The following is a 72,089-nucleotide window of genomic DNA, read 5'->3' on the forward strand; positions in this document are numbered from 1 at the left end:
ATGTCCCTACAAAGGACATGAACTCATCATTTTTTATGGCTGCATAGTATTCCATGGTGTATATGTGCCATATTTTCTTAATCCGTTCTATCATTGGGTTGGTTCCAAGTCTTTGCTATTGTGAAAAGTGCCGCAATAAACATATGTGTACATGTGTCTTTATAGTAGCATGCTTTATAATCCTTTGGATATATACCCAGTAATGGGATGGCTGGGTCAAATGGTATGTCTGGTTCTGGATCCTTGAGGAATCGCCACACTGACTTCCACAATGGTTGAACTAGTTTACAGTCCCACCAACAGTGTAAAAGTGTTCCTATTTCGCCACATCCTCTCCAGCACCTGTTGTTTCCTGATTTTTAATGATCGCCATTCTAACTGGTGTGAGATGGTATCTCATTGTGGTTTTGATTTGCATTTCTCTGCTGGCCAGTGATGATGAGCATTTTTTCATGTGACTTTTGGCTGCATAGATGTCTTCTTTTGAGAAGTGTCTGTTCATATCCTTCGCCCATTTGTCGATGGGGTTGTTTTTTTCTTGTAAATTTGTTGGAGTTCATTGTAGATTCTGGATATTAGCCCTTTGTCAGATGGGTAGATTGCAAAAATTTTCTCCCATTCTGTAGGTTGCCTGTTCACTCTGATGGTAGTTTCTTTTGCTGTGCAGAAGCTCTTTAGTTTAATTAGATCCCATTTGTTAATTTTGGCTTTTGTTGCCATTGCTTTTGCTGTTTTAGACATGACATCCTTGCCCATGCCTATGTCCTGAATGGTATTGCCTAGGTTTTCTTCTAGGGTTTTTATGGTTTTAGGTCTAAGATTTAAGTCTTTAATCCACCTTGAATTAATTTTTGTATAAGGTGTAAGGAAGGGATCCAGTTTCAGCTTTCTACATATGGCTAGCCAGTTTTCCCAGCACCATTTATTAAATAGGGAATCCTTTCCCCATTGCTTGTTTTTGTCAGGTTTGTCAAAGATCAAATGGTTGTACATATGCAGCATTATTTCTGAGGGCTCTATTCTGTTCCATTTGTTGATATCTCTGTTTTGGTACAAGTGCCATGCTGCTTTGGTTACTGTAGCCTTGTAGTACAGTTTGAAGTCAGGTAGCGTGATTCCTCCAGCTTTGTTCTTTTGGCTTAGGATTGACTTGGCGATGCGGGCTCTGTTTTGGTTCCATATGAACTTTAAAGTAATTTTTCCCAATTCTGTGAAGAAAGTCATTGGTAGCTTGATGGGGATGGCATTGAATCTATAAATTACCTGGGGCAGTATGGCCATTTTCACGATATTGATTCTTCCTACCCATGAGCATTGAATGTTCTTCCATTTATTTGTATCCTCTTTTATTTCATTGAGCAGTGGTTTGTAGTTCTCCTTGAAGAGGTCCTTCACGTCCCTTGTAAGTTGTATTCCTAGGTATTTTATTCTCTTTGAAGCAATTGTGAATGGGAGTTCACTCATGATTTGGCTCTCTGTTTGTCTGTTATTGGTGTATAAGAATGCTTATGATTTTTGCATATTGATTTTGTATCCTGAGACTTTGCTGACGTTGCCTATCAGCTTAAGGAGATTTTGGGCTGAGATGATGGGGTTTTCTAGATATACAATCATGTCATCTGCAGACAGGGACAATTTGACTTCCTCTTTTCCTAATTGAATACCCTTTATTTCCTTCTCCTGCCTGACTGCCCTGGCCAGAACTTCCAACACTATGTTGAATAGGAGTGGTGAGAGAGGGCATCCCTGTTTTGTGCAAGTTTTCAAAGGGAATGCTTCCAGTTTTTGCCCATTCAGTATGATACTGGTTGTGGGTTTGTCATAGATAGCTCTTATTATTTTGAGATACATCCCATCAATACCTAATTTATTGAGAGTTTTTAGCATGAAGGGCTGTTGAATTTTGTCAAAGGCCTTTTCTGCATCTATTGAGATAATCATATGATTTTTTCATTGGTTCTGTTTATATGCTGGATTATGTGAACAAAGGCACAACATACCAGAATCTCTGAGACACATTCATAGCAGTGTGTAGAGGGAAATTTATAGCACTAAATGCCCACAAGAGAAAGCAGGAAAGATCTAAAATTGACACCCTAACATCGCAATTAAAAGAACTAGGGAAGCAAGAGGAAACACATTCAAAAGCTAGCAGAAGGCAAGAAATAACTAAGATCAGAGCAGAACTGAAGGAAATAGAGACACAAAAAACCCTTCAAAAAATCAATGAATCCAGGACCTGGTTTTTTGAAAAGATTAACACAATTAATAGACCACTAGCAAGACTAATAAAGAAGAAAAGAGAAAAGAATCAAATAGATGCAATAAAAATGATAAAGGGGATATCACCACCGATCCCACAGAAATATAAAATACCATCAGAGAATGCTATAAACACCTGTATGCAAATAAACTAGAAAATCTAGAAGAAATGGATAAATTCCTCAACACATACACCCTCCCAAGACTATACCAGGAAGAAGTTGAATCTCTGAATAGACCAATAACAGGGTCTGAAATTGAGGCAATAATTAATAGTTTACCAACCAAAAAAAGTCCACAACCAGATGGATTCACAACCAAATTCTACCGGAAGTACAAGGAGGACCTGGTACCATTCCTTCTGAAACTATTCCAATCAATAGAAAAAGAGGGAATCCTCCCTAACTCATTTTATGAGGCCAGCATCATCCTGATACCAAAGCCTGACAGAGACACAACAAAAAAAGAGGATTTTAGACCAATATCCCTGATGAACATTGATGCAAAAATCCTCAATAAAATACTGGCAAACTGAATCCAGCAGCACATCAAAAAGCTTATCCACCATGATCAAGCGGGCTTCATCCCTGGGATGCAAGGCTGGTTCAACATACGCAAAACCATCATTTTATTTTGAGCCTATGTGTGCCTCTGCACATGACATGGGTCTCCTGAACACAGCACAGTGATGGGTCTTGACTCTTTATCCAATTTGCCAGTCTGTGTCTTTAATTGGGGCATTTAGCCCATTTACATTTAAGGTTAATATTGTTATGTGTGAATTTGATCCTCTCATGGTGTTAACTAGTTATTTTGTCTGTTAGTTGATGCAGTTTCTTCCTAGTATCAGTGGTCTTTACAGTTTGGCATGTTTTTGTAGTGGCTGGTACCAGTTGTTCCTTTCCATGTTTAGTGCTTCCTTCAAGAGCTCTTGTATGGCAGGCCTGGTGGTGACAAAATCTCTCAGCATTTGCTTGTCTGCAAAGGATTTTATTTCTCCTTCACTTGTGAAGCATAGTTTGGCTGCATATGAAATTCTGGGTTGAAAATTCTTTTCTTTAAGAATGTTAAACATTGGCCCCCACTCTCTTCTGCCTTGTAGAGTTTCTGCCGAGAGATACGCTGTTAGTCTGATGGGCTTCCCTTTGTGGGTAACCAGCCTTTTTCTCTGGCTGCCCTTAACATTTTTTCCTTCATTTCAACTTTGGTGAATCTGACAATTATGTGTCTTGGGGTTACTCTTCTCGAGGAGTATCCTTGTGGTGTTCTCTGTATTTCCTGAATTTGAATGTTGGCATGCCTTGCTAGGTTAAGGAAGTTCTCCTGGATAATATCCTGCAGAGTGTTTTCCAACTTGATTCCATTCTCCCTGTCACTTTCGGGTACACCAATCAAACATAGATTTGGTCTTTTCACATAGTCCTATATTTTCTGGAGGCTTTGTTTGTTTCTTTTTACTCTTTTTTCTCTAAACTTCTCCTCTCACTTTATTTCATTAATTTGATCTTCGATCACTAATACCCTTTCTTCCCCTTGATTGAACTGGCCACTGAAGCTTGTGCATGCGTCACTTAGTTCTCATGCCATGGTTTTCAGCTGCATCAGGTCATTTAAGGTCTTCTCTACACTGTTTATTCTAGTTAGCCATTCGTCTAATCTTTTTTCAAGGTTTTTAGCTTCCTTGCGATGGGTTCGAACAGCCTCCTTTACCTCAGAGAAGTTTGTTATTACCAACCTTCTGAAGCTTACTTCTGTCATCTCATCAAAGTCATTCTCCATACAGCTTTGTTCTATTGCTTGCAAGGAGCTGCGATCCTTTGGAGGAGAAGAGGTTCTCTGGTTTTTAAAATTTTCAGCTTTTCTGCTCTGGTTTCTCCCAATCTTTGTGGTTTTATCTAACTTTGGTCTTTGATGTTGGTGACCTACAGATGGGGTTTTGGTGTGGATGTCCTTTTTGTTGATGTTGATGCTATTCCTTTCTGTTTGTTAGTCTTCCTTCTAGGAGTCAGGTCCCTCAGCTGCAGGTCTGTTAGAGTTTTCTGGAGGTCGACTCTGGACGCTGTTTGCTTGGGTATCACCAGCAGAGGCTGCAGAATAGCAAATATTGCAGAACAGCAAATATTGCTACCTGATAAGCTGCGTCCCAGAGGGGCACCACCTGTATGAGGTGTCAGTTGGCCCCTAGTGGGAGGTGTCTCCCAGTTAGGCTACACGGGGGTCAGGGACCCACTTGAGGAGGCCATGTGTCTGTTCTCAGAGCTCAAACACAGTGCTGGCAGAACCACTGCTCTCTTCAGAGGTGTCAGACAAGGATGTTTAAGTCTGCAGAAGTTTCTGCTGCCTTTTGTTCAGCTATGCCCTGCCACTAGAGGTGGGGTCTACAGAGACAGCAGGCCTTGCAGATCTGCAGTGGGCTCCATCCAGTTCAAGCTTCCCCCAATCACTTTGTTTACCTACTCAAGCCTCAGCAATGGCAGACACCCCTCCCCCTGCCAGGTTGCTACCTCTCAGGTCGATCTCAGACTGCTGCACTAGCAGTGAGCAAGGCTCCATGGGCATGGGACCCACCGAGCCAGGCAGGCACAGGATATAATCTCCTGGTGTGCCGTTTGCTAAGACCATTGGAAAAGCACAGTATTTGGGCGGAAGTGTCCCAATTTTCCAGGTACAGTCTGTTACGGCTTCCCTTGGCTAGGAAAGGAAATCTCCCAACCCCTTGCACTTCCCAGGTAAGGCAATGTCCCACCCTGCTTCGGCTCACTCTCCATGGGCTGCACCCACTTTCTAACCAGTACAAGTGAGATGAACCAGGTACCTCAGTTGGAAATGCAGAAATCACCATCTTCTGTGTTGATCACACTGGGAGCTGCAGACTGGAGCTCTTCCTATTCGGCCATCTTGGAACAAAATCCTCTCTTTACTTTTTTTCAGAGATGAGGTTTTGCTCTGTTGCCAGGTTTGAGTGCAGTGGTGATGTGAGCATAGCTCACTGCTGCCTTGACCTCCCAGGCTCAAGCCATACTTCCACCTCAGCCTCCTGAGTAGCTAAGACTGTAAGTGCATACCACCATGTGCAGCTAAACTTTAAAAAATATTTTGTAGAAACGGGTTCTTGCTATGTTGCCCAGGCTGGTCTCAAACTCCTGGCCTCAAGTCATCCTCCAGCCTCAGCCTCGTGAGTAGCTAGACATATAAGTGTGAACCACCATGCCCAGCTAAATTTTTTGTTTGTTTTTTGTTTTTGTTTTTGTTTTTGTTTTTGTAGAGATGAGGTCTCACTATGTTGCCCAGACTGGTCTCAAACTCCTGCCCTCAAGTGATCCTCTTGCCTTGGCCTCCCAAAGTGCTGGGTTTACAGGCATGAGCCACCACGCCTGGCCTCAATATCTCTCTATATATATCTCTTTATATATATCTCTTCTTCTTTCCCTCTGAATCTCTCTTTTTCTACTTCTTTCTCTCTCTCTCCTTCTCTCTGTCTCTCGCTCTCTCTCACACACACACACACACACACACTTCTACCAATGTCTATATTTCAGTCTCATTTTCTCCTATTCCAGCTTGACAACAGATCTGACTGCTGCACCCTTCAAAGTCTCCTATCTCCATCCCAAGATTCGAAATGCTCACTGGCTCTCAGTTCAAAAATCCTGAGGAAAGACATTTTTGGATTCAGCTTGTCTCTGTTGCTTGTCCTGGAAAAATCAAGAGTGGCCAAGAGGTAGATCTGCAAGAAGATGGCACCACCCATTCAACCTCAGGGAGTTAAATAGAGGGAGGAGGTGATACATGTACACATTACAATGGATGTCACAAAGACTACTGTAGGGAATTTGGAGTACCCTGGTGATCAACATTAAGTAAAAATGGCAGGATATTAAATATATCTATAGTATGATAACCAAGTTTTTTTTAAAAAAATAGACTCGAATATATTATATTAGGGCAGAAAATTCTCTACCTTACTCACTTCTTTATCCAAGCATAGTCCCTAGCACATAACCAATTCTCAAGAAATACTTGTTAAATGAATAAATGCAATAAAAGTGAAAGGGAAAAAAATGACAGAACTTATATATACCAAACACTAAAAGTTGCGATCTCTCCACATGAGATTACAAAAAAAATTAATTTTTCCTTGATATACTTCACTGAATGTTTAAATATCTTATAGTGGACCTGCATTACTCTTAAAATCAGAAAATTAGAATGTTGTCAAGTTCCCTTCACAGCAATAAGGGGCCTTGTGCCCCGAGAGGCTCTGGAAATGTCAGGTGCAGGATCTGCTTCCTCCAGCCCAAATCAGGCCACCTGTGGAGTGCCGGTTGTCCTGGTAAGAAAGAGCCTGTTCGAAGCTGTTTCCTCCTTGACAGTAAGATAGCAGAGTCAGGACTCTGGCTCCCAAGTCCACTGTGATGGGATACCTCTCTAACCCTCACTAACCCCTAAGTGTCCCGGGGTTATTTTCAGCCCCTGCAGTGGCAGCTGCCCAGGAAGTAAAGAACAGAAAAATACCAAGGCAGAGCAGTTTGCCTCACCTGTGTGAAAATAAGTCAGCTTGCTCTTCCCCAGAGAATTTCAGAGCTTGCCAAATGAAATCACCTCATCTTACAGAGCCAAAAAAGGAAGGGTAGAGTGAAGTGACTTTTGGAAAGTGACTTAAGCTCTTGAGCCTGTTTCCTCATCAGCCTGGAACCTGAATATGACTGGTTTTCCTGTACCCAGCTTAAGGCTCATCTTAGCATTTTAAAGAGACACAAATCCAAATTCAAAAATAAGGCAGATCTTGTTTGATGGACAGGCAAAAGGAAAGAGATATTCCACAGGCAAAGCCCACAGAAAACCTTCCTAACAGAGGCTTTTGCATCTGTACCCTAAAGCCCAGGCCTGACTGCATTTGTTGCAGTGCATCTTATTATTTTTGTTTCCTTAATTTGCTTGGTTTTCTTTCTCTCTCTTCCCTTGTTATCCACATTAACTGCCTAGGAAATTTATCTTTATATGTTTCTCCTCATGCTGATATAATTATTCTTAAGCATCTATATACACGCAAACATATGTGATGGAAATTGCATTTTTGTCGTATAAAAATGAGATCATATAGTCTTTTCTGTATCATGGTTTTCTCATAACAACTCATGGAAACCCCTTCCAATCATCTGATATAGGTCAAATTCTTTTTTGTTTAATCAAGGCATAATATTATAAAGGACGAACATTCCATAATTTAGTCAGCATTCCCTATTGATAAATGTCCTTGAACATTCTTATACCTGGTGCTTTTCTTTCAAAGAGTTTCTCAGAAGTGAGATTTTCTGGGTTGAGGGGTATGTGTATTTTTTATTTTAATAGCTTTTCTTAGTTTATTTTCCAAAAGTTTATAACGATTTCGACTTCCATAAGCAGAGTATGATAATATTATTTCCCCTGCATGCCTACCAGCAATAAATAGCAATCTTAAAGTTCTGGTATTTTGTCAGGTATAATGTTATCTCATTGTTACTTTAATTTGTATTTCCCTGCTCTGTAGTGAATTTGAACATCTTCATTTTTTCACTAGTTGCCTCTGAATGCCCTTTACCCATTTTTCCATTGAGTGTTTATAGTCTTATCAATCTATAAGAACTCTTTTTACTTAACCCTCTGCTCATCCCTACATTATAAATATTTTTCCCAATCTAACTTTTATTGATTGATTTTGTTTATAGTATCTTTTTCCATGCAAAAACTTTTTCCCCAACTTTATAGAGCTTATGTTTTATAGCTTCTGAATGTTGTCCTGTTTCCCTGCAGGTGTTTTTTTTTAATTGCTTTATTGTCTACACTTAATTCTTTAATATATCTGGTATTCGTTTTAATACCCAAAACTTAGAAATACAGCAAAGGAATGACTGCCTATGCTTTCACTGTCATACTAGCGTGCTAACAGGTCCATTAGAGGATTATTTAAATCTCTTGGCCCTAGAGACCAGAAGATGTAGCACTTTTGACTTGCTATTTACTATTGATTAGGACCCAGACTCTGTGCCTTTTCATGTAAACTTGTAGGTTTTTCTCCAATAGAGTGCAAATTATTTCTGTCAAATGGAGAAATAATTCAACTTACAGTTTTATTTCCCTGAGGAGCATTAACCAGTTTTGTCTCTTAGTGCACTTGTTCCAGCCTGCCTGTCCTAAACTAACTATAGAAATCTCTGTTCTCCAAATACTTTTTGAACCAGCTTTACCATCTGCTGGTTCCCTCATTAATGAACTAAATAAATCTTTGACCTGTTTCAAATCTATATTTATATAAGAGTTATGTTTTTAACTTCTTAAAACTATACTTTGACACTGGAATGTATTTGTATATAGAACATGAGAGAGGTTTAATTTTATTTTTCTCCACATAATGGTCAGTTATGCCAGATCCATTTATTAAATAATCTATCCTTTTCCCATCTACATAGCAATGCTTAAATTTTCCATGCCTAGAATAAAAACCTTGTATATAGAAAGCTTGCAATAAATATATTTTGGGTGAATTCTGCGTATTCTCCTGTGTACTCGGTTCTACTCTGATTCTTTCTTCAATTTTTCTGAGCTATTGTCTATTATTTTAGCAATAACGTCTATTTTCTTACTGTGGCTTTATAGTATGTTCTGATATTTGAGAAGCAGTCACTTTTGGTTAGTTTTTTTTTTTCCAAAAAATTTTCTGTCCATGACTATTTGTCTTTCCATATAAACTTTGTTTTTAGAAATAGGGTCTAGCTCTGTCCCCAAGCCTGGAGTTCAGGGGCACAATCATGGCTCACTGCAGCCTTAAACTCCTGGGCTCATGCAATCCTCCAGCCTCAGCCCCCTGAGCAGCTAGGACTAAAGGTACACCCCACCATGTCCAGCTATTTTTTTATTTTTTGCAGAGATGGGAGAACTTACTATGTTTCTGAGGCTGGTCTCAAGGTCCTGGCCTCAAACGATCCTTCTGCCTGAGTCTCCTAAAGTGTTGGGATTACAGGCATGAGCCACTGCACCCAGCCCATATAAAATGTAAGATTATTTTTTCAATTATATAAAGAAAAAACGCATTTAGAATTTTACTGAGAATTATACATTTAACTATTAGTTTTGATGAAATTGATGTTTTGTGATTTTAAACCTTCCTATCCCAGAACATGGTGTGTCTTTCCATTTGTTCAGCTCTTGCTTTATGTCTTTCAATAACAGTTTTATGATTTTCTTCGTATAATTCCTATATCTTATTATCTTTATTGCTAAGTATTTTATGGATATTGTTGCTATATCAAACATGGAACTTTTCTTCCATTTCCACTTTTAGATGCTTTTTGCCAGAACAGAGAAAAACTATTGATTTTCATATCTTTATCTTGTATACAAATGCCTTACTAAATTCTATTATTTTTAATAGTTCATGTGATTTCACATTGATCTGGTTGTTCTCTGACCCTGAAGTGCTTTAATAGTAAACAAAAAAAAAAAATCCACAGGATTTTTCTATCTATAAGTATTTACTTCACCTAGCAACGTATCCTTTACCACAATCTTTTTTTTTCTTAATGCCTTAAAACTTGCTGCAAATGTGCTTGTTTTTGTTTAAGTTCTGCTCAAGAGAGAAGGAAGGACGCTCCAGGAATGCCATCCACAGGAGGCTGTCTCAATGTGAAAGTCTCTGGATGTCCACCAGATCTGGAAATCATCTAATACAGTGTGGCATGAGGCAGTGGAAGTATCAAATACAAATGGCATCACAGGGGAAAGTGCTATACATCAAAACTAAGGGATGATATAGAACAGAAAAAGATTAGTAACAAACTTAGAAGACAGAAGGTCTAGGAGGAGGTTACGATGGGAACAAGAAATAAGTCAAGAGAAGTTTTTTCAGTCCCATGATCCTTGCAAGGGTGCCCAAGGCCTTTTATCCATCTCTGGTTATGGTGTTGGAAATCTGTGCAAAACCAAAGATACAAGCGCTCTCTGAAGCACAGTGCACATTTTTGAAAAGGAAAGTGGCTTTGTGTAGACACTTTCAGAAGAGCATACCCAAATTAGTAAATGCCTTTCTTTTTTTAGCACTCTTTGCTTAATCTAGACACCTTCTTTATAATGTTCCTGGATGCTAAGTCTATATTTTTTGGTAGTTCTTTTCCCCTCTGGCTTTTAAAGCAAAGTGAAAAGAAAAATGTCGTTATCATCTTTTGTGTGTAATAATATACCAGCACTTGGTTTTATGAAATTTAATCATAGCATTTTATAGTCTATAAAATAGATCACCTTCTGAATTTAAAATAAATTGTATTTTACATGGAAGAAAGATTCACCAAGAGCACATATATTTTTCAAATCCATTTGTTCTTCATGTTAGCAATGTTAAAAGAGGCATTTCCAACTAGCCCATACCTGTTCTAATGTCATGAGTGACAGGCTTTTACCTTAGAGAAAATATCTTTATTTGTCATCGTCTAAGTCAATATTGTTTCAAGGGACATTTAATCAGACTAAGGAAACACTGGACTGCTTCAGCTTTGAAAAATGGAAGACAAGTGAAATACTCTGATATCATTTTTCATGGGGCCAAGAAAAGAAATTCTGCAGACAGGACAGCTGTATTCTCTTTATGCTCTGAAAAAGGACACACCAAAGGAACAACAGTCATTGCTTTCACTAGATATTTAGGCTTAAGCCCATGGTGGTCTGAATTTACTTCCCATCCCCCACCATCCCAGGACTTTTCTGTAAAGACAGCCATGCATGTCTCTTTTTGTTGTCGTACGTGTACACATAGACATTGCCGCCAAAGGCCAGGGTCTCTGTGGAATTGCTCTACGCTTCCCTTATTGTTCTCCCACCCCTCACTTATCAACCCAGCTATTGGGAGAGAGTGTTTTCTGTTCACCCCACCCTTGGACTACTCCACAGGTGAGTGACTTTCAAACTTTTATGAGAGGGGCCCAGCCTACACCTATGTGCACCCTGACATCCGCACACTGTTGGGCATGGTTCTCTGCACACAGGAGCTGCTCAGTTAATTTTTGCTTTTCTCCCCATTACCTACCACCAACTCAAAGTTTGATTTGTTTATAACCTGTGCTGAGCCACTTAAAATGCCCCAGGAAGAGAATGCTGTTCACAGCCACTGACCTACCCAAATTTTTATTCCAGCGAGTCACATTACCCCTAGGATATGAAACCCAGGGCGGGCTGCTTTTCAGGGTCCCTCAGCTTCAGTGCAACTGGGGCACACACAGTCAAGATTCCATCTGTCTTGGGCAGCTTTCCTGAGCCTTGGGCGGACCAGCTCATTATGAATCTTAGGCATCTGTTGTCCCTTGCCGCCTATCTATAAGGAATAAACCTACTTTGTGTAACTTGTGTATGAGTGCTCTGTCTCACCAGACTACTGCAAGTGATAGAAATTGGGACAGCCCAAGGTGTAGTGTGGTGAGATATTTAGAGTCCTCCCCTAGGATTGATACCAGTGCACAGTGAACCTGCTTCAGAGGGGTTCAAGCATTGGGTGTGAGTTTAGACAGCATGTGAAAGTGTTCCTTCAACCCTTAGATTCTGTAATTCTTGGGTAGAAAACAATATTTCTACTAAAACAAAATTTTTGACATCTCTATTTTTCCCTGCATTTCTTCCTATCTGAGCAACATCTTTTGTACCCGCTGAAAAATGACCCAGCTTCTCAAATGTCTGTGTCCTTGTTGAGTACATTAAACTCTCCCTTAATGCCCACCATTTGGAAAAACATGCATTATATTTAAACCCTGAGTACATTATTTGGCAGAAATACATACTGCAGTATTTTAAATATGAGGCCTGTTTATGGCATTGCTTCTCTGAGGACAAGTTATGAGATCAGTGACACTACTCCTCATCTCGCCTCAGGGTCTCTGACAAAGGAGCACAGAGCAGGAAGCAATTACAAGAAGCAGGCAGAATGTCAGCAAAGAGGCATACTGAGGCACCTTACAGAATCACCAAGGCGAAGGATTCAGGAAAATCATCCAAAGTAATTATCCCAAAGATCAGTGGGGACAGGGCAAATCTCCTACAAGCTCTTAAAATGCATCCTAATGTCACTGAAACCAGGAGGACTAAAGAAATCTTTGCCTGAATGATTTGATAAAGAACATAATTCAGAAAATCTGCAATTAAATGTGCACTTGCAAGTATGCCCTACCTGTGGTGCTCTTATCTTCCTCTCTAATTTGCAGTCTCTCTTTCCTTCTGTGTGTGTGTATTTGAATATATGTCCAAATGTATGTTTATCTGTGCATATACACTTTAAAATTTTTTAAATTATGAAATGTATGTGAATAAACTGCCTAATAAATAAACCTTATTTCAGAGTATGGTTCTCATTCAACTAGATATATAGTAAATAGATTTTATTGATTATCCAATCCTAAGGCAAATTTTAACGTATCATTTGATTTTTATTGATTTTTCCAAACCATTGAGGTATGAGAATCAGATAATTTTCCAGCAACAAAAACTATAACTTAGAGTTTGAGGTAGTTATTTAATCTGAAAGTTGGTGTTATTTCTGCATCCATTAGGATTCTGATGAGACTTTCAACTTGAAAGCATTTGACAAATACATGGAAATTCTTTGTCTTAAGAGTTTGCCTTTAAAGGAGAGATTAGGAAGAAAAAGTGTTAAAAGTGGAGTGACGCTTCATATGGCTTTAGATGCTAAACATATTCCCATTTTTAAATCTAGGGCTCATTTTCAAGTCTATGTTCTGAAACTAATTCCATCATGGAGGTTCGTTTGAGCACATCAGAATGTTTGGGATCAAAAGAGTCCTAAAAAGACATCATCAAAAAAATATGTAAGAATATGGCATTTTAAAATAAAATCAAAATTGTTTTACCTAAGAGACTCAGGAGGAACCACTCATGTTTAGGCAGTGCACTTTGTTGCTTGCTTCTATCTCTTAATTCCACAACTATGCAGTATTTTAGAGACTTTTAGAAAGTTTGTCCTTACTCTCATCGCTAAGACTGCTAATAATCAAGGCCTGAAGGCTCAGTATCCCCTACCCAAGCTCTTAACCAATCCTTGACATATTCCTGTCTTCCATATGTGGTGGGTCTTGGAATTAATTTATATTCCTAGATTCTAAAATAATTTTTAGGTTCACATGAAAGCTCTTAGTTAAAGCAACCACTTACAGACCATGGCACTGAATGAGTCCACAGAACAAAACATGTTTAGGAATTTTTAGATGAACTCATCTGTTGTACTCATTGATGAACAAGGAGTAAAACATTCCAAATGGTTGGACCTTAGTCTGGGAACAACTTTGTACCCTAGCTATCAGCTCAGTTCCTGATTCTTGAGCTCTATGTCACTTTCTTTACATATTCTGCTGTCACTACTGGTGATATGGTTTGGATTTTTGTCCCCTCCAAATCTCATGTTGAAATGTGATCCCTAATGTTGGAGGTCAGACCTAGTGGGAGACGTTTGTGTCATAGGGGCAGATTCCTCATGAATGGTTTGGTGCCCTCCTCATGATAATAAGTGAGTTCAAACTAGCAGTTCATTCAAGATCTGGTTGCTTAAAAGCGTGGCACTTCCCCACCCCACTTCCACTTTTGCCAAATGACACGCCTGCTTCTCCCCTCACCTTCCACCATGATTATAAATTTCCTGAGGCCTCCCCAGAAGCAGATGGCCAGAATTATGCTTCCTTCACAGCCTGTGGAACTATGAACCAATTAAACATCTTTTCTTTGTAAATTACCCAGCCTCAGATATTTTCCTACAGTGATACAAAAATAGACCAATACAGAAAATTGGTACCAAGGAGTGGAGTTTTGCTGTAAAGATAAAATCAGCTTCAGAACTGGGTAACAGGCAGAGGTTGAAAGAGTTTGGACAGCTCAGAAGAAGACATGAAGATAAAGGATAGTTTGAACTGCTTAGAGACTGATTAAATGGTTTTGACCAAAATACTTATAGAGATATTGACAGTAAAGTCCAGACTGGCAAGATCTCAGATGGAAATGAGGAAGTTTTAGGGAAGTAGAGTAAAGGTCATCTGTGTTACACCCTAGCAAAGAGCTTGGCTGCATTATGACTATGTGCTGGGAACTTGTGAAGGGTTGGACTTAAGAGCGATGACTTAGGGTATCTAGTGGAAGAAATTTCTAAGCAACAAAGCATTCAAGATATGGCCTAGCTGCTTCTAACATCCTATGCTCAGATGCAGGAGCAAAGAAATGACGTAAAGTTGGAACTTATATTTAAAAGGGAAGAAGAGCATAAAAGTGTGGGAAATTTGCAGTGGGCTGTGGAGGAACTACCTGCTAAAGAGATTAGCATGACTAAAAGGGAGCCAATGGTAATATCCAAGACTATGGGAAAATGGCCTCAAAGGCATTTCAGAAGTTTTTGGGGCAGTCTCTCCCATCAAAAGTCTAGAAGTCTAGGAGAAAAAATAATTTTGGGTGCCAGGCCCAGGACACCACTGCCCTGCATGACTTCAGGACGTTGCTCCCCACATTCAGGCCTCTCCAGCTCAAATGAAGCTCAAAGGGCTCCAACTATGGCTCAGGTGGCTGATCAGGAGAACACAAGCCACCATAAGCCTTTGTGGCTTCCATGCGGCACTAATTCCATGGACACACAGAATGTAAGAGTGAAGGAGGCTTGACAGCTCCCACCTAGGTTTCAGAGGATGTATGGTAAATCTGGGTGCCCAGCAGAAGCCTACTACAGGGGTGGAGCCCCCACAGAGAAACTCTACTAGAGCAGTGCCAAGGGAAAATGTGGAGCTGAAGCCCCCACACAGAGTATCCACCAAGGCACTGCCTAGTGAAGTTGTGGGAAGAGGGCTGCCACCCTCCAGACCTGAGAATGGTAAATCCACTGGCAGCTTGCTCTCTTAGCCTGAAGAAGCCACAGGCACCCTACTCCAACTGGAGAAAGCAGCCACAGGGGCTGCACCCTGCAAAGCTGCATGGGCAGAGCTACCCAAGACCCTGGGAGCCCATCCCTTGCACCAGTGTACCCTGGATGTGGGACATGAAACCAAAGGAGATTATTTAGGGGCATAAGATTTAATAATTGCCCTCCTGGGTTTCAGACTTCTGTGGGGTCTATTGCCCCTTTTTCTGGCTGATTTCTCCCTTTTGAAATGGGAATGTTTACCCAATGTATATTCCACCATTGTATTTTGAAAGAAAATAACTTGTTTTTGATTTTACAGGGTATAGGTGGAAGAAACTTGGCTTGAATTTGAGAGGAGACTTTAGACTTTCAGATTTTTGAGTTGGGGCTGAAATGAGTTAAGGCTTTGGGGGGCTACTGAGAAGGGATGATTGTATTTTGCAATATGAGAAGAATATAAGATTTGGTGGGCCAGAGGTGGAATGATGGAAGTATATGGTTTGCATGTTTGTCCCCTCCAAATCTCATGTTGCAATGTAATCCCCAATGTTGGAGGTGGGGCCTGGTGGGAGGTGTTTTGGTTATGGGAGCAGATATCTTCTGAATTACAAGGAGGGTTTGTGCCCTCCTTGTGACACTGGGTTCTCACTCTGAGTTCACACGAGATACAGTTGTTTAAAAGAGTGTGGAACTATCTCCTTCTCTCTCACTTCCACTTTCACCATGTGACACATCTCTTCCCCCTCTGCCTCGCACTGTGATTATAAGCTTCCTGAGGCCCTCACCAGAAGTAGTTACCGGCACCATGCTTCTTGTACAGCCTGCAGAACCATGAGCCAATTAAACCTATTTTCTTTATAAATTACTTAGTCTCAGGTATTTCTTTATAGCAATGCAAGAACAGGCTAAAACACCTGTATTACTCCACCCACTGCACAGTCATTTATAGATCATCTGCCTATGGATTTTCCTTGTTGTAGAATCTCCACAGGAAAATTAAAACAACCCAAATTGGATTCTCTCCATCCTTCGGAAGTTCCTGGGTGCTTTGCACTCAATCCAAACAGGTGTACTTTGATGAAGCAAGTTTATTTTCACATTAAGCTGGGGGAAACACAATTAGAAAGTGAAATATGCAAGAAAGAAAATCATGGTGTCCACCAAAGTCAAGAAAAAAATTAAATTGAAATTGTCAGTTCTCCTAATTCTAGGGGCATCTATATTTACCTTCCCAGGTCAGCAACTCCCATTTGTTCAGAAAAGACAGGGTCACAATTACTCTTATGTAAGCCCTGCAGCATTGCTCCTCAGCAATTTTTTAAGAATAGGCTGGCCTCTCTGAAGGATTATTCTCTGTAAAAAGCCAGAAGTTTGTCATGAGTGTTAGGGTCATTTCTTCCAACAGCCCCACTATATATCCTGAGTGAGTTTCTCACTTCACAGACCATTTTTATCTCCATAATTCTGCAGCTAGGTGAATGGTAGCCTCCAAGGAAAGTATTAATATACTGTTAGTCTGTTTCACTGTGCACAGCTTGAAACACAACTAATAAATTTCCTGTAAACTTTTCTCATCCCCTTTAAGCCTTAACTTTCTCAGGATGTGTGTGGTACTGCTGGGCTGTCAAAGAAGCTGTCCCTGGAAAGCCTCTCATTTTTCTTTTAGTGCAAATTCTTAAAAAGTCACAAAGCAAAACAAATTACCCCTATAAAAATTGTAACGGCCAACAGGAAAATTCATGACAGCCCTCCTCCAGAAACACAGCTGCCACAATTCATGCTCACCCACATCCATTAACCACCCATCTCCCCTGCACCTAGTGAGGCATGGGATCTGGGGAGTGGGTTCTAGCACCTTGAAGAGCAGCATGCCCTCTCCGCCAGTTTCTCTACCTACCCCAGACCACTTCTGACCTCACCATGCCACTGAAACTGCTCTCACCAGGGTCATCAATGATCACCTAGAGGTTGTATAATTCAATGGGCAACTTTTAACCATTTTTTTTTCCTGACCTCTCAGGAGAATTTAGTACTCTCAATGACTAGCTTCTATGAGAAAAAGACTCTTGTTGTTGGGTTCTAAAATGTCTCCCCCTTTATCTGGTTTTTATTTGTCTTCTCCTTTACTGTTCCTACTCCTCCAGTCTTTTAAACTGTTGGCCCTCCTCTTTCCTAAGCCCTTTACCCTCCTTATTTAACACCCTTCTTCTAGGCAGACTCACCCTACCTCACAGATTCAATCACTATCCACATATCAACAAGTCTCAGATATTTTTCTTCACCCAGATATCTCTGTTTAAAACCTTTATCCAGAGGTTCCAAGATGGCCGAATAGGAACAGCTCCCGTCTACAGCTCCCAGCATGAGCAACGCAGAAGTTGGGTGACTTCTGCATTTCCAACTGAGGTACCGGGTTCATCTCACTGGGGCTTGTCAGACAGTGGGTGCAGCCAATGGAGCAGGGTGGGGCTCACCTCACCCAGGAAGTGCAAGGGGTCAGGGAATTCCCTTTCCTAGCAAAGGGAAGCCATGACAGATGGTACCTGGAAAATCGGGACACTCCCACCCCAATACCGCACTTTTCCAAAGGCCTTAGCAAACAGCACACCAAGAGATTATATCCCATGCCTGGCTTGGAGGGTCCCACTCCTGTGGAGCCTCACTCACTGCTAGCACAGCAGTCTGAGATCGAACTGCAAGGTGGCAGCAAGGCTGGGGGAGGGACGTCTGCCATTGCTGAGGCTTGAGTAGGTAAAGAAAGCAGCCAAGAAGCTCGAACTAGGTGGAGCCCACCACAGCTCAAGGAGGCCTGCCAGCCTATGTAGACTCCACCTCTGGGGGCAGGGCATAGACAAACAAAAGCAGCAGAAATTTCAGCAGACTTAAACGTCCCTGTTTGACAGCTTAGAAGAGAGTAGAGGTTCTCCCAGCACAGAGTTTGAGATCTGAGAATAGGCAGACTGCCTCCTCAAGTGGGTCCCTGACCCCCAAGTAGCCTAACTGGGAGACACCTCCCAGTAGGGGCTGACTAACACCTCATAGAGCCCAGTGCCCCTCTGAGATGAAGCTTCCAGAAGAAGAATCAGGAAGCAACATCTGCCATTCTGCAATATTTGCTGTTCTGCAGCCTCCGCTGGTGATACTCAGGCAAACAGGGTCTGGAGTGGACCTCCAACAAACTCCAACAGACCTGCAGCTGAGGGTCCTGACTGTTAGAAGGAAAACTAACAAACAGAAAGGACATCCACACCAAAACCACATCTATATGTCACCATCATCAAAGACCAAAGGTAGACAAAACCATAAAGATGGGGAGAAACCATAGCAGAAAAGTTGAAAATTCTAAAAATCAGAGTACCTCTTCTTCTCCAAAGGAATGCAGCTCCTCACCAGCAACAGAACAAAGCTGGATGGAGAATGACTTTGACAAGTTGAGAGAAGAAGGCTTCAGAAAATCGGTAATAACAAACTTCTCCGAGCTAAAGGAGGATGTTCGAACCCATTGCAAAGAAGCTAAAAACATAGAAAAAAGATTAGACGAATGGCTAACTAAAATAAACAGTGTAGAAAAGTCCATAAATGACCCGATGGAGCAGAAAACCACGGCACAAGAACTACATGACGAATGCACAAGCTTCAGTAGCTGATTTGATCAAGTGGAAGAAAGGGTATCAGTGAATGAAGATCAAATGAATGAAATGAAGCCAGAAGAGAAGTTTAGAGAAAAAAGAATAAAAAGAAATGAACAAAGCTTCCAAGAAATATGGGACTATGTGAAAAGACGAAATCTACATCTGATTGGTGTACCTGAAAGTGACAGGGAGAATGGAACCAAGTTGGAAAACACTCTGCAGGATATTATCCAGGAGAACTTCCCCAACCTAGCAAGGCAGGTCAACATTCAAATTCAGGAAATACAGAGAACACCACAAAGATACTCCTCGAGAATAGCAACTCCAAGACAAATAATTATCAGATTCTCCAAAGTTGAAACAAAGGAAAAAACTTTAACAGCAGCCAGAGAGAAAGGTCAGGTTACATACAAGGGGAAGCCCATCAGACTCACAGCGGATCTCTCAGCAGAAAGTCTACAAGCCAGAAGAGAGTGGGGGCCGATATTCAACATTCTTAAAGAAAAGAATTTTCAGCCCAGAATTTCATATCCAGCCAAACTAAGCTTCACAAGTGAAGAAGAAATAAAATCCTTTACAGACAAACAAATGCTGAGAGATTTTGTCACTACCAGGCCTGCCTTACAAGAGTTCCTGAAGGAAGCACTAAATATGGAAAAGAAGAATTGGTACCAGCCACTGCAAAAACATGCCAAATTGTAAAGACCATCAATGCTAGGAAGAAACTGCATCAACTAAAGAGCAAAATAACCAGCTAACACCATAATGACAGGATCAAATTCCACATAACAATATCAATCTTAAATGTAAATGGGCTAAAGCTCCAATTAGAAGACACAGACTGGCGAATTGGATAAAGAGTCAAAACCCATCAGTGTGCTGTATTCATTCAGGAGACCCATCTCACGTGCATAGACACACATAGGCTCAAAATAAAGGGATAGAAGAAGATCTACCAAGCAAATGGAAAACAAAAAAAGGCAGGGGTTGCAATCCTAGTCTCTGATAAAACAGACTTTAAACCAACAAAGATCAAAAGAGACAAAGAAGGATATTACATAATGGTAAAGGGATCAATGTGACAAGAAGAGCTAACTATCCTAAATATATATGCACCCAATACAGGAGCACCCAGATTCATAAAGCAAGTCCTTAGAAACCTACAAAGAGACTTAGACTCCCACACAATAATAACGGGAGACTTTAACACCCCGCTGTCAACATTAGATCAATGAGACAGAAACTTAACAATGATATCCAGGCACTGAACTCAGCTCTGCACCAAGCAGACCTAATAGACATCTGCAGAACTCTCCACCCCAAATCAACAGAATATACATTCTTCTCAGCACCACATCACACTTATTCCAAAATTGACCACATAGTTGGAAGGAAAGCACTCCTCAGCAAATGAAAAGAACAGAAATTATAACAAACTGTCTCTCAGACCATGGTGCTATCAAATGGGATTTCAGGATTAAGAAACTCACTCAAAACCACACAACTACATGAAAACTGAAGAACCTGCTCTTGAATGACTACTGGGTACATAACAAAATGAAGGCAGAAATAAAGATGTTCCTTGAAACCAATGACAACAAAGACACAACATACAAGAATCTCTGGGACCCAATTAATGCAGTGTGTAGAGGGAAATTTATAGCACTAAATACCCACAAGAGAAAGCAGGAAAGATCTAAAATTGACACCCTAACATCACAATTAAAAGCACTAGAGAAGCAAGAGCAAACACATTCAAAAACTAGCAGAAGGCAAGAAATAACTAAGATCAGAGCAGAACTCAAGGAGATAGAGACACAAAAAACCCTTCAAAAAATCCATGAATCCAGGAGTTGGTTTTTTGAATTGATCAACAAAATTGATAGACCACTAGCAAGACTAATACAGAAGAAAACAGAGAAGAATCAAATAGACACAATAAAAAATGATAAAAGGGATATCACCACCAGTCCCACAGAAATACAAACTACCATCACAGAATACTATAAACACCTCTATGCAAATAAACTAGAAAATCTAGAAGAAATGGACAAATTTCTGGACACATACACCCTACCAAGACTAAACCAAAAGAAGTTGAATCCCTGAATAGAACAAAAACAGGTTCTGAAATTGAGGCAATAATTAGTAGCCTACCAACCAAAAAAAGTCCAAGACCAGATAGATTCACAGCCGAATTCTACCAGAGGTACAAAAAGGAGTTGGTACCATTCCTTCTGAAACTATTCCACCAACAGAAAACGAGGGAATCCTCCCTAATTCATTTTATGAGGCCAAAATCATCCTAATAACAAAGCCTGGCAGAGACACAACAAAAAAAGAGAATTTTAGACCAATATCCCTGATGAACATTGATGTGAAAATCCTCAATAAAATACTGGCAAACCAAATCCAGCAGCACATCAAAAAGTTTATCCACCACGATCAAATTAGCTTCATCCCTGGGATGCAAGGCTGGTTCAACATATGCAAATCAATAAATGTAATCCATCATATAAACACAACCAAAGACAAAAACCACATGATTATCTCAGTAGATGCAGAAAAGGCCTTTGACAAAATTCAATAGCCCTTCATGATAAAAACTCTCAATAAACTAGGTATTGATGGGATATATCTCAAAATAATAAGAGCTATTTATGACAAACCCACAACCAATATCATACTGAATGGGAAAAAACTGGAATCATTCCCTTTGATAACCAGCACAAGACAGGGATGCCCTCTCTCACCACTCCTATTCAACATAGTATTGGAAGTTCTGGCCAGGGAAATCAGGCAAGAGAAAGAAATAAAGGGTATTCAATTAGGAAAAGAGGAAGTCAAATTGTCCCTGTTTGCAGATGACATGACTGTATGTCTAGAAAACCCCATCGTCTCAGCCCAAAATCTCCTTAAGCTAATAAGCAACTTCAGCAAACTCTTAGGATACAAAGTCAATGTGCAAAAATCACAAGCATTCCAATAAAACAATAACAGACAGATAGCCAAATCATGAGTGAACTCCCATTCACAATTGCTTCAAAGAGAATAAAATACCTAGGAATCCAACTTACAAGGGATGTGAAGGACCTCTTCAAGGAGAACTATGAACTACCGCTCAACTAAATGAAAGAGGACACAAACAAATGGAAGAACATTCCATGCTCATGGATAGGAAGAATCAATATTGTGAAAATGACCATACTGCCCAAGGTAATTTATAGATTCAATGCCATCCCCATCAAGCTACCAATGACTTTCTTCACAGAATTTGAAAAAAGTACTTTAAAGTTCATATGGAACCAAAAAAGAGCCTGCATTGCCAAGACAATCCTAAGCCAAAAGAACAAAGCTGGAGGCATCATACCACCTGACTTCAAACTATACTACAAGGCTACAGTAACCAAAACAGCATGGAACTTGTACCAAAACAGAGATATAGACCAATGGAACAGAATAGATACTTCAGAAATAATACCACACATCTACAACCATCTGATCTTTGACAAATCTGACAAAAAATAAGAAATGGGGAAAGGATTCCCTATGTAATAAATGGTGTTGGGTAAACTGGCTAGCCATATGTAGAAAGCTGAAACTGGATCCCTTCCATATACCTTATACAAAAATTAACTCAAGATGGATAAAAGACTTAAATGTTAGATCTAAAACCATAAAAACCCTAGAAGAAAACCTAGGCAATACCATTCAGGACATAGGCATGAGGAAAGGACTTCATGACTAAAACACCAAAAGCAATGGCAACAAAAGTCAAAATTGACCAATGGGATCTAATTAAACTAAAGAGCTTCTGCACAGCAAAAGAAACTACCATCAGAGTGAACAGGCAACCTACAGAATGGGAGAAAATTTCTACAATCTACCCATCTGGCAAAGGGCTAATATCCAGAATCTACAAAGAACTCAAACAAATTTACAAGAAAAAGCCAAACAACCCCATCAAAAGGTGGGCAAAGGACAAGAACAGACACTTCTCAAAAGAAGACATTCATGGAGCCAACAGACACATGAAAAAATGCTCATCATCACTGGCCATCAGAGAAATGCAAGTCAAAACCACAATGAGATACCATCTCACACCAGTTAGAATGGCCATCATTAAAAAGTCAGGAAACAACAGGTGCTGGAGAGGATGTGGAGAAATAGGAACACTTTTACACTGTTGGTGAGACTGTAAACTAGTTCAACCATTGTGGAAAACAGCGTGGCAATTCCTCAAGGATCTAGAACTAGAAATACCATTTGACCCAGCCATCCCATTACTGGGCATATACCCAAAGGAATATAAATCATGCTGCTATAAAGACACATGCACACATATGTTTATTGTGGCACTATTCACAATAGCAAAGACTTGGAACCAACCCAAATGTCCATCAATGATAGACTGGATTAAGAAAATGCGGCACATATATACCATGGAATACTATGTAGCCATAAAAAGATGAGTTCATGTCCTTTCTAGGGACATGGATGAAGCTGGAAACCATCATCCTCAGCAAACTATCGCAAGGATAGAAAACCAAACACTGCATGTTCTCACTCATAGGTAGGAATTGAATAATGAGAACACTTGGACAGAGGGTGGGGAACATCACACCATGGGGCCTGTCATGGGGTGAGGGAGAGGGGAGGGATAGCATTAGGAGATACACCTAATGTAAATGATGAGTTATGATAAGCAACTTCAGCAAAGTCTCAGGATACAAAATCAATGTACAAAAATCACAAGCATTCTTATACACCAACAACAGACAAACAGAGAGCCAAATCATGAGTGAACTCCCATTCACAATTGCTTCAAAGAGAATAAAATACCTAGGAATCCAACTTACAAGGGATGTGAAGGACCTCTTCAAGGAGAACTACAAACCACTGCTCAATGAAATAAAAGAGGATACAAACAAATGGAAGAACATTCCATGCTCATGGGTTGGAAGAATCAATATCGTGAAATGGCCATACTGCCCAAGGTAATTTATAGATTCAATGCCATCCCCATCAAGCTACCAATGACTTTCTTCAAAGAATTGGAAAAAACTACCTTAAAGTTCATATGGAACCAAAAAAGAGCCCACACCGCCAAGTCAATCCTAAGCCAAAAGAACAAAGCTGGAGGCATCATGCTACCTGACTTCAAACTATACTACAAGGCTACAGTAACCAAAACAGCATGATACTGGTATCAAAACAGAGATATAGACCAATGGAACAGAACAGAGCCCTCAGAAATAATGCCACATATCTACAACTATCTGATCTTTGACAAACCTGACAAAAACAAGCAATGGAGAAAGGATTCCCTATTTAATAAACGGCACTGGGAAAACTGGCTAGCCATATGTAGAAAGCTGAAACTGGATCCCTTCCTTACACCTTATACAAAAATTAATTCAAGATGGATTAAAGACTTAAATGTTAGACCTAAAACCATAAGAACCCTAGAAGAAAACCTAGGCATTACCATTCAGGGCATAGGCATGGGCAAGGACTTCATGTCTAAAACACCAAAAGCAATGGCAACAAAAGCCAAAATTGACAAATGGGATCTAATTAAACTAAAGAGCTTCTGCACAACAAAAGAAACTACCATCAGAGTGAACAGGCAACCTACAGAATGGGAGAAAATTTTCACAACCTACTCATCTGACAAAGGGCTACTATCCAGAATCTACAATGAACTCAAACAAATTTACAAGAAAAAACAAACAACCCCTTCAAAAAGTGGGTGAAGGACATGAACAGACACTTCTCAAAAGAAGACATTTATGCAGCCAAAAAACACATGAGAAAATGTTCATCATCACTGGCCAGCAGAGAAATGCAAATCAAAACCACAATGAGATACCATCTCACACCAGTTAGAATGGCCATCATTAAAAAGTCAGGAAACAACAGGTGCTGGAGAGGATGTGGAGAAATAGGAACACTTTTATACTGTTGGTGGGACTGTAAACTAGTTCAACCATTGTGGAAGTCAGTGTGGTGATTCCTCAGGGATCTAGAACTAGAAATACCATTTGACCCAGCCATCCCATTACTGGGTATACACCCAAAGGACTATAAATCATGCTACTATAAAGACACATGCACACGTATGTTTACTGTGGCACTAGTCACAATAGCAAAGACTTGGAACCAACCAAAATGTCCAACAATGATAGACTGGATTAAGAAGATGTGGCACATATACACCATGGAATACTGTGCAGCCATAAAAAGTGATGAGTTCATGTCCTTTGTAGGGACATGGATGAAACTGGAAATCATCATTCTCAGCAAACTATCACAAGGACAAAAAACCAAACACCACATGTTCTCACTCATAGGTGGGAATTGAACAACGAGAACACATGGACACAGGAAGGGGAACATCACACTCTGGGGACTGTTGTGGGGTGGGGGAAGAGGGGAGGGATAGCATTAGGAGATATACCTAATGCTAAATGACCAGTTAATGGGTGCAGCACACCAACATGGCACATGTACACATATGTAACAAACTTGCACATTGTGCACATGTACCCTAAAACTTAAAGTACAATAATAAAAAAAGACAAAAAAAACTTTATATCCAATGGCCTCCTTAACATTCTATTTGTATTTCCTTCTGGCAGGTCAAACTTTAAATGTCCAAAACTGAACTCCTAACATCTCTCCAAACCATCCCTTCTTTCCCATCTCAGTAGATGACCCCAGATCTACTCAGTTGCTCTGAGTCAGGAGCCAGGGATGGACCTCTTTTTCCCCATACTCCTTTCTCCAAGTGATCACTAAATACAGTCTAGTTCCTATCCCACCTCAAACCATCCAGTCTTTCCCTGTTCCCTGCTATGTCCCAGGCCTCCAGCATGCTTCCTCTTGGCTACTAAAACCCCTCACTGACTGGGTCCCCTTTAATCAATTTGCTATGCTGTAGCAAAGCAAACTTTCTATACATATCAGGGCACATCATACCCCTTCACTTGTAAGTGAAACATTTAACATGTGCAAGTCATAAGGTTAGAGCTGAGGACACAGGAAGAATAGTAAAGAAGACAGCATGGTTCCTGGGCTCATGGAGCTCTATTCCAGTATGTATAAAGTAATAAGTGATACACTAATTAATGAAAGTAATATGCTGAACAATATATTTGCATGTAGTCCCACAAATGGTAACATCTCAGTTATGTGAAAAGCATATGAAGAAATAAATGATTGGAAGAAAATCCAACAAAATGTTAATAACAAATTGTAGGATTGTGAGGGATTTTTATATACTTTATTGTATTTAAATTATATTTACCAAAAACATGTACTAATTTTTTTAGATATAAACCTATTATATAGTTCTATGAACCTGCCTTTTTAAGGGGGAGCCTAGACAGGACTTCCAATTTCTGCATTTGGAATCTACTTTCTCTTCTATTTTGTCTTCCTTAGTTTTCATAATAAATAGGAGACAAATCAGAGAGGAATGTCCTCAGCTTCCTGCTGTGTCTCTACCTCTCTCCCTTGCCTACAGTGCAAAGAGTAAGATGTCAGACAACCAGGTCAAGTGCTGCCTTTACATTATTTTCTCCTCTCTTTCTGCCCCAAGCCTGTTTTTGCTGTCTCCCTTGCCTGCATATGTAACCCCTTCCTGTCTAGACCATCATCCTTCCCAGCCCTCTCCCACCCTTAACTCTCCTGGTGCCTGTGAGCTACCTCCAACTCCTACCCTCTCTCCATTTCACTCACCAGCCAACATTTTTGAGAATGGTCTAGATACTTCCCTCCACATTCTCACATCCAATTCACTCTTCAACATCATTAAATTTCCTTCCACCCACCACACTCCACTGAAACTGCTCCTACAAATATCACCAGGAATTTGCATATTGTCACATAAAACGGACACTTGGCATCCTTATTTTTAAAAGCGTCTTTGCTAACTTTTGCCCATGCTAATCCTTTTGCCTGGAATGCTCTTCCTCAGCCCGTTTGCCTCACTAACTCCTCTTCCCTGTTTTGCTACAGTAACTTCTCTCTTTTGGGTCTCAGCTTATGTGATGACAGGCCGGAAAAGTCTTCCATAAATCTTCTTTCTGCACCTCAATAAAGATAAGCTCCCCTTGGGGGTTCTCACACATGGCTGGTGGAAACAAGGAGTTTCTTATAAGCGTATATTTAATATATGACTCACCAATCTCACTCCTAGGTATTCGTCCAAGAGAAATGAAAGCATACGCCACACAAAGACCAGGACACAAATGTTTACAGCAGCTTTATTTACAATTCCTCAGAACCTGAAACAACCCAAATGGCCTCCAACTGACAAATGAGAAAACTAACTGTGGTACATGAATTTAATGAAGCAACAAAAAGGAGCAAATTACTGATACATGTAACAACATGGATCAATCTCAAAAGCATTATGCTGAATAAAAGTGGCTCGATGCAAAGGCTAAATGCTCTCTGATTCCTTTTATAGAACATTCTGGAAAAGGCAAAATTATAGGGATATCAGAATGTGTGGGGAAAAAAGATAAAAGAAAATGAAAAATAAACAAGAAAACTAAAAAATTAAAAATTTGGCCAGGCGCGGTGGCTCACGCCTATAATCCCAGCTGAGGCTGGTGGATCACTTGTCAGGAGTTTGAGACCAGCCTGGCCATCATGGTGAAACCCCATCTTTACTAAAAATACAAAAATGAGCCAGGCGTGGTGGCCCATGCCTGTTATCTCAGCTACTTGGGAGGAGGAGGCAGGAGAATCACTCAAACCCAGAGGGTGGAAGTTGCTGTGAGCCCAGATCATGCCACTGCACTCCAGCCTGGGCAAAAGAGCATGACTCTGTCTCAAAAAAAAAAAGAAAGAAAGAAAGAAAAGAAAAATTTTTAAAGAAAAAATATTATAGGAATAGAAATCAGATCAGGGGTTCCCAGGGGCTGAGTGTGAAGGAAAGTAATTGACTACAAAAAGGCTCAAGAAAGCATTTTAGGATAATGGAAATATTCTATATTTTGATGGTGGTTATATAACTTATATATTTGTTAAAATTTATAAAATTGTATCCCTAAAAGGGATAAATCTTACTATATGTAAATTCTACTTCAATATACCTGGCTTTGAAGAAGAAACAGACAAAAACTCGGGTCAGGCTCATCTCTACAACAAACCTTCTATGACTTTATCCAACTGCAGACTGGTTTAGGAATCTCCTTAGTTTCCACAGCAGCTGGTGCCTATGTGTTTCTTTCTGCATGTATCATATTACATTGAAATTATCTACTTTAAACAAAATTTTTAATATTTTTTAATGTCTAGCTCCCCTACTGGTGAGCTCATTAAAGTAAGAAACCATATCATATTTGTCTTAATATCTACACACTTCACTCTCCCATCCTCCACCTTCCACTTAACCCACCATTATCAGCATATTGATCAACCAGTGATCAAAGACCCTTCTCCTCTGATCTGCTTAGCAGGAGATCCAATGAAATCTCCTAAGTTCAGAACTTTTCCTCATGAGTTGGCCTCATCAAAATTCTCTGTTTTTATTACCTTCCAAGCCAATATGACTAAACAATTCTTAACGAGATATTAACAACTAATGGTAAGTTACATTTATATAAAGTACATAAAGTTTTAGCATAGGTTTTCAATATTTTATTTTAAATATAGGATCCCAATGGTAGAAATATTTGAGGTGAACTAACAAACCTATAGAGAAGATATTTTCAGCAGAAGCAAATCAGTGTCTCTTGGATCTATGTAAGAATTGCTAACAATTACATGGGAACACATTAATTTTTTAAAGTAGGGAATGATGGTGTGTTTGAAAGTTTTTTGATTCCTAATAACTTATGTTCACAAAGCCATTATTCAACAGGGAGGAGTAGAAGAAGTTGGGAAGGGTGGGCATGACACAGTAGCAACTATATGTCCTATGGCTCCTCTGGTATCATTAAGATCCCTTGTGCCTTTCAATTATAGACCAAAACCTACCCTTTATCTTTGCTGCTTTCTACTGAGCATCCTTCATATAAAAGGAGTGGAGAAATAGTTCATCATGAAAGAATGACATGCTGCTATTATTTTCATTCAGCCCATTAAGAAGGCCTCCTTCCACATATACGTATGCTTCTTAAAGACCTACCAAATTAGTCCAGGTTGTATGATTTATTATGGTGGTTCCTATCTGGTAGTCAGGCCTTTCACGAGTAGCCCAGGAAGGAAGCTGGGGTTTCACAACCATTGCTGAGAATTCACTTGTCTTCCATTTGACTCTCCTCCTGTAAGGGTGATGTGCTGGATCCAACCACACCCTGTCTGCCCTAGATTGTTCACCCCTTGGCCTGCTTGTTGTATATCACACTCACGGCAGCCCAGCAGAAATGAGACAGGATGGCATTCTGCAAAGGAGGCCGCTTGCCTAGCTTGCCCGATCAGAGCATCAAAATTTTGGGTGTGACAGTGAAGTAGGGAATAACCTATCTAGGTGTTTTCCTGAGAAAAGGGCCAACAATTTCTATCCAATTCTCAAAGAAATCCATATAATTTAAAAGTGATGCTTTTAGAACTTTATAAGATGATATTAATAAGGAAAAACTAATATGAATAAGAAAAATTATACATATTAGAAGGCATCCTATTATTGTAACTACAGAGTAGTCAATTAGCACCTTTTGGGACCTACTCGGGGAAGAGACCTTCCTCAAATCAATAAGGTGTGTGCCTCCCATCCCTGCCTAATAATTTTGATCAATTAGCCATCAAAGACCTTTCTCCTCTGGTCTACTTAGCAAGAGATCCAGTGAAATCTCCTGGTAAGTTCAGAACCATCTTTCCTTACAGTTTACAAAACACTTTCACCCATCTCATTTGATTTTCATTCCCATTATGAGACATGAGAATTTTTATTACTATTTCACACATAAAGAATTGAGGCTGAAAGAAGAAAAGAAGTTGGACCCCACAGCTACTTTCTACTTCCCTTCCATGGAAATTAACTCATTGCCTCTGTAATTCGACCTTAAGATGACCTTGTCTTTTCCTTCTAAAGCTTCTCTTTATGTTCTTTCTGCCAACACTTGTAGAGATTCCTCAGCCTAGATTTGTTTGTAGCTTGCTTTCTCGCTTTCTGATCAGAAATCTAACTGCCTTGTACCTGGCAGAGACCATGCCAGGGTCATTCCAGCCTCTACCCCAGCAGTTTTGGGCTCATAAATCCTCAGTGTTTAGTAACTGGGTCATTTTTATTGTTTACATCTGAATCCAAGTTTTGTTCTTCCTTAGTACCTTGCCAGCCATCCTACAACTCCCCACTGTCTGTATTTTTTTTCCACTCTGACATGGAGATTCACCTGACCTCTTTAACCTCAGCCCCAGAACATATGATCACAGAAGTCCCAGGGTACCCCAGAAAGGGGTAGAATGATTTGTAGGGAGACACATTAGGTTATGGAGCCCCCTTCTTCTCCAAATCCCAACTCTTTCCACACAATACCACCAGCACTCTCTGTTACTTCAGCATTTGGAGTAACTTTGATCAACTCAAAATTAGTTATAATTTGCTGTAAATACGTTTTAATTACTGGACCACCAGTGGCCCCTTCTGATCCCCTATCACTTATAAAACTGATGTTCTACAGTAGAAGACAAACCAGATGACTTCCGAATTATCTTCCATTAGCACCCAGTTTAAATTCACTTAATACTGTGGAAGCTAGAAAAGGGAAAGAAAGCTGGCTAAGAATAAGACTTGCCTAGAATTAATGTTTGCAGATTTGATGCTATCTTTGTCACAGAATTAGCATGTATTCTGCCTCATCCAAATTGCTTTCTCTTTCTCCTCTCTGTCCTCTTCCAGAACTCCCAGCATTGGCTGGAATGTAGGACAGAATTTCCCACAACATGCAGACATCACCCATCTGTCTCTAATTTCACAAAATGACAAACTGAAATGGCCCTGAGAGCCAAAATTTCTATTTCATTCTTCTCTCTGATATTCCAGTAAGGCCAGTGGATTTTCTTTTATTTCAGTATAAGCTGGGAATTTAAGGCAGAATCGAGAAAGGAGAAAGTAGACCCTGAGAATCTCATTGCTATGCTAATGATGAGAATTTGCAAGGAGATGAACCACTCACACCCAGTCAAATTGCAATCAGCCCAGGAATTAGTTTAGCATATTTTCAACATCATAGAAACTACTGCATTTCCCCTAGGAAATATAAACCAAAAGACTCTTTTGAAACCTAGAACATCTCTCTGAACTTTGGCAGGGTGGGATACATGTCTTACCCTATTGTTGAGTCTTATTCAGCAATTGCAGTCAACGACTTTGTGTCTCAGATATGGACTTGGTTATGAAAGTCAGCATTTCTGAAACAAGATGACTTCTGAATTCTCTTATTCAGAGGTCCCTAAAATATACTGAGGTGTGCTTGTATGTGTGTGCATAGATAACTCCAAAAAATCATGAATGGGGATGAAATAGTATTTTCAAATGCTTCACGTTTGACTGGACTATTGTTTGCAGGAATTATTTCTAACATAATATGTAGACTAAAGCTCAGAGAATGGGGCCAGATGTTGCAGCATGCACCTGCAGCCCCAGCCACTTGGGAGGTTGAGGTAGGAGAATAGCTTGAGCCCAGGAGTTTGAGTTCAGCCTGGGCAACATAGCAAGACCGCTATCTCCAAAAAAAAACAAAAAAACTCAGGGAATGGGCACACAGTATTAGTCATTCCCTTGAGAAGAAATATGCATGCCCAAAAATAAAACAGTCCAGAAAGTATTTAATTTGAAATCAGAAGTCCTGAGCTTTCATCCTGGTCTTAGTTTGAGGTGGGCTGAGCCTTAGCTTCACCCATCTGCAAAAATGGAGTGAACAGTGGGGCATTCTTTAAAGCAGGTGGTATCACAAGTACTTGAGGAACACAGTTAAGATGCAGCACTTGATAAAAGGAGGAACTAATTAACAGTTACAGAAAGTTGTAATTGACCTTAGGTGGCCAACTGTCTAAGTTTGGGTTTTCCCAAGGTACAGCCTGAGAGTTGGACTTGGGTACAGGTGGCTTCTTGGGAGCTGATCCCAGGAAGCAGGAATGAGGGACTGGGAGAGTCATAAAGGAGGGCGCATCAATGCCAAGGGTCATCATCAAGCACACTGTGGCGTACAATGGGGCTCAATTCCACTGCAGTTCCCGAGAAGGGTACAGAATGCCTCCCCAAATAGGCCACCTGAAAGACAGTGGAGCATCTATCCACCAGTTCCAATCCCTATTGGCTAAAGTTTGGCCCCGGGGCACTAACTCTCTGCATTGCTTCAGTAAGCTTCTCCTGCAGCTGAAGAAGGATCTGGGGCAGAATGAGAGAAAACACAAGTTGAGAGCTTGAGGTGGGATTCCAGCAGCCTAGAGTGAGTATGAGCTCACATAGAGTTGCCTACCGGAGCTGAGGCTAAAATTACTGGTGGTCTTGGGCTTTGATGTGGCCACCACAGCATTTCCTACACCGAGCTAAGATTCACTCACAGTGTTCCCATACTTATTCCATGCTCAGAAATAATCAACAGAACCTGGCCATCATTTTCCTTATTATAAACTATTCTGCCTTGGATGATTTCTCCTTGAAAAGTCATATCCCTTTGCTTTCAGGCCTTTGCACACATTGCTGCTAATTTTTGGAACCCTTTCCTTGCCCACTCTTCCCCATCCTGTGTATACTTTGCTATCTGGTCTCAGCTTAAAAATTATTTGCCTCAGGAAGCTTTCCCTGATCCCAGGGTATGGCATTTGCCCAAGCTATGTGTACCCAATGAACATGGTAAAGCTTGTTTGTGCTATTTATCTCATTTTATATTGCCATTGTTTATAATATCTGCTCCTCTAAGCATATAGGCATACAACAACTTAGTGTATCACTTCGGTGAGCTCAAGAAACTTGCTCTTTTGTTAAAAGAAATACTCGCAAAACCTAATGTAGTGCCTGGCACAAAAGCTAATCTATTTTTTGTTGTTGCTGTTAAATGGACTGATGAGTGGATGGGTCAGTGAATAAATGAATTGATGAGAAAGGCAAAAACATCAATTGTCACTTAAATCTGTCTGAAAGTCTGCTTTGCTTAGCAGGTCCTGGTCCCTTCTTCCTGCTGCATTGTCTTCAGAGTGATTATTCTGGAGCTTTCTTTCCAGGACCTCCTGCCTGGCTGGGCATTTCTGGGAAGAGAAAAGTGCAAGTCAGTTGCTGCAAAGTTGTCCTTGGGATTTCTCTATCTCCGCATCTCTGCACTACATCCAGCTGACTGTGCCCTAGGGGTCATCTTGTTGGTTTGTTTCATGGTTGGGACACACAGGAATGAGCAGTACTGTTAGTTTTAGTTCTGGCCTTTCAAACCCAGTTTTTTTTTCTTAAGCAGAGATGATCTCTTTGCTGTCAAACTGCCTGTGTCCTCCTCGCCTCTCACTCTTTTTGACTTTGTCACTCTCAAAGGATGCAAGCCCTGCACAAGAGCAGAGAAGAGAGGAGGGCAATGGAAACCCTCCTCCAGCAAGCTGCGTTCTTCCCACCACAAAGAGCCAAGGAAAATGTTCCTCTGTGGTGCAATCAGGGCCAGGGCTCCTCTGACTCAACCCCCAGATGACCTAATGTAGCAAGAAGAGGACAGAACATTCTAGGAGTCAGAAAGTCTCCCCATAAATGCCAGAGGAAGTGCAGGACAGTATCACAAGAGATCGCAAGGGATCATAGAGCTGCCCGAATTGGCGTAAGGCCACAAGTGCCCTGATAAATGACCAGAATATTACAGTAGGGGATCCCGGAGCAGGCTCGGAAGGCCAGCAAGTCTGTATGAGGGACACTGGCACAGGGAAGAGGTCCTCAGTTCAGGTGCATCACTGATGCCTGGGATGACAATCTCAGTCCAAATCCTGGAGTGACAGAGATGTGGCCAGGGTCCAGTTGCTACCTACAGTTCTTCGTTCAGGCCATGCTACTTCTTGCCTCCTCAGTGCCTGCTGTCTTTTCTGCCTGGAAGGTGCTCTTCCCCACTCCCTACCCTACTATTCTGGTATTGCTACCTGAGTTTGGCTAAGTTTGCTTATCCTTGTTCCCTGATCTCCCTTTCCCTGCATTGTCCCACCATGTCTGCCTCTCCTGCTACCCTGTGAGAACCCAGAGGAGAGAGCCATCTTATTCATGTGTGTATCTAAAGGACCTCAGATGATGCCCTGCCTAGAGTAGATCCATCAATCAAACTGAATAAATGAATGAATGAATGAGTTTACAAATTATTTGAGACCAGATCTTCAAGAGAAGGCAGAAGCTATTTATCAGAACAGACACAAAATCAGAGTGAGACCATCAATGAATATAATATGAGACAGAGTCCTAAAATCCCAGACAATTTCTCCTTAAAACCCCTCCACCAGAAGTCAAGATTAGTGTACATTTTTGAGATGAAACTGAGTTTATAGATAAAAGTTTCACAGCCTCAACTCTGCTTGGCAGAGACTAAAGTCAGGCAGACTGACAGTATTTGCAGTGGACTGATTGTTTCATTCCCCTGACTTGGCAAGAGTTAGGACAATTTGGAAGTGACAGATGGGTAGGAGGAAATAAAGTGGTACTTGTTTTTAAGGGTAAAACCAGTACAAATATAATTGACCTGCTGAAATCTCTCCAACCTAATTTTTTTCCTCCACACTCAATGTGCTCCAGCCTACTCAGCTTTCTCTCAGTTTGTTGAATATACCCAGCTCTTCACTGCCTCAGGGCCCTTGGACATACTATTTTCTCTGCCTCGAATTTACGTCTACCTACATTTTAAAATATAAACTCCTTCTTTTCTACAAGTTTTAGCTTAAGTGATAATCTTCAGGGAAGCTCTTCGTAGCCACTCTATTAAAAGTATATGTCACTCATCACAGCCTATTAAACCTCAACCTCTTCTCTTTTTTGCATTTACCATGGTTGTACAATCTTTAATTACTTCATTTATTTATCTATTTATTAGTGGTCATGAAGGGGATAGTCCCCCATACTGGGACATAATTTCATAATGACAGTGACCTAGGCTAGCTTGTTCATTATTTTATCTTCAGCACTTAACATATCACTAGGAACCCAGTAAGAGATCATTGTTATCAGTCCTGTTGTTGTTGCTGTCACTATTATTTTCAAAAGAATTTCTGCAGCATTTATAAAACTGAACTGATTTATCAAATCATATACTCAGGCTTGAGTTTCTTCATTTTCTACATATTTTGTGTATCTTCTTTCAGAAGCATTTGCTAATGCTTGCAGGATCATCTCAGCATTCAGCAATACATATTAAAGCATGATCTGAGTCCACCTTGTGAATAAATCCCTCCTAATAAAAGAAAATGAGATTTCATGATTAAGGGGGGTTAGAAATAATCAAGAGAGGGTTAAAAATAAAACTAGAGGAGGCCGAGTAGGCCAAAGAATAGCTACTGGCATGCCTTCCAAAATAATGTCCCAGATTATGATTTCACATGAAAAAAATAAAATAATTGCTTGCCAAGCCATATAAAAAGCATGAATTCTGGGAGAACTTAAACAGAAACTAAATCTTGATAGACCTATAGAGTATAGAACTCTCCCAGAATCCACTTTTCCTGGCCATTCTGAATGTTCCCTAGTCTAGCTTTCCATCATCATGATGATGTGGTACCATGAGTAGACTGGTCCTAATTACCCAAACTTGGCCTGTTGTGTTAATTTTTTTTTTTTTTTTTGAGACTGAGTCTCACTGTGTCACCAGGCTGGAGTGCAGTGGCATGATTTCAGCTCACTGCAACCTCCACCTCCCGGTTTCAAGCTATTCCCCTGCCTCAGCCTCCTGAGTATCTGGGACTACAGGCATGTGCCACCACACCCAGCTAACTTTTTTGTGTATATTAGTAGAGATGGGGTGTTACCACGTTGGCCAGGATGGTCTTGATCTCCTGACCTCATGATCCGCCTGCCTTGGCCTCCAAATGGGCTAGGATTACAGGAGTGAGCCACTGCACCTGGCCTGTGTTAATTTTTTTAATTTCCCTAAAGAAAGTTTTTATATGAACTCTACCAGTTTGCAAATACTGGAAGAAGTCCCTGCTCAGGCCCCAGGTATTTTAAACATTAGTCTTTTTTTTTTTTTTCCATGTTTGTCTCATCACAGCAGTCAAGCCATGTCCCATCTCCTTTAAACTAGATTTCAAAACTAATGAGTTGTAAACAAAATGTTCCTTCCTACATGGAATACTAGTAGCCTTGTCTGCAGAAGGCTTAAAATTAAACATCAGACAGGAGAAGCTGGCAAGATGGCCTAATAGGAAGAGCTCCGGTCTGCGGTTCCCAGTGAGACCAATGCAGGAGGTAGGTGATTTCTGCATTTCCAAATGAGGTACCCAGTTCATCTCATTGGGACTGGTTAGACACTGGGTGCAGCCCATGGAGGGTGAGCAGAAGCAGGGTGGGGTGTTGGCTCACCCGGGAAGTGCAGGGGTCGGGGAACTCCCTCCCCTAGCCAGGGGAAGCCATGAGGGACTGTGCCTTGAGAGACGGTGTTGTCCAACCCAGATACTACACTTTTTCCACAGTCTTTGCAACCCACAGACCAGAAGATTCCCTTGGGCGCCTACACAGCCAGGGCCCTGGGTTTCAAGCTCAAAATTGGGTGGCTATTTGGGCAGACACCAAGCTAGCTGCAAGATTATTTTTCATACCCTAGTGGCGTCTGGAATGCCAGTGAGACACAACCATTCACTCCCCTGGAAAAGGGGGCTGAAGCCAGGGAGCCAAGTGGTCTTGCTAAGCAGATCCCACCCCCATGGAGCTCAGCAAGCTAAGAGCCACTGGCTTGAAATTCTTGCTGCCAGCACAGCAGTCTGAAGTGCATTTGGGATGCTCCAGCTTGGTGGGGGAAGGGGCGTCTGCTAATACAGAGGCTTGAGTAGGAGGGTTTCCCCTCACAGTGTAAACAAAGCCACTAGGAAGTTTGAACTGGGTGCAGAACACACCACAGCGCAGCAAACCCACAGTAGCCAGACTGCCTCTCTAGATTCTTCCCCTCTGGGCAGGGCATCTCTGACACAAAGCCAGCAGCCCCAGTCAGGGGCTTATAGAGAAAACTCCCATCTCCCTGGGATGGGGCTCCAGGGGAAGGCGCAGATGTGGGCACAGCTTCAGCAAACTTAAACGTTCCTGCCTGCCTCCTCTAAAAAGAGCAGCGGATCTCCCAGCACAGCACTCAAACTCTGCTAAGGGACAGACTGCCTCCTCAAGTGGGTCCCTGACCCCTGTGCCTCCTGACTGGGAGACACCTCCCAGCAGGGGTGGACATACACCTCATATAGGAGAGCTCCGACTGGCATCTGGCAGATGCCTCTCTGGGATGAAGCTTCCAAAGGAAGAAACAGGAAGCAATCTTTCCTGTTCTGCAGCCTCTGCTGGTGATATTCAGGCAAACAGGGTCAGGAGTGGACCTCCAGCAAACTCCAGCAGACCTGCACAAGAGGGGACTGACTGTTAGAAGGAAAACTAACAAGCAGAAAGCAATAGTATCAACATCAACAAAAAGGGCACACATGCAAAAACTCCATCCAAAGGTCACCAGCATCAAAGACCAAAAGTAGATAAATCCACAAAGATGGGGAAAAACCAGCGCAAAAAGGCTGAAAATTTCAAAAACCAGAATGCCTCTTCTCCTCCAAAGGATCACAACTCCTCTCGCCAGGAAGGAAACAAAACTGGACAGAGAATGAGTTTAATGAGTTGACAAAAGTAGGTTTCAGAAGCTGGGTAATAACAAACTCCTCTGAACTAAAGGAGCATGTTCTAACCCAATGCAAGGAAGCTAAGAACCTTGATTAAAGGTTACAGGAACTGCTAACTAGAATAACCAGTTTAGAGAAGAACATAAATGACCTGATGGAGCTGAGAAACACAGCATGAGAACTCCGTGAAGCATATACAAATATCAATAGCCAAATCAATCAAGCAGAAGAAAGGATATCAGAGATTGAAGATCAATTTAATGAAATAAAGCATGAAGACAAGATTAGAGAAAAAGAATGAAAAGGAATGAACAAAGCCTCCAAGAAAATTGGGACTATGTGAAAAAACCAAGTCTACATTTGACTGATGTACCTGAAAGTGACAGGAGAATGGTACCAAGCTGGAAAACACTCTTCAGGATATTATCCAGGAGAAATTCCCCAACCTAGCAAGGCAGGCCAAAATTCAAATTCAGGAAATACAGAGAACACCACAAAGATACTCCTCAAGAAGAGCAACCCCAAGACACACCATCAGACTAACAACGGAACTCTCTGCAAAAACCCTACAAGGCAGAAAAGAGTGGGTCCAATGTTCAACACTCAGCTCTGGACCAACCCAGAATTTCATACCCAGCCAAACTAAGGTTATTAAGCAAATGAGAAACAAAATCCTTTACAGACAAGCAAATGCTGAGGGATTTTGTCACCACCAGGCCTGCCTTACAAGAACTCCTGAAGGAAGCACTAAATATGGAAAGGAAAAACCAGAACCACCCACTGCAAAAACATACCAAATTGGAAAGACCATCAACACTATGAAGAAACTGCATCAACTAAAGTGCAAAATAACCAGCAAGTATTAAAACGACAGGATCAAATTCACACATAACAATATTAACCTTAAATGTAAATTGAATAAATGTTCCAATTAAGAGACACAGACTGGCAAATTAAATAAAGAGTCAAGACCCAGCCAGGCGCGGTGGCTCACGCCTGTAATCCCAACACTTTGGGAGGCCAAGGCAGGCAGATCACGAGGTCAGGAGATCAAGACCATCCTGACTAACAGAGTGAAACCCCATCTCTACAAAAAAAAAAAAAAAATTAGCCGGCCGTGGTGGCAGGCGCCTGTAGCCCCAGCTGCTCCAGAGGCTGAGGCAGGAGAACAGCGTGAACCCAGGAGGTGGAGCTTGCAGTGAGCCAAGATCGCACCACTGCACTCTAGCCTGGGTGACAGAGTGAGACTCTGTCTCAAAAAAAAAAAGAGTCAAGACCCATCAGTGTGCTCTATTCAGGAGACCCACCTCACATGCAAAGACACACAAAGGCTCAAAATAAAGGGATGGTGGAAGATCTACCAAGGAAATGGAAAGCAAAAAAAATGCAGGGGTTGGAATCTTAGTCTCTGATAAAACAGACTTTAAACCACAAACATCAAAAGGGACAAAGAATTGCATTACATAATGGTAAAGGGATCAATGCAACAAGAAGAGCTAACTATCATAAATAAATATGCACCCAATACAGGAGCACCCAGATTCATAAAGCAAGTTCTTAGAGACCTACAAAGAGACAGACTCCCACACAATAATAATAAGAGACTTTAACATCCCACTGTCAATATTAGAGAGATAATGAGACAGAAAATTAACAAGGATATTCAGGACTTGAACTCAGCTCTGGACCAAATAGACCTAACAGACATCTATAGAACTCTTCACCACAAATCAACAGAATATACAATCTTCTCAGCAGCACATTTCACTTATTCTAAAATTGACCACATAATTGGAAGTAAAACACTCCTCAGCATATGCAAAAGAACAGAAATCATAACAAATAATGTCTCAGACTACAGTGCAATCAAATTAGAACTCAGGATTAAGAAACTCACTCAAAACCACACAACTATATGGAAACTGAACAACTTGCTCCTGAATGACTACTGGGTAAATAATGAAGTGAAGGCAGAAATAAATAAGTTCTTTGAAACCAATGAGAACAAAGACAAAACATACAAGAATCTCTGGGACACAACTAAAGCAATGCTTAGAGGGAAATTTATAGCACTAAGTGCCCACATGAGAAAGTGGGAAAGATCTAAAATCGACACCCTAACATCACAATTAAAAGAACTAGAGAAGCAAGAGCAAACAATTTCAAAAGCTAGCAGAAGACAATAAATAACTAACATCAGAGCAGAACTGAAGGAGATAGAGACATGAAAAAGCCTTCAAAAAATCAAGGAATCCAGGAGGTGGTTTTTTGAAAATATTAACAAAATAGATAGACCACTAGCCAGACTAATAAAGAATAAAGGGAAAAGAATCAAATAGACAAAATAAAAAGTGATAAAGAGGATATCACCACTGATCTCACAGAAATACAAACTACAGTCAGAGATTACTATAAACACCTCTATGCAAATAAACTAATCTAGAAGAAATGGATAAATTCCTGGACACATACACCCTCCCCAGGAAGAAGTCAGTTACCTGAATAGGCAAGGAACAAGTTCTAAAATTGAGGCAGTAATAAATTGCTTACCAGCCAAAAAAAGCCCAGGACCAGACGGATTCACAGCCAAATTCTACCAGAGGTACAAAGAGAAGCTGGTTCCATTCCTTCTGAAACTCTTTCAAACAATAGAAAAAGAAGGACTCCTCCCTAACTCATTTTATGAGGCCAGCATCATCCTGACACCAAAACCTGGTGGAGACACAACAAAAAAAGGAGAATTTCAGGCCAATATTCCTGATGAATATCGATGCAATCCTCAATCGAAAAATCCTCAATAAAATACTGGCAAACCAAATGCAGCAGCCCATCAAAAAGCTTATCCACCACGATCAAGTTGGCTTCACCCCTGGGATGCAAGGCTGGTTCAACATATGCAAATCAATAAATGTAATCCATCACATAAACAGAATCAATGACAAAAACCACATGATTATCCCAAGAGAAGCAGAAAAGGCCTTCAATAAAATTCAATGCCCAGTCATGCTAAAAAACTCTCAATAAACTAGGTATTGATGGAACGTATGTCAAAATAATAAGAGCTATTTATGACAAACCCACAGCCAATATCACACCGAATTGGCAAAAGTTGGAAGCATTCCCGTTGAAAACCTGCAAAAGACAAAGATGTCCTCTCTCACCACTCCTGTTCAACATAGTATTGGAAGTTCTGGCCAGGGCAATCAGGCAAGAGAAAGAAATAAAGGGGATTGAAATAGGAAGAGAGGAAGCCAAATTTTCACTGTTTGCAGGTGACATGATTGTGTAATTAGAAAACCCCATCGTCTCAGCCCAAAATCTTCTTAAGCTGATAAGCAACTTCAGCAAAGTCTCAGGATACAAAATCAATGTGCAAATATCACAAACATTCCTATAAACCAATAATAGACAAACAGAGAGCCAAATCATGAGTGAACTCCCATTCACAATTGCTACAAATAGAATAAAATACCTAGGAATAAAACTTACAAGGGATGTGAAGGACCTCTTCAAGGAGAACTACAAACCACTGCTCAAGGAAATAACAGAGGTCATGAACAAATGGAAAAACAGTCCATGCTCATGGATAAGAAGAATCAACATCATGAAAATGGCCATACTGCCCAAAGTAATTTATAGATTCAATGCTATCCCCTTCAAGCTACCATTGACTTTCTTCACAGAATTAGAAAAAACTACTTTAAATTTCATATAGAACCAGAAAAAAGAGCTTGTATAGCCCAGACAATCCTAAGCAAAAAGAACAAAGCTGGAGGCATCACACCACCTGACTTCAAACTATACTACAAGGCTACAGTAACCAAAACAGCATGGTACTGTCACCAAAATAGATACATAGACCAATGGAACAGAACAGAGGCCTCAGAAATAACACCACACGTCTACAACCATCTAATCTTTGACAAACCTGACAAAAACAAGAAATGGGGAAAGGATTCCCCATTAATGGGGATAAATGGTGGGATAAATGGTGTTGGGAAAACTGGCTAGCCATATGTAGAAAACTGAAACTGGACCCCTTCCTTACACCTTATACAAAAATTAACTCAAGATGGATTAAAGACTTAAATGTAAGACCTAAAACCATAAAAACTCTAGATGAAAACCTAGGCAGTACCATTTAGGACATAGGCATGGGCAAAGACTTCATGACTAAAACACAAAAAGCAATGGCAACAAAAGCCAAAATTGACAAATGGGATGTAATTAAACTAAAGAGCTTCTGCACAGCAGAAGAAACTGTCAACAGAGTGAACAGGCAACCTACAGAATGGGAGAAAAATTTTGCAATCTATCCATCTGACAAAGGGCTAATATCCAGAATCTACAAGGAACTTAAACAAATTTACTAGAACAAAAAAACTCTATCAATAAGTGGGTGAAGGATATGAACAGATACTTCTCAAAGGAAGACATTTATGTGGCCAAAACATGAAAAACAGCTCATCATCACTGGTCATCAGAGAAATGCAAATCAAAACCACAATGAGATACCATCTCATGCCAGTTAGAATGGCAGTCATTAAAAAGTCAGGAAACTGCTGAAGAGGATGTGGAGAAACAGGAATGCTTTTACACTGTTGGTACTAGTGTAAACTAGTTCAACCATTGTGGAAGACAGTGTGGTGATTCCTCAAGGATCTAGAACTAGAAATACCATTTGACCCAGCAGTCCCATTACTGGGTACATACCCAAGGGATTACAAATCATTCTGCTATAAAGACACATGCACACGTATGTTTACTGTGGCACTATTCACAATAGCAAAGACTTTGAACCAACCCAAATGCCCATCAATGATAGACTGGATAAAGAAAATGTGGCACATATACACCATGGAATACTATGCAGCCATAAAAAAGAATGAGTTCATGTCCTTTGTAGAGAGATGGATGAAGCTTGAAACCATCATTCTCAGCAAACTAACACAGGAACAGAAAACCAAACACCGCTTGTTCTCACTCATAAGTGGGAGTCGAACAATGAGAACATATGGACACAGGGTTGGGAACATCACACACTGGGGCCTGTTGGGAGGTGGGGGGTAAGGGGAGGAATAGCATTAGGCAAAATACCTAATATAGATGACATGTTGATGGGTGCAGCAAACCACCATGGCATATGTATACCTATGTAACAAATCTGCACATTCTGTATATATATCCCAGAATTTAAAGTACAATTAAAAAAAAAGGAATACAGAAAAAAAAAATGAACATAGATTTCAAAGTCAGGGCACAAAACTTTGCTAGTCATCCCTGCTATTCAACTCTCTTCCACACAGCCTTTAAGGTTCAGTCCAAACTCAGCAACTCATACAAATCTGCTATTCCTCCAGACCACAGTGGCCATCCTGAGCACTCTTGAGTTTGAACCCGCAGCTCAAGATTTTATTTTCTCTAGTTGTATAAAATAAAGGAAGAACAAAGTCAGATGTGTTGGGAGAAGCAGGAGAAAAAAGATACTAAATTTTGGCAAGGACTTAGTTTTGCATATTACATAGGCAACCTCATTTAATTCTCACCACAGTCCTATAAATAAGAATTATTCTTCACCATTTCCAAGATGAGGAAACGGAGGTCCGTGCTATACTAAGAAACTTGCCTGCAGTCCTAAGCCAGTAAACATTAAAGTCAGAATTTGAATCCAGGCCTTTACCACAAAATATGCTCTGTCCTCTACGTTGCAGAATTAGTTTATCTCCTCTCCTCCTTCACCCCCAGGAACAGATCATACAAGGAAACAGACAAGAAAGATGAAGGATATGAAAATGATGGCATGTTTCAAGAGTAAATATTTACATCAGGCATCTATCAGGTGCAAAGCAGAACCCTCAGAGCTTTGGAGAAGAGAAGGGGAAGTTTACATCATGGAGGGAGAGAAAGCTGTTTATACAGCATTGGGCACTGTGGCAGATATGCTCTTGACAAAGTGAATACAACACACAGGGGGGATATTCAGAACAGAGGAGACCAGTAAGCATCTGCAGGCTGTCTGCTGGTTATACCACATCTGCCAGGTTTGGTGTAGTTTTAGTCACTAGGGCACGTGTGCTGTGGAATCCACAAGAAGAGCATGAGGATATTCATGCTCAGGAGGTCATGGTTAAATCTTCAAACAGCTAAAGAGCTATCTTTTATAAACAAGAAACTTGAAAATGTTCTGTGCAACTCTAAAAAACAAAACTGGGACTACAGAAGGAATGCTACAGGGAGGTCCATTTCTGCCTCCTATAGGACAGAATTCTGACAGTTCATTAGAATGAATCACCTCTGGACATTGGCAACTGTCATTGTTGACGTGATTATGCAGCTTGGAAAGCCATTTATCAAGTATATGGTAAAGGAGATTCATGTATGGGGAATTAAGATCGGCCTGAAGACCTCTAAGATCCCACTCAGCTCTATAATTCTATGACTCAACTTGCATTTAGTAGAGCTTTATCTCACTGCAGAGAAATTTGTATTAGTTTCCTATTGCCACCATAACAAATCACCACAAACTTAGTGGTTTAAAACAACAGAAATGTATTATCTTACAATTCTGTAGGTCAGAGGTCTGCTCAAAATTCTGCAGGTTAGGTCTCACTGGGCTAAAATCAAAGTGTTGGCAGGACTGCATTCATTTCTCAGGCTCTAGAGGAGAATCCATCCCTTGCCTTTTCCAGCTTCTTGACTCATGGCCCCCTTCCTCCATCTTCAAAGCCAGCAATGGTGGGTCGAGTCTTTCTCACCTCACATTATTCTGCACTCCTCTCTCCTTTTCTCCCACTTTTACGGACCCTTGTGATTACAGTGGACCCATTCAGACTATCTAGGACAGTCTCTCTAAGTTAAAGTCAACTATTTGGCAATCGGAATTCCATCTGCAACCTTAATTCCCCTTTGCCATGCAACATAACGTACTCACAGTTTCCAGGAATCGGATGTGGATACCTTTGGGAGGGAACTTTATTCTGCCTACCACAATGAGGTTATGAAAAATGCCACCAGTACATTCTCCACTTCAGGAGGTCATGAGAGTTAATAACACAGGCTGTGATGCTGCCTTTCCTAAAGTTCACAGGGGATGGGATAAGAAATTGGCAAGAGTATACCAGGCCTCCATGGGTTATGTGGGACTCAGCTTCTACCTAACACAAACCAACTAAATAAAATGGTAGAAAATATTTTTCTGTTGGGTAAGTTTTACCTCTTATCATAGATGCCAAATGACCTAACTGAACATTGACTCCTAAATGTATCTTGAGACCAAAGTCTTTAGGTAGCTAAGCAAATGAATCAACTAAAATTATCTAACAAATTATCTAACCAAGGTACCAGACTAGTAAGAAAGGAAAAATTTGAAACACTAAAGAGCAGCTCTTCTGTCTTTTCTTTCACAACCAGAGATCACCACCATATATTGGAAACTAGATGCAACTTTGATGCACCACTCTCACCCATAGCAGACACTCCTACTCCTTCACTCTTCCCCTAGCCTGTGACAGCCTTCAGGAGTCTTCTTCAGTCTATGCCCCAGGTAGGCACTAGCAATTATCAGAGTTGGCACATGAGAAAAAAACCTATTTGCCATCTCCTCAGGAAGGACTCTGTGTTCCGTGGGTTGGGATTTAAGACTGATGTTTTAGTAATTATTGTGTACAAGACAATGAACTAGAAATGTGCCTTCAGAAACAAAATGTACAATTATAATTTCAGCTGCCTAAGGATTACAGTCTAATAGCTCTTATTGCTATTTTGTTTCTCATTAATACAATTCCCTATCTCATACCATACTTTGTATTTATCTAAAGTTTTATCCTTGTACTACCCTGGGATCTCTGTCATTTGAATCACAATGGAATTCCTAGTTGAAGCAGAAAAAGGAATTATTTTGCTATCATCCTCAAAAATCCAGGCATAGATTTGGCTTTGGCCCTTCCCAGGGCCTCAGATGATGCTACTGGGACCAGCACTGCCCTCATCCCCACTAACCCCTCTGCCTTCCTCTGGTGGCTTCATTCTCCTACAGGCTATTGCCCGTGGAGATGAGATGGCTCCAAGAAACTCCAGGCTTACCTCTCATCTCATCGGTAGGAAGGAAAATGCTCTTTCTCTGTATCACTCTACAAAGAACCTGAACAGAATTTAATTTTAGTGACTTTTCATTGTCCTAGCTGGGGTCACGTGCTCATCTGCAAACCAATGACTATGACAAGAGAAATGCAAGCCTCTAATTAGCCAGCCCTCAGTCAACCGTTCACTCCTGGAGCAGGGATTACATTCAGTGTCATTTGAACCACATGAAACAAAAGAAAGAAAGAAATGGATCCCCCAGGGAAAATTGGTATACTGTTACCAAAGGGAAAACAGATACTGGGTAGCCAGAAACATTAAACAATTACTATACTTAGGTGACAATTTGAGTCAGAAAATTAGCTGCTCTCTGGTCCAGTATTAGCTAACAGCAAGACAGAGAAGAGAGCATCATAATTTGAACAGGAATAGGGACTGGGAAGACTGTACGAAGCCTGGAGTACAGCCCAAGGAAGTGGGACATAAATGGGACACCACAGTACAAGGACCATGGGCAATTTGCATGATATCTTGGGAAGAAAGTCCGGAAGATATTCAACAGGCACTGAAAAGGGAGGACTCACTAAATTTACAAGCCTCTTTTATTTTGCCTAACCCTGAAATAACTTCTAAGAAAATAAAAAATAAAGGAAGGCAAAAGGACTTGGGATCAGGCAACCTGACTTTTAGCCCCACCACTTTCCAGTGAATGGTGTTGTCTTGGGCATGTCACTTATCCACTCAAAGCCGCAGTTTGTTCTTCTATGAAATGAAACTTATGGTTAATTTCTAACTCACAAAGAATTAAATGTTGTCATATGTGTAAGAATCATTTCTAAATGTGCTGCAACAAACCCTCCTATTCATATGCCTGTTGCAATGAGGGTTGGTGGATCCTCTCATCTACTTACCCTCCTTTTGAATCTGATTCTGAGTTGGCTCTGTGAGTGGCTTTGTCCAAAAGAATGAGGCAGAAGTGACAAGTGCCTTCTAAGGTTAGCCTATAAGAGCCCATGCAGCTTCCAGTTTTGCATTTTTGGAAAACTCCCTCTTAGAAGCCCATCATCACTCCATGAAGAAGCTAAAGCTAGAATACAGAATAAGGAGAAGGCACATACAGAGAGACTCTGGAAAATGAGAAGACACCTTTTTTATATATATACTTTAAGTTCTAGGGTACATGTGCACAATGTGCAGGTTTCTTATATAGGTATACATGTGCCATGGTGGTTTGCTGCACCCATCAACTCATCGTTTACATTAGGTATTTCTCCTAACCTTATCCCTCCCCCAGCCCTCCACCCCCCAACAAGCTCTGGTGTGTGATGTTCCCCTCCCTGTGTTCATGTCTTATTGTTCAACTCCCACTTATGAGTGAGAGCATGTGGTGTTTGGTTTTCTGTCCTTGTGATATTTTGCTGAGAATGATGGTTTCCAGCTTCATCCATGTCCCTGCAAAGGACATGAACTCATCCTTTTTTATGGCTGAATAGTATTCCCTAGTGTATATGTGCCACATTTTCTTTATCCAGTCTATCATTGATGGACATTTGCGTCGGTTCCAAGTCTTTGCTATTATGAATAGTGTTGCAATAAACATACGTGTGCATGTGTCTTTATAGCAGCATGATTTATAATCCTTTGGGTATATGCCCAGCAATGGGATGGCTGGGTCAAATGGTATTTCTGGTTCTAGATCCTTGAGGAATCACCATACTGTCTTCCACAATGGTTAAACTGATTTACACTCCCACCAACAGTGTAAAAGCATTCCTGTTTCTCCACATCCTCTCCAGCATCTATTGTTTCCTGACTTTTTAATGATCGCCATTCTAACTGGCATGAGATGTATCTCACTGTGGTTTTGATTTGTATTTCTCTGACGACCAGTGATGATGAGCATTTTTTCATGTGTCTGTTGGCTGCATAAATGTGAGAAGACATCTTGAATATGCCAATCCTAGTTGAGCTCTCAGCTGAATGTAACTGCACAAGTGTTCTCAGCTGCATCATCACATCATGGAGCAAAAGAACAGCCCAGCTGAGCGTGGTTAACCCACAGAATCATGAGAAATAATAAAGCATTGTTTTAATACACCAAATTTTAGTATGGTTTATAACACAGAACTGGTATCTGAGACAATGTGTATACATAGAATTTCTATGGTTCTTGTCATCTTTTTTCTGCAGTTTTCTCAAAAGGAATGTTATTATACTTTAGGAAGAACAATTCCTCATTTGTGAGAAAGCCTCATGTTTTGCAGTACACTCAGCATCACTGGCCTTGACTGCTATATTCCAGTAGTGCTCTGCAGTCATTGAAAGAATCAAAGACATCCCCCACAGGCCTAAAATTCCCTGTTGTTAGCAAAACCCAAACAGAGCAACTACTTCTAGGAAGGTGAGTACTTCAGAGGTTAGATTCACTAATTATAAGGCAGGAATTACATTCCATCTGTATGTCCTGACCATTATGATTTGAAATACCTCCTTCCCTGGAACTTCATGCTGCCTTCAAAGAAGTGGGCTGTATTAGGCCACACCTAAAGTGAGTTTACAATGTCCATAAAATTATATCATGCTATTTCATAGTAAGCAGTGCAACCAGATGTGATAAATATGGGTGGATTTGGCCTCGAATGGTCTCCAAAGAAAACTATCATCTACCACTAAGTTCAGTTTATGTCAAACACATTAACATTCATTCTCTAATTTGCCCCATTTATTTAGTGTTTTTGGAATCTGAAGAAAATAAATAAATGAACATTATTGTTGGCTGCATGATCATCTTTTTCCTTTCTCTTGGTGGATCCTTGTAATGGAAGCTCCTGCATTTAACAGATCGACAACAAAAGACAGGGTATTACGAAACGAAACTTCTCTAAGATAAATATTACTTTCCAGGAAGCAGAGGACTTGAGAAGTGACCTGCTAAAAGAGAGTTGTCATTAATCACAAAGATCTCTGTTCTTTGTAAACACCAGGAAGGACTACAATCTTATCTGTTAATTTCACCACAGTGGGATTTCAAAGTTTATGTTTTTGGTATTTTTTTTTTCCTGGAGAGTTTCACATTTCCAAGGTCAACTTCAAGGGCAAGCTTTTATTCAGTCAGTCTGAAGCATCAGCACTCCCATTTTAATAAGATATAAAATATTCTTTCTACTCCATTCTTTTTTTTTTCTTTTTTCTTTTTTTTTGAGATGGAGTCTCCCTCTGCTGCCCAGGCTGGAGTGCAGTGGTGCAATCTCAGCTCACCGCAACCTCCACCTCCTGGGTTCAAGCGATTCTCCTGCCTCAGCCTCCCAAGTAGCTGGGACTACAGGTGCGTGCCACCAAGCCCAGCTAATTTTTTGTATTTTTAGTAGAGACAGGGTTTCACCATGTTAGCCAAGATGGTCAATCTCCTGACCTCGAGATCCGCCCACCTCGGCCTCCCAAAGTGCTGGGATTACAGGCATGAGCCACCTGCGCCAGGTCTCTACCCCATTCTTTTACCCACACCCATTCCCTCTTTCTTATTTCTACCAGTTTGCAAACCCAGGTTCCTGCTGAAGTATTAGCTGAAATGGGAATGGGAATTTATTTGAGCATGTCTCTGTCAGTTTGGCCCTGAGCAGAAGGTGTTAGTTTTCTGGACTGGCACACAGTATCCAAAGGTGACATTGGATGCTAAATTAGAATTTTGAACTAAGCTTCCAAAAATAACAAAATTATATTGTAAGTCTCTACATTTTCCTTACTCCAGATTGTACAGATTCCCTAGAGATCCTAGGGAAGTTGAAGAAAGAAGTAATTAGATTATTAGAAAAAATATAAAGTATTATACAAGAATATAATGGCATCTGTCTTTCTGACAGAACTATTTGTACATGGTACTACATGTACAGGTTGTACAAGTGAAAGAAGCAACAGGTAGTAGTCCTCAATTTTGAAAACTAAATGTTATTTTAAGGAAAAAGAAAGAGAGAGGAGAAAAGCTAAATACCCAATCTGCTAAAATTTAATCTTAAAATATATTCCTTAGAAAAGTACATTTGTTAGAATTGAAGTAGGTGACAATATGTTACTTTTTATCTTGGTCTGGTTTGGAAAAATCCTCTCCTTCATAAATAAATAGTATGTTTATACTGCTAGTATATTTTAATAGTTAACATTTGAAGTGCATATAACATTTATTTTAATAAAATTTGGTATTTTGGAAACAAGAAAAGAAAAACCTTCTTCACTATGTGATAGCCTATACTTCAAATAAAGTATCTACAATGATACTTCCTTCTTCAAAGAAATGAACTTTTCTGTCCACTGTGTAATCTGAGGAACATTACAGCAAATATGCAGCTTAAACTGATAAAATATAGGTCTCTTAACCTGCCAAAAGGTAGGAAAGAGCTAAACTTGCATTAATAAATCACGATTCTTAGATTTACCCATGTCTCCATGGCTGTCAAGTGATGGAGAGAGACTAAAGTCCCAGTCTATCTTAATCTGACGCCCGAGCTCTCTCCACACTACCACACTGTCTCTTCATTTTTCTTTATGAGTTTTCATGTGAGTCATGCATATGTCTCAAATAAATAAATGTTCTTATCTGAGATGAATCCCCATGAGATTGTTGTTTTATTTTTAGGAATGTGCTAATATCCTTAGGGTCAACCAAGCTCATTTCTGTTTATCTTGGTCATAAAATATGCCTCAATTTGTAATAAAATACCAAGAGAAGGGAAAAGAAAAGACCACCAGAGAAACTGAGAGAAATTCGAAGCAAACAGGAAAAAAAACAAAAGCAAAAAGCAAGTGAAGCTTGATGCAAAAGAGATTTTCAAAAAGAAGAAAAACAAGAAGAGATAAACTGAAAAGATCTTGAAGATAAAAAATACAAAGAAGATCTGGGGACTTCATCCCAGTGGTGGCAGACTGGGTAATTTGTGCCAACTCTCTTGCTGAAGGAAATTAAAATATCTGGGCAAACTATAAAAATCATTTTCTTTGAAGTATCATAAAGCTAAAAAGAGAGTGTGGAGTTACTGGGCCAAGATCTACAAAAAAAATAGAAATCTAAAAATGTGACTCTGGCAATTTACCACAGGCATGTAGGCCTATCTTGAAGAGGCAGCCAATAGACTGAGCAGTGCTTCAAATATCTTCATAGGGCCAGGGAGACAAAATATGCAGTATCTCTGATAGGGAAACTTATAACATTTCATTAAAAGACATTAGAAGAGACCTAAGTAAATGGAGCAATATACTATGCTCATGGATTAGAAGACTCATTATTGTATTGATGCCTCAAGAAACAAATAAGCCAATGGGACAGAGTGGAAAGGCTAGATGCAGGTTGATTGATAAATGGGCACTTGGTAGATTTTAGATATGACACTCACAAGAATAAGGAGAAGATGGTTGTGATAAGTGGATATTCATGTGAGGAAAAAATAAAACTTGACTTCCAACCTCACTCTCTATCACTGCCTGCACTGCTTCCGCATACTACCCCCATGTACACACTAGAAAAACTCTTTCATTTATACGTTAAGGATGCATGACATAAGAATGTTCATATGCTATGTGTAATAGTATAGTTTAAAAAATTGAAACAACACGTTTATAATGAGTAGAATGAATCAGTAAACTGTGGAATGTTTATACAATAAAATACTATAGTGCAATAAAATTGAATGCTACAATATAGTTAAATCTGAGAAACATAATATTAAAAAATTCAGTTACAGAAAAACAAAAGTATGATTCTCTTTATACAAAATTGAAAACTAAAAATATATTGTCCAGCAATTCAAACACACTAGGTCATATGACTATAAAGAATGTAAAAGAACTGGTGAATATAAAGTTCAGAAGAGAGAATATCTCTAGGAAAAAAGGATGGGACAAGGGAGGGCATGCAAGAAAGGGACTTAATAATGGTGTGTTGTTCTTTTTCTTAAATTGGATGGTAGGTAATTGATGTTTCTTGTATTTTGATTACTTATGCCTTACATATAGTTCATGAGCATTCTTTTGCATTTACTCAAGAGTTAATAGAAATGTCGCACTGGCCCATTGCTAAAGGGCCAAGCTTGAATTCAATCTTCATGAGGAGGTGAAAACCAAAGCTAAAGGTCACCAACACAGAACAAACTTTTGAGACTAGGAAAAATCTGGAATTTTCTCCACAAAATAAATTGAATCATCACTTCAACCTGATTACTTAAAATACTGTTTCTTAAATGCTTAAGTTGACATCATAGTACAGAAATAGCAAGTTCTCAGCTCTGCTGATTATCAGATTGCCTCTATGGTTAGTGTACTACATATTTAAAAAGCTAAGTAGACCCTCAGTTTCAACTGAAGTTAGAAAAAGAGGAAGATTTTTTTTGCCAACTCTAATCAGAATAGGCTATTGCTGGTAGTGATGTTGCCCTTCCACTCTAGTTAAACGACCAGATTAAAGTCTTGTCTCATTTCCACCTTCTGGAGTTAAAACTTTGGTCAACAGTGATTACACAATTTCACTGAAGCAACTTCACAAACAGAATCTCTGTGCATTGCTTGAAGATGATGCTTTTTTAACATTTTCAGAAGAATCAAAGTTTTTTGCTCTCACTTATATTTTTATTTTTTATATTATGCATGAACTTACTACTTTAATTTACCCTTAAACCTTTGATCTAGAAATGTGGCAATAGAACATCATAACTGAATTGCAAGATAAAAAAAAAAGTCTCTAAATTTCCATTTGCACCTTAGCTTTCATTGGGTGCACAGCAATTTCAGCATCTTCCCTCGAGCAGAATAAGAAATGAATTTTTATAGCAAGCATCATGCAAGAAATATTTGCACTTTCAAGCACATCAGTTAGGTTACTTCTTCAGCAGCTTCCAGTGAATGAGCTATTTTGTCTGCAAAAAAAAAAAAAGTGATTGTAAGTCCCGCTTTTTGGTATTGTTACGTGTTTCAGGTAGACTTTTAAACACGTAGTAGCCACTTTTCCATCCTATTTGCACATCCGTCTTGTATAGATATTTGACAGAGTTCTAAAACCTCTTGGATGTCATGTTTGTCACTGACTGAAGAATAATTAGTGTTCCATTACCTTACAACTACTAATCTTATGATGGTGCTCCAGCAGTAATTCTTTTCTGAACACATAAGTGAAGGGTGTGAACATAGCATCATATCTTCTAGGTCTTCAAATCATTCATACCCTTCACTATGTTTTTTTTTTCCATAGTCAATAGCAATATATGATATTTTACTGATTTTCCTTTTAAGAATATTTCTTCAGTCAGATTTGGTATGTTGTTGGCTGTTTGAGGTCCAGGCATCTCTCAGCAAGCTAGTAAACCAGAAGCAGTCAGTTCAAGGACTCCAGAAAAGACACTGAAGTAGACATGTGGTGACTTTGTCTTCCAAAATATGAAACCAAAGCCACAGTTTGATTGGCACATTTTAGCTGAATGTTGAGGCCAAAGCTAAACTTATGAACTTCAATAATTTTCATAATTACAAAAATAAACAAACAGCTTAAAACTAAAGGGATTCATGTATTTATTCAATAATATTTTTACTGAGTACTTGCTGCATGTTAGACATTATAGCAGACACTGAGGATACAGTAATGAACAAAACAGATAAAAGTCCCTCCCTCATGGAGCTTACATTCTAGTTTAGAGGGGCAGGGAGGAACAAACAATAACAATAAATCTACGAACTAATGTCAGAGGCTGCTAAATGCCATGTAGAAACACATCAAGGAAGAAGAATCAGAAATGGGTGGGGTGGAAAAGGGGAGTGTTATTTTCTAAAGGATGCTTGGGAAAACCTCATTGATAAGGTGACATTTGAGGAGAGAGCTTAAAACATATGTTTAAGTTTTCAAAATCTGTATTTTTAAAAAATGGGCAAAAATATATCAGACTCAAAAATAAGGAACAGGGTTTCAGAAAATTTCACAAATTTCACAGACAAAAACAGAATTCAAGGTGTAAAAATAAAAAAATGCTAACTTGAACACTTATTGGAAAGGGAATTTGTTAAACAAATTATGGTAAATCCATACAATTAAGCAGTGTATAGCCATTAAAATATGACACAGGTATCCACATCATGTTACTGAATTTTAAAAGTAGATTACAGAATCTAATATAAAACAAATAATTATTGTTATATGGGTTTTTTGTAAGTCTGGAAGATTATATAACAAACCTTTAGTAATAGTACATTAGGGAAATGGAATTCATAGGAGTAAAATAAAAAGATGCTGATTTCCACTCATGCAAGTCTGTATTACTTTAAAATTTTACAACGAACACTTATTATACTGCTGCCTGAGTATTTTTCAATAAGGACAAATTGAGTGATTTTATATTGATGAAGTATACAACTAAAATTAAGGACATTATTTCTGTGAACCTTCTATGTATGAAGGAAAAAAGTTTAATAAAGCAAGGGTACAGTGACACATGTATAATAGCAGTAGAAGAATTTACTGACCATTCTCAATTTTTAACAGATCAACTGAGCAAAAATAATCACAAAAGGGATCTGATTTCTGTCATTAGTAAGTCTGGTTTAAATGCTAGTAACTAACTTTCAAGTCTATATAGAGAATAGAGCTTATTTTTCAACACGGTACACTACAAAGTCTTTATAAATTCTAAAAAACAACTCACATAAGCACCTTTTCTGGCTATAATGCCAAAAACTGAAAGTTTTGAAATTGAAAGAAATAAAATTCAACCACTTAAAAATTAAAGTCCATTCTCCTTGGTAACTCTCAGGCAAGAGAGGAAAATAAACTCTTTCATAATATTTGATGCTAAAACATAATCACACTACTACATCCTAAAATGTCTGAATGCCATCAAAACCGTTATCTGAAGAAAATTTATACCACCAAAGTTTTGCATTGTTAAAAAAAGTCTTATAATAAATTAAGTATTGAGCTGAAGAAGCAAAGAAGAAACAAAATTAATATTGAAAATAATAAAAAGAAATTCATACAATAAAAGTAGAAAATAATTACTAAAATAGAACAAAACAATAATTGCAAGAGCTAACTTATTTCAAAAGACAAATAAGACAGAAAATGAAACTGTCTTTCAGTACTGCATTAGAAGATGCTGCCACATTAAACTGCTACATTAAAAAGTGCTTTATGATTTCCAGAGAACTTTAGTATGATCTTCTGCCGTGACTCCCCTGACTCAAACCCACGATTGACTTAGATACTGATATGGTTTGGCTGTGTCCCCACCCAAATATCATCTTGAATTGTAACTCCCATAATTCCCACATGTTGTGGGAGGGACTTGGTGGGAGATAATTGAATCATGGGGGCAGTTTCCCCCACAATGATCTTGTGGTAGTAAATAAGTCTCATGAGATCCGATGGTTTTATAAGAGGTTTCCCTTTGTGCTTGACTCTCATTCTCTCATTGCCTGCCACCATGTAAGATGTGCCTTTTGCCTTCTGCCATGATTGTGAGGCCTCCCCAGCCTCGTGGAACTGTGAGTCCATTAAGCCTCTTTTTCTTCATAAATTACCTAGTCTCGGGTATGTCTTTATTAGCAGCATGAAAAAAGACTGATACAGATACAAACAAAAGTGGTAAACTGTACAATTTAACCTACCCGTGGAAAGTTCTAGTGACTACTTTTAACCCTATGAGGTGGGCTCCCCCTTTCTGGTGCCTAACAACATCTTAGTCAGATACCATTTGTTCACAAATCTTTTCTTTTGCTAAAACTTGGTGCAGTGCAATTAAAAGTTTCAACTTTATATATAATTCAAGATTTTCCCTTCTAAAGCATGCTGGACTTGAGGCTCCTGGAGCTTGTAACAGAGAAGGGATAAGCAAGCATCCCAATGCTAACCAAGGCTCATCGCTGGCATGGCTCCCTGATGGGGGACACCCAGTTCTGCCTGAAAATCTTTCCCAGCCCCACTCCTTACCTACCACCACCAGTGACCTACCCCACAGCCTTTGCTGCCACAGTTCTGAAAGGTTCAGCTGATGACCCTTTGGGTGAGTAAAGTACCGGTAAATGGCTTAAGCACCCTAAGCGAGGTCCAGATGAGCCACAGGTAACTCATCAGCCCTGTCATGCTGACCCCTGCAAGTTCAGCTCATGCCCCATTCAGCCCTGCCATTTATTTCCAATTCTCTTTTCCTCTATCCAGATAGAAACATGGGCAGGTCATCATCTCCACTGTCCCAGGTAATGTGCAAATAGGGAATAAAGAGCTAGGCCCCCGCTCACTGGTACATCCTGATCTTTAAGAATGAGGATCTTATCACTGTCCCCACTCCTGGGCTTCTGGTATAAGATGGTAAATCCCATCACAAGCATAGCACCCTCTGAAAGACCCAGTTCTCAGGTGACTCTCTCTCTCTAGTCTTCTTATACAGGCTGATGTGGGGAGGTGGGGGTGGTAGTTGGTGATAGTGGGACCAGTTAACTGATATTTTAGGAAACCCTGCTCAGTGGTGGCCTTTATAAAAGTGTTCTCTGCTTTGAGGTTTGGCCAAAATCCTTACCCAGAGAGAAAGTCCCCATATAACATTTTGTTCCATATATGTAATAATTTCTCTACGAATCTTTTTTTTTTTAACTTTAAGTTCTGGGATACATGTACAGAAAGTGCAGGTTTGTTACATAGGTATATGCATGCCATGGTGGTTTGCTGCACCTATTAACCTGTCATCTAGGTTCTCTCCCCTCACCCCCTACCCAACAGGCCCCGATGTGTGGTGTTCTCCTCCCTGTGTCCATGTGTTCTCATTGTTCAACTCCCACTTATGAGTAAGAACATGTGGTGTTTGGTTTTGTGTTCCTCTGTTAGTTTGCTAAGTATGATGGTTTCCAGCTTCATCCATGTCCCTGCAAAGGACATAATCTCATTCCTTTTTATGGCTGCATAGTATTCCATGGTATATATGCACCACATTTTCTTTATTTAGTCTATTATTGATGGGCACTTGGGTTGGTTCAAAGTCTTTGCTATTGTCAATAGTGCTGCAATAAACATACATGTGCATGTGTCTTTATAGTAGAATGATTTATATTCCTTTGGGTATATACCCAGTAATGGGATTGCTGGGTCAAATGGTATTTCTGGTTCTAGATCCTTGAGGAATCACCACACTGTCTTCCACAATGGTTGAACTAATTTACATTCCCACCAACAGTGTAAAAGCATTCCCGTTTCTCCACAACCTCGCCAGCATCAATTGTTTCCTGGCTTTTTAATAATCACCATTCTGACTGGTGTAAGATGGTATCTCATTGTGGTTTTGATTTGCTTTTCTCTAATGATCAGTTATGTTGAGCTTTTTTTCATATGTTTGTTGGCTACATAAATGTCTTCATTTGAAAAGTGTCAATTCATATCCTTTGCCCACTTTTTGATGGGACTGTTTGTTTTTTTCTTGTAAATTTGTTCAGGTTCCTTGTAGATTCTGGATATTAGACCTTTGTCAGATGAGTAGATTGCAAAAATTTCCCCCATTCTGTAGGTTGCCTGTTCACTCTGATGATAGTTTCTTTGCCATGCAGGAGCTCTTTAGCTTAATTAAATTCCATTTGTCAATTTTTGCTTTGGTTGCAACTTCTTTTGACGTTTTCATCATAAAATCTTTGTCCATGCCTATGTCCTGAATGGTATTGCCTAGGTTTTCTTCTAGGGTTTTTATGGTTTTGGTTACATAGATATACACATACCATAGTGATTTGCTGCACATATTAACCCGTCATCTAGGTTCCCTCCCCTCACCGCCTACCCCCCAACAGGCCCTGGTGTGTTAATTGAGTTAATTTTTGTATAAGGTGTAAGGAAGGGGTTCAGTTTCAGTTTTCTGCATATTCTCCATGAGTCTTGAGTCATCTTCTTAATAAATGGAGTTCACTCTCTCGCTGTCTCTCCTACTTCAAGGCTCAGAGAACGGCGAGCAATGAAATGGATTGAAGACCCAGTTTCCCTGTTTCTCCAGGATGTTAAGTCTTATTAAGCCTTATCTAATGTCAGCCTTCATAGTCCCTGTGGCACACCTCACCTCTGCCCAGTGGTGTCCCAGAGAGGAGAAAGTGGAGCATCACAAACTCTTGCTAAAGTGGGTTCTTTAATCAGAAACAACCCATCTTCAGTTCCGCAGCACCTTTACCACCTTTGGAGTGGTGGAAATCAGAAGGCACTAGTCCTGGTGTTGGGCCAGAAATGCCAGACACTGCCCAGTGTTCCTACCACTCCAAACCCAGTTTCCCTGTTCCCCAAGGGACCTTCCACATCCTTGAGAAAATTTTCTTATCAGCACTACCTATGAACACTAGATGACTGACAAATCTGCCTCAGAAAAGTCCAGTCGCACCTACTTCCATCTACCTGCAAGATGTCCCCAGGTGGGGGAATAAAAGCATCCCATAGATAGTATTTGGGGAGAGCAGAGAATCTAGACTATTTGAAAGAAATTTTCATAGCAAGATGCGACTGCCTCTTGTAAAAGACAGAAATGACCCCCAAGCTAGGTTAAACCAGAGCCCCAGAGAGCCTGCTGCTGAGGGAATCAGCTACTGAGGGAGAATAGCAGCTGGGCATGAATTTGAAAAGCGTTACTTGTGATGGAGTCACCTGTAGTGCAAAGGGCCAACATGGGTTCACTATTGGTCAATTCTTTCTATGGCTTTCTCTCTAGCCTCACAAGAGGAAATCATGTATAATCGCTGAGTGAATGCTGGTACCGGATTTAGAGTCCACGTAAGGAAAGGAACAACTTATTTGATTGCTATGATCTAGTCTTCAGTCTTCTCAGAATATAACGGTACTACAAATAGTGACAGTTAAAGATTTCTGGAAAGTGAGTTGTTTTTGTTTTGCTTTTTTATAAGCTACCTCTACAGATAAGGTAACAAAGTGAGAGAATTTGCAGAGAGTTTTAAAGAATGCGTGGGAGCTGGTATTCATTCTGTGATATATAATGTTAATGTTTACCTACTCCAGGAGATACTTCACGCTGTCATTTACAACACAAGAGTATTTTTAACCTTACTTGCCAAATGTTCAACTTATTTGCCTGCAGGTAGCCCCTTGTAGTAGGTTGAATTACAGCCCCAAAAATGATATATTCACATCCTAATACCCAGACCCTGTGAATGTGACATTATTTGGAAAAGAGTCTTTGCAGATAGCATTATCCAAGTAAACCCTAAATCCAGTGACAAAAAGCCTTATAAAAGGAGAAGAGAAGACAAAGAGTGGAAAGCCATGTGAAGACAGAGATTGTTGTGATGCAGCCACAACCAAGGAACTCCTGGAGCCACCAGAAGCTGGGAGAGGAAAGGAAGGGTTCTCCCCTCGACTTTGCAGATTGGATTTCAGACTCTGGCCATCAAAACTGTGAGAAAATAAATTTCTATTATTTCAAGCCACCATGTTTGTGGTCATTTGTTATAGTAGCCAAAGGAAACGAATACACTCATTATGACATCAGCGTTATATTTAACCTCTTATTGTCGGATGTACAGTAGAGAATTATAATGAAGGATTGAACCAAGAGGGTGACTGGGCTGAGTACACAGGCAGGTCTGCCCCTAATCCGAGAGATGACGGAAAATCTTTTGTTGTTGTTTTATCTACAATAGAGATACTCTCAGGGGACTAGAAATTAAGAGAAATATCTGTATATAGAACACAAATGGGAGTGAATTTAAAATCAAAAACAACGCCCCAAATCTGTATATTAGAGAACTTCTGCAAAAGGTGGTAACTGTTGCAGGGTTGCCCCAAGTTCTGTGGTAGGAAATAAAGAGGACTCTAAGGGACCCTAGAGATGAACTCTTGGGAAGATTTGTCCAAGCACCAATAAATGACCATCCAAGAGGTCACTCCTTCTCCCTGATGGGCAGGTGGTAGACTAGTGGAGTCATTAGCCCCCAGGTTGCGCAGTATGCATGGGCTCTTGGGCAAAACCCAGATTGGAGGGTGAATTCTCCACACCCAGAAGACCAGGCCAGGTTGCCTTACAGACAGTCCTTCTGCCCTTAAATCACTGTAGGCAGTCTGTGGTAAGCAGATTCAACATTCATAGACACGCCAAAGGAATCCCACGTTCAGAAATTAGCATACCAACTAAAAGAGGAGAGGTTGTATAACTGAGAATCAGCAATAAGTTCGTTAGTGGGTATGAAAATACCATTAGATAGAAAAAATAAGTTCCAGTATTTAATCATACAGCGGAAAAATTATAGTAAAAAATGATTTGTTCTGTATTTCAAAATAGCTAGAAGAGAAGGATTGTAATGTTCCAAACACAAAGAAAAGTGTTTCACCAGGGCCTGTCGTGGGGTGTGGGGAGCGGGGAGGGACAGCATTAGGAGATATACCTAATGTAAATGACGAGTTAACGGGTGCAGCACACCAACATGGCACATGTATACATATGTAACAAACCTGCACGTTGTGCACATGTACCCTAGAACTTAAAGTATAATAATAAAAATAAAATAAAATAAAATAAAGAAAAGATAGTGTTTGAGGTGATGGATATTTCAATGCTCTGATTTGGTCATTTCACATTGTATACATGCATCAACATATCACATGTACCCCAAAAATATGTACAACTATAGTATATCAATTAAAAATACCCAAAAAATTAAAAAGAAAAATAAATATCATGAAGGGAACATCTCTCCACAAGTTGAGGAGCTTGTATACAAGTGTGGCAGACTTTGCTAGACATCTACCCAATATCCATTCTCTTTTTCTTCCTTACTACGAGAACCTTCATTGATTGATTGATTGACCAGAACTCTACTGCTCAAGCATACTAGAGGATATAGATCTGGCCAGTGAGACAGAAGAAGTCTGCTGAGTATTTCTGGGCATTTCCTTTCCTAATTATAGCAAAACCTGCTGGTTGTCTCCTCATATTCATTTTTCTTTTCTGTATTCATTTTGGAACCCTTAATTTTAGGCAGACCTATGGCCACCCAAGTGAGAAAAAATATAGACTACATTTACCCTTGCAGCCCCCTAAGTGGCTAAGTGTAACTACATGACCAAGTTCTAGGCAGTAATCAAATATGTGGTGGCATAATCAAATGTGTGGTGGACAACTTCCAAGATGAAACTATAAAGGCACCATTTATCCTCTCCTCTTCTTCCACTTTTTTGCTTGCTCAGATAAAGAAATGATGGTTGGATCTTGAGCAACCGAGTTGAATTATATTGAAAGAACTACAGGTTTTGAATGACAGAACAAAAACATAAGAGATGCATAGGCCCCTAATGTCATGTGGTAGAATGTCAGCTCCCCAGATTTCATTAATATAAGAACTACATAAGCTTTGCATCACTATAATTTTGGATTTTTGTCATACGCACCAGTTATACTAATATAGACATCAATTTTTTTTATTTTGTCTCCTTTCTCTGGCCTGAAATGTATACCCGGTGCTAAGAGGTGCAGCAGCCATCTTGCATACCTGAGGATGAGGTGCATGTGCTCAGAATGGTAGCGTGAAAAGATGGAAGGAACCTGGTCTCTGGATGACAGCCCTGGATGCTCCTTCCTAGACTTTTTAACTCACAACAAAAATGAACCCATTACATGTTTAAGCTACAGTTGGTGGTAATTTATGTTACCTGCAGCTAAATATAATCTTATCTAATACATCTCAAAGGAAAAAAGGGCTGATACAGGAAAAAATTGTTGTATTCATTAAATAAGAACAGGATGATACAAAAATTAACCAATTATAAGTATTGAAAATGAAAATATAAATGGCTGAGAACAGTTGTAGCACAAATTAATGAGCTAAGAGGGCTAATTCTTCTGGATCACAGTGAAACAGAAAATTAAATGAAGAATGTAAACACCATTTTATTGGCTTCCTAGCACTGCAGTAACTGGGTGGCTTAAACAACAGAAATTTATTGTATCAGTTCTGGATACTAAAAGCCCAAGATCAAAGCGTTGGCAGGATTGCCTCCATCTGAGGGCTGTGAGGGAGAATCTTGTTCCATGCCTTTCTCCTAGCTTCTGGGGGTTTGCTGGAAACCTCTGGCATTCCTTGATTTGTAAATGCACCACTCTGACCTCTGCTTCGATGTTCACATGGTGCTCTCCTTGTATGTGTGTCTGTGTCCAAATTTCTTCTTTTTACAAGAACACTAGTCATGCTGGATTAAGGTCCAGCAATTCAACCCATAACAGCAGTTCAAGACAAGGAGAAAAGATAAGAGGAGGCCTAACATCCATATCATAGAAGTTCAAAGGTAAGAAAGACAAAATTGAAGAATGGAAATATTTTAAATAAATAATGGTAGAAAAATTTTCCTGAGCCAAAGAATGACATGAGTTCACATGTACAGAGAACCCACTGATTATAGAGCAAGATAAATGTAAAAAAAGACCCACTCCTAGTCAAATCACAATAAAATTTGACAATAGGAACAAACACAGAAATTTTGTTAACATCCAAAATCTTTAAAAATTACACTTCAAAATAACAAACATTAGATTAACATTAGACTTCATAAGAACACTACTGGAGGCAAGAAGACAGTGGAGCAATACACTCAGAGTTTTAACAGAAAATTATTTTGAATTATCATTCAAGTGAGAGGAAAAATTAAAAATTGTGTCAATTAGCAGTTAAGTAACTATTGATCCAACTGCAATTCCACGAGTGGGAACTAATTAGTCCCAGCCAGCCAGAGCAATCCAGTCCTCTTGCTATGACTTGGCTCAGAAATGAGTATGTGACACACTCCAGCTGAGGCACCAGGAGAAATTTGTTGGGTCTCTAGAAAAGCCTCTTCCTTGTTCTCCTAGGACTGGATCTCTTCCTCCCATTGGAAATGGACACGAAAACAGATCATCCATTGCTCACCCACATCACAAAAGGTACCATATTTAAGATGAAACTGGCATCCATGCCTTTCTCAACTGAAGTTCTACAGGAGAATTAAAGCCTGCTGAAAATGGCTTGTGTGACTGTTTCATCAATTCTCTAAAGTATGATACAGACTTAGATACCATGCTAGATGCATAGGAGATAGGTTAATTTATTACATTCAATGGGTGTCTTATGTCATTAGTGCTTCATTTCTACAGTGGGGTGAGAAAAGCAAATCTACAGGCTCAATCCAGCCCACCGCCTGGTTTATTGGAACCCTGGGCTCATTTGCTTACATATTATGTGTGATTACTTTCACACTGCAAAGGCAAGTTTGAATAGTTGTGATAGAGATTACACGGCCTCCAAAACCTAAAATACTTGCTATCTGGTTGTTTACAGGACAAGTTTGCCAGCCTGACTCTAGAGAAATCTCAGCTGAGAAAGTCTGCAAAGAAATTTGGCTGTGTCTACCTTGGTCTTTACCTCATTATCAGTGGGCAGGGGCTAATTTCTTCACCTGCAACCCTATCGCGGGGTCATTATCAGGATTGTGTCAATAACGGCAAAACGCTTCGAATAGAGCCACATGGTAAGCACTCAGAAAATGTTAGCTCTTCTTCCATTTACTTATTCTGCAGGTTGGCAGTTTGGCCTGGGCTCAACTGGATGGTTCTTCTGACATTGGCTAGACTTGCTTTTGCAGCTACAAGTCAGATTTAGGCAGCTCTGCTTCTCTGGGTAGCCCCGGCCAGGATGATCCCAATCATATGTCTGGCAGATAGCTACCTGTCACCAGGGCAGCTGGGCCTTGTGGTATTTAGTGAGCCTCTGATTCGCTTCCTACTTCAGTCCCTTTTGGAACCCCCTAGCCCCCACAAAAAGCCATCTTTTTACATTATGAAGCCATGTTTTACATTATGCATGATCTACATCAAATTAATATATCTTGACCTAATTGAAATATCAAACAAACATTTAAGTACTTACTAAAGTCAGTACTCTATGAAATGGCTTTGCTTTTTCCTTACTTTTGAAATTCAAAACTTTATTTGAACAGAAGCCAACTGGCTTTTCATGGTGGCTAGGGGGTTCCAAAAGGGACTGAAGTAAGGAAGGCTTCATATGGTCTAGGCTTGAAACTGGAGCAGTATTACTTCCACTGTATTTCATTAGTCAAACAAATTGCAAGACCAGCTCATATTCGAAGAGTGGGGACATAGATTCCACTTCCTGAAGAAAGGAGCTGCAGAGCCCCTTTGCAAAGGGACATGTATACGAGAAGGAATCATTGCAATCATTTATACGCGTGATCTATAACGAGTTAATATAGCTTAACCTAATTGAAATATCAAACAAACATTTAAGTACTTACTAAAAGTCAATACTCTATGAAACAGCTTTGCTTTTTCCTTCCTTTTGAAATTCAAAACTTTATTTGAACAGAGGCCTTTTAAAAATAAATAAATAAGTTATTTTGCTCTTAGTACGTGTCTGTCTATGGGAGGACATCTGAATGCATGTAATAATGAACCATCTTCAGCACCATGGACTCATGAAATTCAGTTAATTGATCCTCAGTCCTCTCTCCATCTATAGCAACATACTGGGCTTATTCTTGAATTTTAATTCCTCTTTAAATAAAACTGCAAAATAAAACTCTAATTTTCTTTTAAGTGCATGAAGTGAAAGAAAATTTTCTCTCTTGGTGTTTGTTAACTTGTTATGAAAATCATAATGTAAAAACATTGCAATATACCAACCACATTATCTTCAAAAATAAAAGAGTAACTTAACTTTTTCCTTCACTTAAAAATGGAAATAACAAATAATGATAAAAAATTTGAGAAGAATCTAACAGTATTCTAAGACCTCCCAGCCTTCCTTTCTCCAAATGCGTAAATCATTAAGTATTCAAATGATTAATGCAGTCATGATCAAGTTTACCAGAATAAATCATTTATATGTCCACCTTGGCTATCCAGCTTCATTAGTGCTCTTAGGAAAATTAAGATGTCTTCACATTCCAGGCCTAACAAGGTGTCCTAGTCTCTCCTATTACTTTACATATGAGCTTGCCACTGCTTTTTCTATTAATTAGATTTGTTTTCTCCCCTCCACCTCCAATTTTGGGCATGGTTTATATCCCCTTGCTTTCTGAAGCCTGGCTTCAAACCATGTGAGATAGCAAAACAGTATCTTTTTTGAAATGCGACTGGAAAAAGAGAAAAACATATTGATTTTTAGCATAATAATAAGAAGAAGAAAGAATAGCAAACCTATAAGGCACTTAGGGTATGTCAGGCACTCTTCTAAGTAGTTTCTAGACATTAAGTTATTAATCTTCACAAAATCCCACAATATAATATAAATGTTATAGAATAACATATATAAACATATATGAAATATTTTCCTCATTTTATAGATAAGAAAACTGAGAAACAGAGAAGTTAAAGGCTTGTGCCAGGTCACACAGCTAAGCAATAGAACTGGGATTTGGAACCAGGCAATCCAGTTTCAGTACTCATTAATTTAGCCATTATACTATGCTGCCTCTCCATAAAAACACCCAGGAAGTGTGTTGACATTATAAAAGATATAATGGTAGTGTAGATACTTGCTCCTGAGGCTGGACCAATGAGCATCATTTCAATTCATCTTTTCTTATTCCAGATTCATCCTGGGGAAAACCAAATGCAGTTCAATGACTGACACCAAGGGCCAAAAAGAAGGAGTGGGCATTGGGGATTAGGGTTGGGGTCATGGAAAGAAGACGGCTCTGCGGGAAGCAAGGTATATCAAGGTGAAGAGAGTATATCTCGGAGGGAGATGCTCCAGAACTGGATGGGAAGGGGGTGGCAGCATTGGGGATCACACAGCCTCTAATAAAGAAATGCCGTGCACACTCACAATGAGGCAGAATGCACTGAACAATGTAAGTGCACCACTCACAGTTCCCGGCCCAAACAGGATCTTAACATGTGTGACCACTGACATCAGTCTATAGTAAAGATCTGCCTCTACATCATCTGTCTGCTAAGCTAATAATTTTCCTCTAATGCATTTTCTTACCCCAGCCTTCTCAGATTAAGAGCATTATAAGGGGTATTATTACATCTTGATGAACTGCAAAATGATCTTCCTCTTTCTCTCTTTCTCAGTCCTCATTCCCCTTTTCTGTCTGTATTGAGATGCAAACATGTTGTTTCCTCCAAATGAAATGTATATGTTAATTTATTTGATGGGCTTGACAAAATGGCTCTAAAATAAAATGTCAGTACTCTCTAAATGGTCACAAACAAAGGGCCCCGGACCTTTCCAATAATTTATAGTGATGTCATGCGCAGTGATGACATTATGTTCAGAGGAGCAAGCCAGTTATAAACACAGTTAGGATAATCCAGAAAGGGATGAGGGGTAGCAGGGTTGCACCCCTAGACACTGCAGTGCAGATCCCTATGGCTCTGGACCAAGACCATGACCTCTGTCAGAGAACTGCTCTCAGTTTGAAAAACAGCTCTTGACATGCTACTAGCTGGAGACTGGGCACCCACATGGAACACCATGTGACAAAATAACCAGAGGTAGGCTTGATGAGCTGGGTGAATCAGTAAGTCACAACATCTGTGGTACTTGGGGACTAGGTTTACGCAGGTCCAGAACATGTGAGATACTCAAATGCATAGGATACCCAGGCTCCTACTGCTGTTGGACTGATGCATTTTCTTCCATCCATACCTATGGCTTCATGAAGAGTTTTCTGTAAACAAACATCAGAAGAAGAAAAGACTTAGGCCCAGTTCACAGTTATGTTGGTGCTAGCTAGAAATGTACCACCACCACAATACAGCCCCACTCAGAGATGCCCCAGAAAACACTGATGAGGAGAGATTCTCCCAGTGGGGATATTTCCAAGCTGTAAACTTGATTAGAGAGTTAGCCTGAGATATGGATTAAACAGGCACTTAGACATCAACAAATGCCTTGGCTGAATTTTCAGAGCACTGAAGGCAATAAGTCTGAAAGATGGATGGATTTATGGGAGTGTTAACAAAATGTGGATGTTTGTGTCTCACATGAATGCTTACCAGAAATTATCTACTGCAGAAGAGGAACTCAAACATCAGATGAATGAAATCACCATTTTATGGAAGTCAGCCAACCTCTGAAGGATGCCTCAAGAGACCCTTGAACCAAGAAACTATGGCAGCAGGGATGGCAGGTCTACACGGGACCAACAACATAGATCCCCTTCCATCAAGTCTAAGCCAGCAACTGCAACTGCTGAGTGCTCAACCCCTCAGTGCAGAGACCAACACACAGCCCTTGATATGACACTATTCATCATTGGACATCTCCACCTTAAGGGGACGGAAGCTCATCTTTATCAGAATCCATACCTATTTCATATCACCTTCCCTGCCTTCATTGCCTCTGCCAGCTCCAGCAACTGGGAGTTTATAGGATGCCTAATCTCAACATGGCACTCTGCATTATATTTTCTCAAACCTCTCATCTTAAGGAGGCACAACAATGGGCCCATGACCATAGGATTTCCGGTCCTACTATCTACCCCATTACCAGAAACAGCCAGCCTGACAGAACAATGGAGGAGATTACTGAAGACTCAGTTGAAGACTCTGCTTGGGTATAACATTTTATAGGGTTGGGGCACTGTTATCCAGGATATAATATAGTTGATCCTTGAACAATGTAGGGGTTAATGGCACTGACCCCACACAGTTGAAAATTTGTGTATAACTTTTGACTTTCCAAAAACTTGACTATTGATAAACTACTCTTGACCAGAAACCTTACCAATAACATAAGCAGTCAATTAACACGTTTTTATGTTATATGTATTATATACTCTATTGGTACAATAAAATAAGCTAGGGAAATGAAAATGTTACTAAGAAAATCATAAAGAAGAGAAAATATATTTACTATTCATTAAGTGTGAGTGGATCATTATAAAGGTCTCCATCTTCATCATCTTCTCATTGAGTAGGCTGAAGAGGAGGAGGAAGAGAAGAGGTTGGTCTTGCTATCTCAGGGGTGGCAGAGGTGGAAGAAAATCCACATATAAGGGGACCCAAGCAGCCCAAACCCATGTTGTTCAAGGGTCAACTGCATATACCCTGAATCAAAGGCCCATATATGGTACTGTGTCTCCAACAGCTAAACTACATGAATCTAGGAACCAATGGGTGAAAGTGGATGTAGCTCCTCTCACCCTTACTCTTCCTAGCAGAATTTATCTTTCTTGTCCTGAAAAGTTAAGCTCTGCCGAGAGAGTCCCTAGTTCTTATTTGAAATGGGGGATGGGAACAGGTGAAGAACACTTCAACCAAGTGACACAATAAGGATTCCACTGAATTGAAAACAATAACCATTACCACCTGGCCACTTTGGACTCATGCCCATGAACAAGCAGGCAAAGAAAAAGCTACTTCTTGCTGAGATAATCAATACTGATTACCCTGAGGAGTTGGGATGTCTACTCCATAATAGAATAGAAAGGGTTATGTCTCAAACCCAGAGGAATCGCAGGGTATCCTTTAATACTTATATTGTTTGCTAATAACTATTATAGACCACAGACAAAGCCACTAAGGACTCGGACCACTTAGTGATGATGAAACTGGAATTCCTACCAGGCTAGCAACCAAGACCAGCAAATGCACTTTCCTGGAGAGACAAGAAATCTAAAATGAGAATATCAGTTACATTATTGAGATCAGCTACAGCAGTAGGAATTGTGGCTTAGTTCATTAACCCTCTTTAAGTGTCTTTAGGAGATTGTGACTTATGTGGATTCCATGACCAAGTGATTTGTATCTCCCATGTCAGAGAAAAAAGTAGGGGCATCTTGGTCTTACAAAACTGAAGACCCACTACTGCAGCATGAGAGCCGGGTGTCAGAGGACAGAGACACAGCTTATGCATCTTACAGATCATTTTAGCTTTGTCGGCCTCCTAGGCCCACAGCCACTTCATCTTCTACCCTTGATAGCTGTCTTAGCCTTGCCCGGGGTGAAGGCCAGATTCTGGCAGGAGCAACAGCAGCTCAGGTGCCCACCTCAACCCATCCAGGTCCACAGAAGCTGCCCACCAAGTCCAGATACAAAACCAGAACTGCAAGGGAGCCAGTGCCCTATGGGGCAAATGTTAAGAGACAGAAAACGGGAAAAAGCTGTCAGAAAAATTCTTCTTACTTCCTTTCTTTGAGGTGCTGTGGGTTTTCTATGGCTTGGCTGGAGGCATACTACATGACTGAGCACCTGGTTGTTTTCTCATGAAGGTGTGGTCACCTTATATCTACTTAGCCTCCCTCCATGCCCCATGCCCCTCCTTTCCTTACTTTTGTTATCCTGGAATTGCACCTCCCAAGAAAGCATTAGCACATAAGATTTGCCTGTTTCCACTTTCTAGAGAATATAAATGGAATTTATGTGTATCAGACTGACTTAGGGGGCTGTTTCAAATGATAAATACACCACCGTTGTACTCCGTTGATAAATCTTATTCTTCAAGTTTATAGGGATGAGAAAAGGTGTAACACCATGACATTAGACTTAGAAATAGTTGACCTAAGTTTTATCCTAACTCTGCTACTTACTCTGTGACATTGAGTAATTTGCTGAACCTCTCTGAGCCTCATTCCTTCATCTGGTCAACAAAGGGTCAGCATGATAACATGGGTTCTCAGGGAGGACTGCTTGGGGTGCCTGTGAATCTTTAGGCAATTTACATGCATCTCTAAGCCTAAGTTTTCTCATGTGTGAAATGGAGATAGTAATACAATCTACCTAACAGCTTTGTTTTGGGGATTTAATGAGATCATCATTCATGCAAAGCTTTGGTAAAGTGCCTTGTCTATTATCATCTGTGAAAAGGAGTAAAAAGCTGCCCCTTTGAAAGGTTGTGAAGATTAGCTGCCTTCTCCAGGCAGCTGTTGGCGCTATTTAAGTTAGGTCTGGGCATCTAAGCTATTGCAAAGCATGACATAACTATAAAATAATGGTTTTTTCTAGGGGAAAAAATTACTGTGATATAATTTGTGTCTGGTCATTCTTCCCTTCTCCGCTGGTGGAATCCTGGACCCACTTACATCATCTTCTCAACCCAGTGAGTTGACTCTATGCCAACACAGACTTCAGCCCAGATCCAGCCCTACCCCCAACAAAGTTTATCGTTTCCTGCCCTGGCTGCACCTCCCTCAGTAGGCAGATGTGGCAAGTAACAACAACAAGAATGATAATGTTTCACATCTTTATTCAAGTCCTAATGTGTCCGGAATTGGTGGGTTCTTGGTCTCACTGACTTCAAGAATGAAGCCACAGACCCTCGCGGTGAGTGTTACAGCTCTTAAGGCAATGCGTCTGGAGTTGTTCGTTCCTCCTGGTGGACTCGTGGTCTCGCTGGCTTCAGGAGTGAAGCTACAGACCTTCGCGGTGAGTGTTACAGCTCATAAAAGCAGTGTGGACCCAAAGAGTGAGCAGTAGCAAGATTTATTGCAAAGAGTGAAAGAACAAAGCTTCCACAGTGTGAAAGGGGACCCGAGCAGGTTGCCGCTGCTGGCTCAGGCAGCCTGCTTTTATTCTCTTATCCGGCCCCACCCACATCCTGCTGATTGGTAGAGCTGAGTGGTCTGTTCTGACAGGGTGCTGATTGGTGCGTTTATAATCCCTGAGCTAGACATAAAGGTTCTCCACGTCCCCATCAGATCAGTTAGATACAGAGTATTGACACAAAGGTTCTCCAAGGCCCCACCGGAGCAGCTAGACACAGAGTGTCGATTGGTGCACTCACAGACCCTGAGCTAGACACCGGGTGCTGATTGGTGTGTTTACAAACCTTGAGCTAGATACAGAGTGCCGACTGGTGTATTTACAATCCTTGAGCTAGACATAAAGGCTCTCCACATCTCCACCAGACTCAGGAGCCCAGCTGGTTTCACCCAGTGGATCCCACACTGGGGCTGCGGGTGGAGCTGCCTGCCAGTCCCGCGCCGTGCACTCACACTCCTCAGCCCTTAGGTGGTCAATGCGACTGGGCACCGTGGAGCAGGGGGTGGTGCTCGTCAGGGAGGCTTGGGCCACACAGGAGCCCATGGAGGGGGTGGGAGGCTCAGGTATGGCGGGCTGCAGGTCCCGAGCCCTGCCCAGTGGGAAGGCACCTAAGGCCCAGTGAGAAATCAAGCGCAGCACAGGTGGGCTGGCACTGCTGGGGGACCCAGTACACCCTCCACAGCCGCTGGCCCAGGTGCTAAGTCCCTCATTGCTCGGGGCCAGCAGGGCCTGCCGGCTGCTCTGAGTGAGGGGCCCACCAAGCCCACACCCACCCGGAACTCCAGCTGGCCTGCAAGCACCGCGTACAGCCCCGGTTCCCACTCACGCCTCTCCCTCCACACCTCCCTGCAAGCTGAGCGAGCCAGCTCCTGCCTTGTCCAGCCCAGAAAGGGGCTCCCAGAGTGCAGTGGTGGGCTGAAGGGCTCCTCAAGTGCCACTAAAGTGGGAGCCCAGGCAGAGGAGGTGCCGAGAGCAAGCAAGGGCTGTGAGGACTGCCAGCACACTGTCACCTCTCACTAATCTGAAATAAATACTCCAAAAATGCAAATCTGGGTGGGTTCTTGCCTAAGACTTGGGAGGACTGATTCATATCAAGTGATCTTGTTCTGCTTGACATATGATTTAAAGTATCTCCCTGTGCAAACTAATTTAGAAATAAAGAAAATGGGCTTAGTAAAAATTCTGTCAGGACACATTATATAAGATTTTATAGATTTATGTATAAACTCTGAGCCTATTAGGCTGGCCAAGGATCCTATTACCCTAGTAATCTGGAAAGCAAGAATTCATCTATCCTTTCAACAAATAATTATGTGAGATGGGAACACAACGAGCCCCAGGTTTGGCAACAGATTCAAGTTCCTGGGCAATATTATTAGAGCAGCTATTCTTCCTTTGTACTTGACTCAAAGTCCTGTTATCAATTACCCATGCCCTCAGAGTACCTGACTGACAACAACAAAAAAAGCCGTGGGACCACTGAGATCCAATGCCATCATGATTCAGCACAGATACTTTTTAATGGTGACTAAAGCAAACACTAGAGTCCACACTGACCCTGGCCAGTCCTCATTACCAAGCTGACCTCTCCATAATAGCCTCCACAGATATTTCTCTCCCAAGGGATTCCTCTTTGGAGACATAATTACGATGAAACACTGTAATTCATACAATTAATGCTTTATTCTAAACATCCAGCTAATACCGATTTCCACTGCTTGGCTGATTAAAGGCTGCCTGTTACCAAGAAACTTTGCAGCAATCTCTACAGTTAATTAATGTTTTCAGGCACTTGCCTGGAAGACAACAACAACAGAAGTTGCTATCTAATTGCCATTGTTTACCACAAATTGCAAGGTGCCATGGTTACTTCATACTTTTCACTGCAAATGCTATCATCATCATCATCAATATTTATTGACTACCCACTTAAATGTATTCTATTCCACTAAGTGCTTTAATGTG

Source organism: Nomascus leucogenys, chromosome 9, assembly GCF_006542625.1.
Source record: "Nomascus leucogenys isolate Asia chromosome 9, Asia_NLE_v1, whole genome shotgun sequence".
NCBI lineage: Eukaryota > Metazoa > Chordata > Mammalia > Primates > Hylobatidae > Nomascus > Nomascus leucogenys.